At 45.8% G+C, this 71,635-nt stretch overlaps 4 protein-coding genes and 2 pseudogenes across 4 annotated transcripts; 5 read left to right on the forward strand and 1 right to left on the reverse strand.

The window, feature by feature from the left end:
• The first annotated feature begins 10,582 nt into the window (after positions 1-10,582).
• On the forward strand, positions 10,583-17,199 carry LOC123447620 (phosphatidylinositol transfer protein PDR17-like). The gene is made up of 6 exons (XM_045124228.1): positions 10,583-10,920; positions 11,478-11,569; positions 15,878-16,054; positions 16,137-16,235; positions 16,319-16,564; positions 16,712-17,199. Exons 2-6 carry the CDS (start codon positions 11,507-11,509, stop codon positions 17,003-17,005), a joined length of 879 nt encoding a protein of 292 aa, XP_044980163.1. The 5' UTR covers positions 10,583-10,920; positions 11,478-11,506; the 3' UTR covers positions 17,006-17,199.
• Positions 17,200-22,074: 4,875 nt separating this feature from the next.
• Positions 22,075-23,608, reverse strand: LOC123451076 (phenolic glucoside malonyltransferase 2-like). Its single transcript, XM_045128089.1, has one exon. It carries the CDS (start codon positions 23,582-23,584, stop codon positions 22,202-22,204), a length of 1,383 nt encoding a protein of 460 aa, XP_044984024.1. The 5' UTR covers positions 23,585-23,608; the 3' UTR covers positions 22,075-22,201.
• Positions 23,609-26,530: 2,922 nt separating this feature from the next.
• LOC123450214 lies at positions 26,531-27,867 on the forward strand (annotated as a pseudogene).
• Positions 27,868-29,947: 2,080 nt separating this feature from the next.
• LOC123451078 lies at positions 29,948-31,888 on the forward strand. The gene is made up of 2 exons (XM_045128090.1): positions 29,948-30,331; positions 31,523-31,888. The coding sequence occupies exons 1-2, from the start codon at positions 30,062-30,064 to the stop codon at positions 31,613-31,615; spliced, it is 363 nt and encodes a 120-aa protein (XP_044984025.1). The 5' UTR covers positions 29,948-30,061; the 3' UTR covers positions 31,616-31,888.
• A 1,576-nt stretch (positions 31,889-33,464) lies between these two features.
• Positions 33,465-35,477, forward strand: LOC123447621. Its single transcript, XM_045124229.1, has 3 exons — positions 33,465-33,607; positions 34,872-35,070; positions 35,170-35,477. The coding sequence occupies exons 1-3, from the start codon at positions 33,480-33,482 to the stop codon at positions 35,266-35,268; spliced, it is 426 nt and encodes a 141-aa protein (XP_044980164.1). The 5' UTR covers positions 33,465-33,479; the 3' UTR covers positions 35,269-35,477.
• Positions 35,478-59,029: 23,552 nt separating this feature from the next.
• LOC123450215 lies at positions 59,030-59,951 on the forward strand (annotated as a pseudogene).
• Positions 59,952-71,635: the final 11,684 nt, after the last annotated feature.

Genomic DNA, 71,635 nt, shown 5'->3' on the forward strand with positions numbered 1-71,635 from the left:
CTGGAGGATGCCAATTCCTTGGTCGCTCTTTGGTAAGTTGGTCTTCAAAGAAGCAGAACTGCGTCTCCTTATCATCCACCGAGGCTGAGTATGTGGCGGCTGCAAGTTGTTGTGCACAATTGCTATGGATGAGGCAAACTTTAAAGGATTATGGTGTCACTTGTGACAAAGTGCCTCTTCTATGTGACAATCAAAGCGCCATCAAAATTTCCCTCAACCCAGTGCAACATAGCAAAACCAAACACATTGATATTCGTCATCACTTCATTTGTGAACATATCAAGCTAGGTGATATTGAGGTTCACTTCATCCACACTGAAGAGCAACTTGCAGATATTTTCACCAAGCCACTAGATGAAGCAAGGTTCCGGGAGTTAAGGCATGAGCTAAATATCATTGATTCAAGTAATGTGGATTGAAACTAGGTATGTTGCACCTCACTTTACATTTCATCTTGGTCTAGATGTAGGCATGGACATAGGGGGAGTGTTGTTCTCTCAATGAACTCTCCCTCCCCCCCATTATGCGTAAATCAATCTAGTCTTTCACTTTAGCCATTGTCAAATGGCACTTGTGCTTCCAAGACGAGCATTGGTCATGAACCCAAGGATAATTCTTCGTGGTGTCATACCATTGTCTCAAACATAGGTGGCCTCGGCCACCGCCCCTCCATCCTCTCTTGCGTATAAAGGAGAGGATATACAATGACAAGTCAGTACATTTTCTTGGATGTCATCCCTTTTTACTCACTTGTCATGTGCCCAAGTTTCCCTTTTTCCTTAGCCGTGTTGAAACATGTACAGCGGTACTACCGCCAGGTATGGCGGCACTACCGCCAGGATTCAAAATCTAACACGACCGGCTAGAAAATTTCTAGGGTTTCAAGGGGGAGTGGTACTACCGCCAGGGGGAGCGGTACTACCGCCAGGACCCCAGCGGTACTACCGCTAGGGCCACAGCGGTACTACCGCTGACCCGTACCCCTTGGGCTATATAAAGGGAGGGGGAGCCCGATTTTCTCATCTGTTTCTTCTTCCTCGCGGCTCCTCCCTCCCCTAGCCCGAAAACCCCCTGCTTGGATCTCACTTCGTGGAGCTCCTTCTCCCCGTTGGTGTGGAAGGGTTGCTTCATCTCTTCTTCCTCCTCCAAAACCATGAATCCCGGTAAAAAGGCTCCTCCCTTCTTCTATTTTGTTGTTGTTCGTGTTCTAGGGTTAGGAGCATTGGGGATTGGATTCATATTTTTGATCCTATGGCTAGTTCTTGGATGGCATGAAGGAAATATTTGAGGGGAGTATAAGTCCGATGATTTGTTGTTGAATTTGCTGCCATGTCCTAGGATTTACTCGTCTTAGATCGAACACTTGAACTTTTGGATTAGATCTAAAACGTGCTATCTCTTGCCTAGGCATGTATGTATCTCTTGTTGCTAAGTGTTCCTCATGACAGTAGGGTTGGGGTGCACGTCTTAGTGTTCATATTCAGCCCATGCCCTCGAAAACGAGTTTTATATGTCAGATCTGAAAGTCAAACCCCCAGCGGTACTACCGCCAGGGGGTAGCGGTACTACCGCTAGGACTCCAGCGGTACTACCGCCAGGGGTAGCGGTACTACCACTATGACCCCCAGCGGTACTACCGCCAGGGCTAGCGGTACTACCGCCAGGGGTGGCGGTACTACCGCCGTGAGCATTCACTATGTACTTTTTCTGCTTGTTTTTGCTTAGCAATGCGTGTTTACTTGTTTTGCGTTCTCAAGTTTCATTGCCTTGACTTCTCTTGTTGCCTCTTTTTCGCTATGTGGTCTGTGTGACAGGTGGCTCTGCTCGCCGTTCGAACCCCCCACGGGACACGGCGTCCAAACAGTTTCGCAACACAGAAGCGCCCGAGGGGTCTGCCACGTCTGGTCTGCCTCCCAAGAAGAAGTCCTTCAAGAAGGTCGCTCACAAGGACAAGAGGGTCAATATCCGTACAATGTCTCCCAAGGACTTTCTGCAATTTCGCACCAAGAACCTCTATCTCAAGGAGAGGGAAGTGATCGATGGTGTTGAAAATGTCTGGGCAAGGGACCAGTGCAGGATCTATCGGGATGTTGTTGCTCACTTCAAGAAGAACTATGTCTCTATCCAGTGGATTGATCTGGCACATCTTCAGCGGAACATGGACTACTTTGGTGATGCCCTGTCTCTGGTTGACAAACTGGGCATCAAAGACATCATCACCTTCAAGACGGACTTTGATCCCACTGCAGTTGCTCAGTTTTATGTCACAGTCCATTTCTCTCCTGATGCACAGCGTTCCATGATATGGATGACTGGGTCACAGAAGATGACCAGTTCCTGGACTGAGTTCATGCAGTTCCTTCACATTGACTTTCAGGGTGCTGACACTCCTCTTGGGCTGCGTCCCCATGCTGCAGCCCGCACCGATAGGGCCCCCGCAAAGGACAGACTGCAGTCACTGTATCTGAGGAAGGGGGTGCTTCCCAAGCACCTGGACATCATGCATCGGATCTTTCGCAACACCCTCTTCCCTCAGAGTGGTAACTTCGATGAGGTCCATGGCTACTTGGCTGAGATGCTGTTACTTTGTGAGGACGCTATGTCTGAGGAGTCTGCTCAACTGGATATTTCAGATGTGATGTTCACAGAGCTTTGGAACTGCATCATCAATCGTAAGGTTCCTATCTACGGGCCTTACCTGTTCGCATACATCAGCCATAAGTGGCAACAGGCTTTTCCGGATGAGCTGCTCTACGCACAGTCTGATTACATTGTGCATGACCCAATCAGGCTTCGCGTCAAGGACAAGTGGGCCAACCCATCTACATCCTCTCAGCACATGGATACTGATACAGAGACCGCTGCTGACAGAGGAACTGCCTCTCAGTCCCACTCGTCTGCCATGCCATCTTGGGCTATCAAACTGCAGGACAAGATGAAGACACTTTTCTGTATGCAGGCCAAGGGTCAGTACCAGACACACGTGGCTCAGAAGCAGAGCCGCCAGAGGCATAAGCGTGTTCTCAGGACCTTGGATGTGGACATCTCCAGCGGCTCAGAGGACGACATCACTCCTGAGGCCACTTGGATGCAGGCTCAGGGGTACTAGTGGTCTGGCGATGAGGCAGAAGAGGAGGAGCAGACCGACCAGGAGGGGACAGACGAGTCTGGTGATCCTGAAGACGAGGAGTAGTTACCTGTGGCATTAGGTGTGCCCCCTTTTTGGTGTCTTGTGCCAAAGGGGGGGAGAGTCTAGGATTTGCTTTCATTTCGAACTTTGCATTGCTTTGCTTTATCTCGTATGGTTTGCTTCGAACTTGGTTTGATTCTCGTTTGCTATCTTTTGTGAGACATGATCTTATGTGAGATTTATTTCCATCATATGTTGTGAGTCATATGTCCCGTATTGTCATATATCTCTATCTTTTTGTTCTCACATTATTCTCTGTGCAAATCCGGTATTGTCATCAATCCACCAAAAAGGGGGAGATTGTTGGGGCATAGTTTATGCCTAAGTAATTTTGGTGATTGATGACAGTACCGTACAGGACTAATCGTGTGTGTCAAGGTTTCAGGTAAGACTCGTCAACGACACAAGACGACACGTCTCCTCTCTTCTGGAACGGAAGCACGACGCTCTCTACGATTCTCTTTATTTGAGTCATAGGAAAGCCGTACTATTAAGAGGGGATCCGTAGTGGAAAGGTTTGGGTGGAATCTATCTTTACACACGCACACTTCACATTCTCCCTTTCCTTATCTTTTGGAGCGGCCCTCGCCTATTCGTCTCGATTATCTCTGCAAAATGGTCCCCAGCGGTAGTACCGCTAGCCAGCGGTAGTACCGCCCCTGGTCAGTGGTAGTACCGCTCCAGGTGTTTTGTTCCACCTACCTAGCGGTAGTTCGTGGACGGACCATTTTGCGAAGACTTTCCCGGTGGTAGTAGTGCTTGTGCACTACCAAGGGGCCAGCGGTAGTACCGCTGGTGTCAGCGGTAGTACCGCTGCAGCCAGCGGTAGTACCGCCAGGCAGCGGTAGTACCGCTCCTACACAGCGGTAGTACCGCTGGTACTCGGGCAGAGAGTGGGAAAACGGTCTGAATTTTTCCCCCACTATATAAAGGGTTCTTCTAGCTGAGGAACCCTATCTCTTACCTCTCTAAGCTCCATTGTTGCTCCACAAGCTCAAAAGTGCCCGATCTCTCTCCCTAGCCAATCAAACTTGTTGATTCTTTAGGGATTGGTTGAGAAGGCCTAGATCCACACTTCCACCAAGAGAAAAGTTGATTCCCCCACCAATCCCTTGCGGATCTTGTTACTCTTGGGTGTTTGAGCATCCTAGACGGTTGAGGTCACCTCGAAGCCATATTCCATTGTGGTGAAGCTTCGTGGTTTAGTTGGGAGCCTCCAAGCTTTGTGTGGAGTTGCCCCAACCTTGTTTGTAAAGGTTCGGTTGTCGCCTTCAAGGGCACCTATAGTGGAATCACGGTACCTTGCATCGTGCGAGGGCGTGAGGAGAATACGATGGCCTTAGTGGCTTTTTGGGGAGCATTGTGCCTCCACACCGCTCCAACGGAGACGTACTTCCTGTCAAAGGGAAGGAACTTCGGTAACACATCCTCGTCTCCATCGGTTCCACTTGTGGTTATCTCTACCCTTTACTTTGTATTTGCTTATGCTTGTGACTATATCTTACTTGTCTTAATAGCTCTCGTTGTTAGCTTCTATAGGGTTCACCTCATTGTCATATTATTTGTGAACCCGTATAGTGTTTACCTTAACTTGTTAAGATTAATTAAAAGGTGGTCGTTGTCTATTCACCCCCCCCCTCTAGCCAACCATATCGATCCTTTCAATTGGTATCAGAGCCACGTCTCTTTATTAAGGGTTTAACCACCCGAAGAGTATGGAAGGCGGAGAGGACATGGACTTGACTTCGGTCACAAGGGACGACTTGAATACGGATATGGCAGCCCTCAAGACGTCCTTGACGAGCGAAGTCAAAACCATGCTTAAAGAATTAATTGATGGTCTTAAGAGTTCACCCGAACCGGCTTTAGTGGTTAAACCCACCATTTCCGATTCGGAGGCCAACTCCTCTAAGGAAGCGGCTAAAGGTATGCGACCTGCTTCACCTCACGAAAAGGATGGGACTGGAACATATGCTTCTGTTCCACCTCCCATGACTTATGGAGGACCCGTTCTCGCACCTCGTCTTAATCCTGTTGGTCCTCCTCCTAAACTTGTGAAAGGTGACTTTGCTAACTGGGTATTTTCTATTAAGTCTCATTTGAATCACAGCTCAACAAACTTGTGGAGAATTATCGAGCAAGGATTTTATCCCCATGACCCAAGCAACCTCACTCCAAGAGAAGATGCAGACAATCAATATAATCACTCTGCGTTGTTTATTCTCCAGTCTGCTGTGCCACCTGAAGATCTTCCCCACTTACGTCCCTTCACATTGGCCAAGGATTGTTGGGAGCATATTATGGTGTTGTATAAGGGAAGCTCAAGTATTCAACGATCCAACTATGAAGTGATACTTGATAAGTGGAGTTGCCCCAACCTTGTTTGTAAAGGTTCGGTCGCCGCCTTCAAGGGCACCTATAGTGGAATCACGGTACCTTGCATCGTGCGAGGACTTGAGGAGAATACGGTGGCCTTAGTGGTTTTTGGGGAGCATTGTGCCTCCACACCGCTCCAACGGAGACGTACTTCCTGTCAAAGGGAAGGAACTTCGGTAACACATCCTCGTCTCCATCGGTTCCACTTGTGGTTATCTCTACCCTTTACTTTGTATTTGCTTATGCTTGTGATTATATCTTACTTGTCTTAATAGCTCTCGTTGTTAGCTTCTATAGGGTTCACCTCATTGTCATATTATTTGTGAACCCGTATAGTGTTTACCTTAACTTGTTAAGATTAATTAAAAAGTGGTCGTTGTCTATTCACCCCCCCTCTAGCCAACCATATCGATCCTTTCAGCTGGCATGCCTGAGCGTGCTCTAGAGCGCGCGTTTTGCAGCCAGCAGATCGAGCCGCCGCGTCGCAGCCCCTGCCGCCCCCTCGTTGCCCGAAGAGGCCTTAGCGCGTGCGCTATCTCGCACGAGCTCCTCGTGCGCCCCTGTAGCCTCTGCTGCCCCTGCCGTGCCTGCATCGCTGTAGCCGCGCTGGACGTCGTCAAGTTGCAGTAGCAGCGCAGCGTCGCAGCGCCACCCAAACGCCCCTAGTGCGCCACCTGCACCTTGGACCACCCCTACGTCGAGCTAGAGCCCCGCTTGACCCGTCGCTGCGTCGGCCCCGTCCCTGTGCCCTCACCAGAGACTGTCCCCGGCGAGCTTATCCTCTCGCCGCGGCACCGACACCCCGAGGCTATAAATAGGAGCCCCGAGGTCGTGCGTCGACTCAAGCCTCTCCCCTGAAGCCTCAGTCAGCGTCCCAAGCCCCAATTTAAGCCAGGGCCCCTTCGTTCCCAACTCCGGTGACCTTCGGCCATCGTAGCCCCTCGGGTCGATTCGGTCCTATCAGTGAGCTTTTCCCCTGCCTGAGCCTACCTCTCGAACCTCCTAGACCTAGAGGAGCTGCCCCAACCCTCGCCGTGCGCCTAGGATCCCTCCTGGCCAGTGCCCCGTCGGAGCCAAAGTTCCTCCGCCGTGGAGGAAGGGCTACTCGATTCCGGCAGCCGTCGCAGCCCCAATGTAGTGTAATGGATGTGCCTTGGTCCCCTGAGCACGCCGGTACCCTCCTTTCTCGAACGGTGGCTCTTGTCGCCGGTGAGCCTCGCCGGAGTTCTCCCTTCCTTCGGCCAGAGGAGGAAGAAGGAGACCCGAGTCAAACCTGCTCGTGGGGCCCGTGCGTCAGCGTCTCTATCCAGCCTGAGCCCGCGCAAGTGGAGGCGCATTTCGCCAAGTACGTTTTCCCTCCTGCGGTAGCGTCTTTTGACCTGAAGCGTTTTTCTTTTCTTTTTGATTTTTTAAATCAGATTTTGACCAGAACTTTGACTCGCTATAATTTGTTACAGAAAACTCCAAATGAGATGATTCTTTTTCTCACCTCTTTCAAATTCTGCCTAGTTTATTTTAGTATTTATTTGAAAAATTTCCAAGACAATTTTATATGCTGTTTTTAAATTGTGTGTTAATTAGAATATATTTTTAAATAGGCTTTGAAGAGTGGAGTTAAGACTTGCTAAAGTTTTGTGGTGAACCCCACCTCTCTACACTTGGAAGGCAAGCATCCTGAACCTACTTTTAGATTGGTTATGTGTGTTTGCTTGGTAAAAGTAACATAAGGTTATGTTATAGTGGTGGTGTTATTTCATGTGGCAAATCATGCATATGGCTCCATGAGATTGGGTGTGAGGATTTCTATGATTGTGTTGCATGGACAGTGGTCACTCTTTCCTAACCTACATGCCTACCGGATGGGATTCAGTGAGAGTCGGTGTCTTGTGGAGACACGATAGTGGGATTGACACCTCGTGGACGAGAGTGGTCAATGAGGCATGGTAGGTGGAAGTGACTCTGTTTACACATGGTATGTTCTAATCATGCATGTAATACTTAAACCTCCTAAGTCGACCCTAGATCGAGTCTTGTGAGTATGTCTCCTTAATTGTGTGCTTCCATAGTTTCCTGAATAATGGATTCGGTATAGTCAGTTGCAGACCTATTATGATTCACACACCAGTAGAGGGGCCGGGATGAAGGTATCCACGACCGTGGTATAATTCCAGTCATCCGGTCAGGGGGCATGGGTGTTTCCGGTCTGGGATCGGAAGGGAGGGCACTCCCCGTAAGCGCACGATATAAATATTGTTGATCACATGCTAGTCGAGGTCGAAGCCTCCCCGTCTTATGGTTTTACCTTGGCAGCGTAGTCCGGGTGAATCCGGGCTTCGCGGAGGTAAAGTGGGTGTGTGATGATTTTGAGTGTCCACTTCTAAAATGTCGTACATGGAATTAGTCATAGTGACTATTGAAAACCGCGGGCTATGGGTAAAGAGTACACCCTGTGTAGAGTCAAAACTATTCGAGTAGTCGTGTCCACGGTCAAGAACGTTGGTTGACTAGTCAAGTGTCGGACTAAGTGTCGGTCTTCAGAGGTAGTTAACAGAGTATGAGACTAATGAGGAAATATGGTGGATGATCTTAAACATTATTTTCTGTGAACTAACCATTATGATTTTTATTGTGAATATCCCTGGGACGGTTCTATCTCCTGGATATTCTTTATTATTTCATATAAGCCCTTTATGTGGTGTCGTTGAGACGCCCGACTATGGTATGTTTGTTATTATTTCATATAAGCCCTTTATGTGGTGTCGCTGAGACGCCCGACTGTGGCATGTTTGTTATTATTTCTTATAAGCCCTTTAGGTGGTGTCGCTGAGACACCCGACTGCGGCATGCTTTATTTTTCACCCCATGTTAATATTCCAAATTATTGTTTAAATATATTTCAGTATGATTATTACTTCACTACTAATGCTTGAGTAGTAATTTGAGTTGATGCAGTATTACGACATCGTTATGCGTGCATGAATATGTCTGCCAATTCTATGTTTGCTTCTTGATGTTTGCGAGTACATTCAAAGTACTCACTGGCTTGTCCCTGGCTATTGTCTTGGCCAGATTGCAAGCTTGGAGATGAGGTGCTTGACGAGAAGCTTGAAGCGTAGGCTTCAAAGTGAGCGAGATAGGAGTTAACCCGGTCAGCTGTTCCTGTGGGAAATGGAGTCCTAGGGGAGTTGGAGATCCCAGTGATGCTTCCGCCATCAACCACTAGAAACCCTTTTGATGTACTCATTGGACCACTTTGGTCATGTACTTCAATGTGTATTTTTGCTTGAACATTTGTATCAAGGAAAGGTGTACCAGCTAACAGTATTCCTGGGGCTGGTATACTCAAGGGCCATTTGAAGGGAAATTAAAATCCCCAAAATCCGGTCCCCACACGATCATAATTATTATTTTACCATGGACTAACCTTATGATATATGAATGTTGAATATCCGTGGGAAGATTCTACCTCCTAGATATTCATTGTTATTATTTCATATAAGCCCTCTCTGTCCCGTATGTAGTTTCCTTTTTTACGGTATGTTACATGCCCGAGATTCAGTCGTCGATATCTCCATACCTAGTTCAATCTCGTTACTAGCAATTCTCTTTACTCGTTCTGTAATACAAGATCACGTGACTAACCCCTTAGTCACATTGCTTGCAAGCTTCTTGTGATGTTGTATTACCGAGAGGGCCCAGAGATACCTCTCTATCATACAGAGTGACAAATCTCAGTCTTGATCCACGCCCATCCAATGGACACCCTCAGATATGCCTGTAGAGCACCTTTATGTTTATCCGGTTATGAAGTGACATTTTATAACACACAAGGTATTCCTCTGGTGTTAGGGAGTTGCATGATCTCATGGTCTTAGGAACAGATACTTGACATGAAGAAAGCAGTAGCAACAAACTAAGTGATACGATCAAATCCTATGCTTACGGTTGGGTCTTGTCCATCACATCATTCTCCTATTGATGTGATCACGTTATCATCAAATGATAACTCATGTCTATGGTTAGAAAACCTTATCCATCTTTGATCAACGAGCTAGTCTAATAGAGGCTCACTAGGGACACAATGTTGTTTATATATCCACACATGTATTTAAGTTTCGGGTCAATACAATTTCTAGCATGGATAATAAACTTTATCATGAACAGGGAAAATGATAATAAACAATTTATTATTGCCTATAGGGCATATTTCCGACAGAGGCAAATGCTGGTATGGCCGACGCAATGCGTTTCGTCGCTTCGCATTCGCCAAGTCCGATGCGATCGGAATGATTCACAATGACCCGGACATAGCCAACGTGTGGGCCATCGATCGCTCTGTCACCTCCGCGGAAACAGCAGCTCGCCGTCGTCGCCGCCTTGACAGCAAGCCCGCCAAGATCAGTGAGGAGTGGTCGCTTAGCGACTCCTCTGCCAAACCTGACAAGGCCGCCATCCGAGCTTCGCGAGCGTCGTCTGCCCTGGCCACGGCAGCCCTCCGCACCACGCAGGAGGAGGTGAAACTCCTCCTCCTCGAGCACCAGGCAGCCGCCTGACAAGGGTGTCGCGGCCCTCCGACGCTCTTCCGCCGTTGGAGGGGCAACAACGACGATGATGATGGTGACAATGGCATCAATAATGACAACGGTGCGGCAGGTCACGACAGCCACGCGTACGAGTGGTCGTCCGATATAGAGTTTAGTTTTTTCAGTTGAAATATCGTCTGTTTTACGTAAATTATATCGAACCTTAATGAAATCCGTCGTGTTTGTATGAAATTTCGCCTGATCTATTGAAATGTGGTTCAGTTATAAACGGGTAGCGTTGGATGACCCGCTTTTATATTTTTGTGTACGGATTGGTCCCTATCTGCATACGAATATATGAGGAAATTTATAGGCCAGCACATGAGTTGCGCTGGTGCTTTTTAGGGTGTATTTATTGAATAAAAATGAAAGAATCCAAAGTTCTTTGGCGCATGTCCGCGATGCCGGCATTAACTCTCCCCAAGCGCTTCAGTGTGCGCAAGCTGACAGTCAAACATGATTGAAAAAAGCTGGCACTCAACTGAAATATCAACAGCAACATCGTGATTCCACAGATCCATTCCATGGCGTCGCTTCGGTGCTGCTTCCCCAGCTCCTCCTTCTGTCCCCTCCTCCCTCTCCTCGATTATTCTCGCGCTCCCGCTCCCGCTCCAGTCCAACTCTCTGGGCACCTCTCTTTTTAATAACGCCAGCCAGCGATGCCTGCGCAGATCTTGCCGCCATTGCGTCGGTGAATCTCACAATCCCAGGTTCTCGGTGGTAGTCGCAGGCCTGGTTCGTCTGCCGCGGCTCCCGTCGAGGTCGACCCTGGTATGGAGATTTATTCTTGATTCAGTTCTAATTTCCTGTTTCTTGTTGTCTTGCTGGATTGGCAACAGCTATGGTGGATTCTTGCCATTCATGTTCTGATTATGTACTGAACTCCTCGTGCTCGCGTTATATTTCCCTGCCCTTGCTGATTGATAAATCTTGCGCTTGTCTCTGTGGAACCATCCATCAAGAATCCGCCATTCTCTGTTTCATGTAATGCGAGTACGAACATCACAACATGTTCAAATTATTATTATTATTGGGGGGGGGGGGGGGGGGGGGAGGATCTGGGATTTCTGTTTGCGCTGAAAACGGATTTATTAGGTAATAGAGTTACAATCTGCTGGTAAAAATACTGCTACACTCTCTCAAATTCTTTTGTTCTTCAATAGATATTTGATAGTTCTTGGATACATATGCATTCGTATCAATTGGTATTTTCTTGCAAGTAATATTTAAAATGTAATTGTACTCTTCTCCAAAATTTGAACTTGGTTTGCACAAGGGGTTGGTATCTGTTACCTAATTTTGCTCCAAATGCCTTCTCTGTTTTAAAGGTTGAGCATCATCGAGAGTTGAAGAAAACATGTTTTGGAGAAAGCAAGCTTCTCATTGCGATTCAGATGATGCTAAGCAAAGGCAAGCAAAGGTATTTTTGAAAAACAAGATCATACTCTGGTAGTTACCTTGTGGAACTATTATCTTGAAAATTTCATGGTTTCTAGTTAAATAAATTACAATGTTGACCCCCCCCCCCCCAAAAAAAAGAAGAAAAAATGATAAAAATGTTTCATGGTGGTTGTATCTGTTTGTCTTGCGCTTCATCCTTATATGCATTTGTAATCAAATGAAAACAGTCAAACAGGTAAACTTAATTTAACCAAATAGCAGCCCGAAAGGTGTGAAGAAAAAAGTGTCACTATTTCGCATTATCTCATACATACATTAGTTGGGACTCAAACTGCTTTTCTTAGTTCTTGTGTTATGAGTTAATTTTGCTATAATTCATCTTCACGTGTCATGGAGTATTTTTTTTCTCCAACAACTCTCGGTTTTATGCACAAACAACTCCGCAGTTAGGGCATCTCCAACGCCGTCCCTCAAATCGGACTCACTATCCATCCGCGGATGCATCCGGAGTCATCCACGGACACAGATTCATGAGTCGACCATCCAACCATGTCCATCAAACATCGGCCACTGCATGCCCCTGTTTTTTAAAGCCCGCAACACCCAAAATAACTATAGATGAGCATAATTCTTCGTGTACTGGGAATATTCAAATGCAACACTAGTTTGAATTTGAATATTACAATCAAAATGTTAAGTTTTCAAAAAAAAAGTCAAACTTGAATTCAACTTATGTTCTAGTTGTCCCCTTTAAGTGCCCATAGATGCTCAATCAAATCATTCTTAAAATGCTCATGAGTTCCTCGATGCCGAATATATTGATGCATTTGGACAAAATCTTCAAACGTGGTAGTTCGATGAGATCGCCCATGTTCTCAAATTCCATTCCCCGGACAGCTCCTTCACCCTCATCCTCCACAATCATGTTGTGCATGAACACGCAAATTGTCATCACCTCTCACAAGTTCTCTGGATCCCATTCTTTTTCACTTCCTCTAGAACAACTGCAAAATGGGCTTAGATCACTCCAAATGCCCTCTCCACATACTTTCTAGCTCCTTCTTGTCTTTGGGCAAAGTGAACTCGTTTCTAACCAACGGGCTCAGAAATGGTCTTGACAAAGGTCACTCACAGAGGATAGATATCATCAATCAGATAGTAGTCCATGTTGTAGTCATGACCATTGATGGTATAGTTGCACGGAGGAGATTCTCGTTTAGTCAACCTAGGAAACAATGGAGACCGCTGTAGAATGTTGATGTCATTGTGGGACTCAGGCATGACAAGGAAAGAGTGCCAAATCCAAAGGTCTTGGGATGCAACAACTTCAAGAATGATGGTGGGCTTCTTGACATAGCTTTGATATTGCCCTTCTAGAGCATATGGACAATTCTTCCATCTCCAGTGCATGCAATCAAGAAATCTGAGTATACTTGGCCACCTTCTTGCTTCCAGGAGTGCCATGACCTTTTAATGTCTGGGGCCGTTGATTCTCTCAAGTACTGCAGTCCAACACCTTGACCATCGCTGTAGAAAACCTAACCATTGCAACTACACATGTGCTTTAAGATATCTGGAGGTACGCATCTATTACGCAATCTCGAGTCTGCTAACACCAACGTTTCCGACCCACATGCGTCAACGAGGACCAACCGGAGAGCAACACCGACTTATGAGAGGCCATGGGCCCTCTCCACCCAAAAGACTAGCCTGTTAGGAGGGGACACCCCCATCCTTATAAGTTTTGTTATGTCTCCTCCCACAGATGATGTGGGACTAATGCCATTAATCTCCCCCTCACACATCGATCACCATGTGCCTGCAAACACCAGCATTTACAGCCCACCAACCATGACTGACCACCCGTGAGTCTATCGAGATTTATTCCCACCCGTGAGTCTATCGAGATTTATTTTGAAGACCTCGGCTCTGATACCAATTACTACGCAATCCCGAGTCCACTAACACCAGTGTTTCCAACCCACATGTGTCAACCAGGCCCAACCGGAGAGCAACACCTGCTTCTGAGAGGCCTTGGGCCCTCTCCCCCAAAAAGACCAGCATGTTAGGAGGGGACACCCCCACCCTTATAAGTCGCGTTATGTCTCCTCCCACAATCGATGTGGGACAAAACCCAACATCATCCCACGAATCTGCGGCTGTGCCATATGCGAGCATCCTCAATGCTACCGTGCACTTCAGGTAACTAGAGAATCCAATTTTTCCAATGCCATCCTTCTTCAAGATGAAGTACCAGTCGTCATAGACCCAACCACCATCATAGAGGTGATCAAAAACATTTTTTTGCATCTGAAAGCACAAACAAAAATTGTCTGCAAATAAAGCATCGGGGCAAAGTAGTCGTCTATCGATGTTAAATGCCAACGTCTAATTGTGTGCGAATAGAGCATCTAGGGCAAAGTAGTCTTCCGATTCAACATTGTCCCTTCATTGATCGCATCAAATTCAGGACTTGATCCTCCACTCTCAACATCCACTTGGACTGCATGCATCATCGCATTTTCATTATCATATTCGTCCTCCTCATCAGACGAGGATGACTCCGTGAAGTTGTTGTAGAAGTACTCGTCGTCCGAATCCATTGTGGTTGCATCAAAGTATGAAAGTAAAGAAAAAGTTGTCAACAGTTTGGCTATATCATAGACAAACACTTGTTGGGAGTGGAGTCCGGCATGGACGACAGTTGCAGGAGCTGAGGGTACCTCGGCAGCGGATGGGCGAGGGGGAGGGGGTCGGCGGCGCCTGGTGCCCGAGTGGAGCGGCGGAGGTACGATAAAGCCTGGGTGGGTGGCTGGGGTGGTACATCAGTGTCGTCGGCCTGGAAGGCAGCAGATAGACAGTAGGCTCCGATGGTGTTTTGCGTGGGCCGTGGATATCCGAGCCCTACGTGATTGATGTCCAGACTCCCGCAAACCTCCCCCAACTTTGCATCCATTTTGCGGGAATTCAGATGCACAAACTTTTTTGCGGACGTATGCAGCACCGCGTTGGATGACAAAAATGTCCCTGGCATTTGTGGGTGTTTTGCGGCAATGACGTTGGAGATACCCTTACATAATCTTTTGCAGTTTGTATATGTTGTTTTTCTCAAAGGAATATGAAATGCATCAATCCAGCTATATAATCTACTCCCTCCGTTCACTATTATAGTTGTTCTTACTTTTTTTAAATGGACGTATATAGACACATTTTAGTGTGTTTGTCACTAATTCAGTCTGTATGTAGCACATATTGAAATATCTGAAACATCTTATATTTGTGAACGGAGGGAGTACTTCAGATAGTTCCTTGCAAGGATGGTCAAACCCTCTGATGATAATGAATGCGTAGTCTTTTGTCGGCAATTCAGAGTTCGGGTAGTCTACTAGTTGACATTTTGTTTTGCACAAAATCCCAGAATGTAGAATTTTAGGAGTGTGAAATGTCTGACCAAGCATTCTTTCATCTAGGTATACATATACCTGTATGTCGTAACCGAATCACCGTAGTCCCATTTTGAACAAGAGCCTAAAGGAGCTCTCTTAGGAGTCCTTTTGATCTTTCCACTTGACTGGAAGCTCGTTGGGGACTACGGCGATAAAAAATACTAGTTCTTGTCACAGAGAACTACTGTGCCTGCTATTTCCTTTTAATGAAGGGCGCATTAAGCGTTTACAAAGCATGATGAGCTACATCTAGTCTCTACATAGCTAAGATGCACAGAGCCAAACACAAACAGTCTGAAAAAAGAAAAGATAAAAACCGGCATATCGGCAACAGTAAAGTCATAAAAAACCGACACCATGCCTATGTCAAAGGAGGTGGTGAATCGATCCGGAGATTATCCTATCCCCCATGTTGGATAAAACCTGCCTGGCCCCGCGCTCCAACAGCATACACACATATAAGATTCAACTATTGTTATCTGTATAAAGCATACAAGGTTTACACATACTCCCTCTGGTTTTATATACAAGGACAATTTCAAAAGTACAATTTTCATCTATACAAGGTCTCTATCTCTTCCCGAGAAAATAATAATTAGATTTTCTGTCTGGGATAATGATGCTTATTAATGCAAATGTTATGCAGCCATAGAGAAAGAGACACCACATGCAGAATGTTAAATTAGCCCAAAACATGCAAAAGTTTTTCACGCAATAAATCGTGTTATTTATTAGTTAGTTTAACTTTCTTGGTATATTAAAAATGGGATAGTAGTCTTGTATACAAAAACTGAGGGAGTATTTATTATTCTAGTCTGTTAATTCAAACATGTCTACTATTTTATCATCAATTCTCTAATGTAACAATCTCCTGGGGACAGATCGAGGAACTCAGAGCTGCACTTGGGCCTTTGTCCGCCCGTGGAGAGAAATATTGTAATGAAGCATGCTTGGTAAGATATCTCGAGGCCCGCAACTGGAATGTTGACAAGTCTAGAAAAATGCTGGAAGAAAGTCTCCAGTGGAGGGCTGTCAGGAGGCCTGAGGATATTCGATGGGTACTTTCTTTCATTTTCATTTTCCTTACTGCATTCATCAAGTAGCTAAACTCCTCATTAATTGTTTTATTCTTCAATTCAGCCGGATGTTTCCGTTGAAGCAGAAACAGGTAAAATATATAGGGCACCTTTCACGGATAGAGAGGGGAGAACCGTGATTGTAATGAGACCTGCAAAGCAGGTGAGAGCTCAACATGTTCCTAGCTCATGAATTACCAGTCTACTAGAACTCACATGTATTTTATTTTTTTGAAACATTTTTAGAATACATCATCTCATGAAGGGCAGTTGCAGTATCTTACATATACCTTGGAGAATGCAGTCCTCAACCTGCCTCAAGGTCAAGACAAAATGGTGTGGCTGATAGACTTCACAGGATGGACACTGGCCCATCGAAGTCCCTTCAAGACTTCCAGAGAGAGTATGAACACCGTGCAAAACCATTACCCGGAGAGGCTTGCGGTTGCATTTATGTTCAATCCGCCCAAAGTATTTGAGGCTTCTTTTAAGGTGGTGCCTTTTTTGTTCACAAATGTAGTGTTCCATGTCTCATTTTTATCAAAGAAGCTCTTCTATTATTTTCTTAAGAATAGCTATAGATCAATACAAAAAGGTACCATACTTATTTAGCAACATAACTGTTCCAAATGCTCTCAGGTTCTCAAAGTACTGATTGACCCGAAATCAGCCCAGAAACTGAACTTTGTGTACAAGGAGAACGAAGAGAGCATGAAGACAATGTACAGCCACATTGATCCAGAAGTTCTTCCTGTTGAGTTTGGAGGGAAGAACAATGTACTGTACAACCATGAGGATTACTCTAAGTTGATGACCAAAGATGACATCAAAACATCAAGCTTTTGGGGGGCAGATGGTAACAATGCCATGAACAGGCACTCGGTTCCTGAGGTTAAATCGCAGTCATCACAAATTGTTGCGAAAGAAAGTTGAGAAACATTGGTCAGCCATCTCACCTGTTGTTGCTAAAGCAAGTTGTGATGCGTAACCGTTATGAGTTTGCAATTGCCTTGGGTACAGCTGTATAAAAAGAAATAAACAAATGTAACTACAAAATACCTTGCTTGTGAATTTCTGATTACAAACAACAGTTATATTTGGCCATCGCTAAATAAGTGATTTCATTACTACCCATGGCCAAGATATCCACACACTAATTAAGATATACTGGTATTTATTTTTAATAGAATTCCTTGTTTGACCCTTTCTTAAAATCTGGTTCCCTTTTTACCCTAATTTTTTTATTTTATTTCTTTTGTGACACCACAACTTCATTTCCTTCCTCCCTTGACACTTCCGTCAGTTTTGTTGGTAACACCGTTAACTGCGACTTGAAAAGTCCTTTTTACCACTGGTCTAGGACCTTAAAAAAATATCATGTTGACCGAACGGCACGAGTCACACTTGATCCCCCTTCCCTTGTCTCCCGACCCCCCCTTCTCCTCGTCCTTAACCCTAGGTTCTGGCCCTCGAATCCCACAGTGGCGTGCCAGGCTGGAAGAGAGGATGGAGGAGGGCGTGGTCGACACTGCTACAGGTGGCGGGATGGACGGCGTGGTGGAGGTGGGTGTGGACAGCACTGCATCGGTCTCAGCCTCGGGAGGTCATGGCGGGACGACGACGGATGGTGAAGGCACGGCGTCGGAGAGCGGCCATGGAGGGGAGGCAGAGGACGGTCAAGGTGTGGCGTTGGAGGGTTGCCAAGGACCACCGAAGCAGGGCAGGGACGATGGTGCGGCGGCCTTGGATGCAAGTACACCAACATGGCTAGAAGGGTAAGTGTCTCTCTTATCTAGATTTAGTATTTGCTGCCATGATACCTCCTTGAAGAAATATATTATTGAGAGATGGATCCAAATTGCAACATATTTGCTTCGCCTTTCTTCTCTTGATTTCTCAAAATGCAACACTATGTTCATATAAAATTGATCTTTTACTTTTATAGAATGGATCCAAATTCAACTTATTTGCTAAAAATCAGATTGCTTGGCAACCCAAAAAGAGTTAGGAAGGATATCAAATGCTTTTGTTATGATAAGGTTATCGATTCCGACTTAACAAATTATAAGGACTTGGTTGAATCAATCATAGAGCAGTACCCGCCTCGTTATTTGAAAGTTGCACATGTTCAGTACTATGACCCTTTTCTTAAAATATACCGAGAAGTAACATATGACCAAGAATTGATGTCTATATTTGAGAAACACTATAAGACAAAGGTTGTGCACTTGTTTGTTGCATATTGTGATTCATCTGAACCATATGAGCCTATCACGGAGTGGCATAGTGATGTGTATAGCCAACCTAACAACATAGAACAAGACAATGATGATTATCTTCGCAACCCAATACCTGAGAATGAGCATGTTGGTGTTGATGAGGAAAATATTCATTTAGACAATGATGCTTATCTTTGCAACCCAATATCCGTACCTCTTATCGTGGTTCCCTGTTTTGATAAAGAAATGGACAAAGACTATGTTCTTGGTCATGAGAGCGAGGATGAGAGCGATTCAGAGGTTGTAGTAGAGAAAGATGAGGAAGTGCATGAGGCAGATAATGCACCACATTTAGAATATGATAAATTAGATCCTCCAGTGATTGAAGGAAGAAAATATCCCAATGTTATAAAGATTGCGGTGAAAAGAAAAGAAAAGGCGACCAACACTTATGCCCTATTTGTGTTGAGGAACGTTGCATGAGAAACAAAAAATTTCCTACGCACACGAAGACCTATCATGGTGATGTCCATCTACGAGAGGAGATTTGGATCTACGTACCCTTGTAGATCGCACAACATGAAGCGTTAAGAAATGCGGTTGATGTAGTAGAACGTATTCACGTCCCTCGATCAGCCCCACGAACCGTCCCGCGATCCGCCCCACGATCCGTTCCGATCTAGTGTCGAACGGACGGCACCTCCGCGTTCAGCACACGTGCAGCTCGATGATGATCTCGGCCTTCTTGATTCAGCAAGCAAGACGGAGAAGTAGATGAGTTCTCCGGCAGCGTGACGGCGCTCCGGTGGTGGTGACGATCTACTCCTGCAGGGCCCTGCCCGAGCTCCGCAGAAATACGATCTAGAGGTAAAACTATGGTGTCTAGATCTGAGTTGCACGTGGCAAAAGTTGTCTCAAATCAGCCCTAAAACACCACTATATATAGGAGGGAGGGGGAGGGGGCTCTCCTTGAGGGCCAAGCACTCAAGGGGTGCGCCGGCCAGGGAGGAGAGGAGGAATCCTACTCCAATTAGAATTGGAAAGTGGAGTCCTTCTCTTCCTTCCCACCTCTCCCTTTTTTTTCCTTTCTCTTTGGTTTTCTTCTCTTTGGCGCCAAGGCCCTCTTGGGCTGTCCCACCAGCCCACTAAGGGCTGGTGCGCCACCCCTAAGGCCATTGGGCTTCCTCCGGGTGGGTTGCCCCCCTCCCGGTGAACTTCCGGAACCCATTCATCACTCCCGGTACAATGTCGGTAATGCCCGAAAACCTTCCGGTAACCAAATGAAACCATCCTATATATCAATCTTCGTTTCCGGAAACCCCCATGACGTCCGTGATCTCATCCGGGACTCCGAAAAACGTTTGGTAACCACACATGTAACTCAACTATACTAAAACATCATCGAACCTTAAGTGTACAGACCCTGCGGGTTCGAGAACTATGTAGACATGCTTCGAGGCACTCCTCGGTCAATATCCAATAGCGGGACCTGGATGCCCATATTGGATCCTACATATTCTCCGAAGATCTTATCGGTTGAACCTTAGTGTCAAGGATTCATATAATCCCGTATGTCATTTCCTTTGTTCTTCGGTATTTACTTGCCCGAGATTTGATCGTCGGTATCCGCATACCTATTTCAATCTCGTTACCGACAAGTCTCTTTACTCGTTCCGTCATACAAGATCCTGTGACTTACACTTAGTCACATTGCTTGCAAGGCTTGTGTGTGATGTTGTATTACCGAGTGGGCCCCGAGATACCTCTCCGTCACACGGAGTGACAAATCCCAGTCTTGATCCATACTAACTCAACGGACACCTTCGAAGATACCTGTAGAGTACATTTATGGTCACTCAGTTACGTTGTGACGTTTGATACACACAAGATATTTCTTCGGTGCCAGTGAGTTATATGATCTCATGGTCATAGGAATAAATACTTGACACGCAGAAAACAATAACAATAAAATGACACGATCAATATGCTACGTATATAATTTGGGTCATGTTCATCACATGATTCTCCTAATGATGTGATCCCATTATCAAATGAGAACACCTATCTATGGTCAGGAAACCTTGACCATCTTTGATCAACAAACTAGTCAACTAGAGGCTCACTAGGGACAGTGTGTTATCTATATATTCACACATGTATTTGAGTTTTCAATCAATACAATTCTAACATGAATAATAAACGATTATTATAAACAAAGAAATATAATAATAACTAATTTATTATTACCTCTAGGGCATTTTTCAACAATTTGTACGTGGCGAGGAGTCGGTGCTTCCACATCTTGACGCGATCCATCTCGACGGCGGTTGGCTTGGCTTTCACGAAGACGATGTATAGCCCCGTTGGGTCCTTTACAAGAGTTTTGTGCCCGGCGGGGTAATGGCCCGACGGTGCCCGTGTTGGCCACCGCCAAGTGTGGAAGCGCATGGAGGTCGCCCCGTCGCACGCGGTGTGGTGCACGGCCATGCCGATGGCAAGGCCACGGAGCATCATGGCGGCCTACAGCGCGAGCACGACACCGCCCTTGAGGAGTGGTGGTGCGAGGAGCGTGATCCTGGTGATCTCTCTCGGCTGGTCTATGGCCAGCTCATCGACGTCAACATCGTCACGGTACTCGGCAACGGTGAAGGTGACTTTGTCCAGAACTTGTCACCTTGATGCTACATCCTTTATCGAAAAAGAACTTACTACCCCCGGCCACCAAGTATTCAACTTCTGATTTTTTTGGTGTACTTCCTTACTTTTCTTTTTTTTAGTCTATATATAAAATTTGTATGAAGTAAAAGTATCTTTAATTTGACCAAACTCATATGAAAAAGCATCAACATCCACAAAAGCAAATCAATATCATTAGATTCTTGATAAAATGTAATTTCATATTATTATTTTTTGTATTATAGTAGATGTTATTATTTTTTAATATAAATTTGATCAAACTTTGTAAAGTTTGAGTTCAGAGAGAAATCTTATACGTGAAGTAAAAAGAGACGGAGGGGGTATTTCAAAACTTTATCCACGGTGTTGTGGAGAACATTCACCAATTGTGTGTGGTCATGACTTTGACAATTTTGTCTTGTACCGAAGAAAATTTGGATTATATATAGGGGGATGATCTGCGCCGGCGCGCCGGTTCAGATTTTCGGCCGGCCGCGCGCGGGCCGTAGGATCCACCAACCCCGTGTCGTCCGCATCGTTGGATCCGCATGCAACATTTTTCTCCCTATGCAGCAAAATTTCGATGCCATGCATCAATTTTTTCAACGATTGCAACAAAAAACAAAATTTGTAGCAAAAAAAAAATCTACGTAATCGTAGCAAAAAAACGAAGCTGATGATACGTGGTAGCAAAAGTCAAACGCCGGTTGTAACAAAAATTTACGTGCCATTATGCAACTTTTTAGTGAATGGTTGCAGCAAAACATGATGCCGGTTGTAGCAAAAATTACCACGGTTGTAGCAAAAAGTAAAAAACATTGATTGTAACAAAAGATCCGACAAACTAGAGTTGCAACCAAACTTATATGCAACTTTTTTACTGAAACAAAATATAGTAAAAAAACGCTTGCAACAAAAATGACGTAAGTTGCAACATATTTAAACGAAAAATGTTGCATCCATTGACCAGAGAAGCGCGCAGATGGAAAAAATGTTGCAAGCCCCGCGCGCGACCGGCGCGTCCGTTCGGCCGACGCGCGGTGGAAACGATTCCCTTATATATATATACCATCAAAATAACGTTGTACCAAGGGAGTTAATGTGCCGACATGTATGTGCATGATGGCGACCATTGTGATATCTCAGTATCTCAGTATCTTGTAGGAGTACATATCAATTTCTCATGATAAGCTACCACAATATATTGCACAGGGAAAAAATACGCATCACTTGTTCAACTGTGATGAAGCCAGTGAATGGCATCTTGGAAACACTTTTGAAACTTCTGCATGCCAGCCGCCGGCAGAGAGATGCCCACCTCGATGCCGCCGTTGCGGCTGCTCCGGCCCTCTGCCACCGCCATGGCGCCGGTTCTCGCCACGGACACGATCTCCACCTTGGCCGGCCGCCCGAACCCAAAGTCCAGCTCGTACACGCGGAACCTCGGCGATCCGGCGACAGTCCACATCCCGGCCATGGCAGCCTCCCTAAACCGGTCCAGCCACAACTCAATCGTCTCAGGTGACCTGATGCCGCGCACCGCTTCGTCGATCGCCGCAGCTACCGCCGTGCACGCGACGAAGAGGCCGCCGGCGCCGGGTTCCGCGAGCTGGTCCATGGGCGCGGCGTGCATGGCGCCGCCGACGCAGTTGCCGAGGTACTCGTCCGGGACGGGAGGGTTCATCCGCGAGCGGTGGTCGACGGGGAATACCAGGTACGTCGGGTCGCCGCCGTTGCTCGTTCTTGCGCCATTTCTGCCTCGCTGGTAACATGACCACATGAAGCCGAAGGTGGCCACGAGCGAGGAGCATCGCGGCGGCGCCACGCCTCGCCGCGCCGCCTCGCTGGCTACCGCGTCCTTGACGTGCTGTATGTCTTGTTTGGACAGCGTGAAGGTGGCGAGGAGCTTGTCGTCCAAGATCTTGACGTGCTCCATCTTGTCGGCGGACGGCATGGCTCTGACGAAGACGTCGTAGAGACCCGTGGCGTCCTTAATGAGCCTTCTGTCGATGACAGGAGGCGACGGCGCGACGGCGCCGGTGCCGGCCGCCGCCCAAGTGTGCAGGAAGCGCGTGGAGGTGGCGCCGTCGCAGGCAGCATGGTGCACGGCCATGCCGATGGCGAGACCACGGCGCATCACGGTGGCCTGCAGCGCGAGCACCGCGCCCCCCTTGGGAAGACGCGGTGCGAGCGGCGCGATCTTGCGGACCTCCCTCGGCTTGTCCGCGACGAGCTCGTCGAAGTCAGCATCGTCGCGGCACTCGGCGACGGTGAAGGTGACGGCGTCGCCCGGCTGGTAGTAGAGCTCGTAGCGGTCAGCCGTCCCAGGCGTGAGGCGGAGGCGGCCGGCGAGCGGGTAGTAGGCGTGGAGAGCCAGGGACAGCGAGGTCTTGAGGTTGGAGACGATTGTGGCGACGTCGGTGTCGGCGGAGAGGCGGTAGAAGAAGACACGCTCGACGGGCGGGGAGTTGAGCCAGATAACGTCGAAGAAGGTGAGCGGGAGGGAGGACTCCGGCGGGGCGGCGCCGGCGCCCGACGAGGGCGCTACGAGAGCGGTCTCGAGGACGCTGAGGATCGGGGGTGGCGAGGCATGCTGTGGCTGTGCTGCTGGCGCCATTGCTGAGCATGCACTTGGGCTTGGTGATGCAGCATCGATCGGCAGAGCGGCTTAATATATAGAAGGACCTGCTTACATCATGTCTGACGACAACGTATCAAATTCTGGTGGCGTCGAGATTTCACGTGGCCACGCACAAGGCGTGCGTACGAGGTCACCCACCCATTATATTGTTTCCGAAAACTAGCTAGCCAACACGTTCTTGACTTTTTTTTCTAGTCAGATCTTGCCGCGAAGCTGCTTCTTCAGTGAAAGATATGTCAGCATCCAGAAGCATGCAGGATCCTTTCACATACTGTAGTAGTAGCTGTCGGCGTTCATAGCCACGACCAAATTATTATTACACAAAGATCTTGTATATATTACTCCCCCATTCCTAAATATAAGTCGTTCTAACGATTTCGTTAGTGGATTACATATGGATGTGTATAGACATATTTTAAAGTATAGATTCACTTATTTTTTCCGTATACGTATGTAGACTCCTAGTAATTTAAAAAAAAATTAAGAACAGAAATAGTATTTTACATACATGAATCGACGATTAATTAAATGAAATGGTCCATAGGATCGATCTAGAAATTGCTATATCACACTCAAAACCGTATGGAATACACAAGACAAGAGTTAAGCAATGCAATTCACATATAACCATTCTCTACACCACTAAAATGTTCGATTGCTTTTAAGTTCAAAAAAATGGCTCGCGATGTAGACGAATGCACGGACGAGGCTGGTGTTGCCGATGCTGAGTCGAAGAAAGGCGGGTGAGGGTCATCGGGTGCCGGACAACGTAAACTGGTTTTAGATCAGAAAAGGAAAAATAAAACACCGATTAAATGGCTTGCGAGAGAGAAAAACTCAGATCAAAGGATAAAAAAAATACTCTCTAGGGCAACCAATCAACACGATCAGCAGATAAATCCTAGGTACCAGTTGAGCAGCACGTGGTGGAGATCATGGAGATCGACCTCCATGGGATCGGTGCGGTGCGAAAGCGGCTGCACAACTATGGTTTACGATTGGGGGTAATACTGATACCATGTAAGAGGATTAGAGAGGGATTGTTTAAATTTTAGCAATGTGGTGCGTGTTGTATTAAGCCTCTCAGACGGTTTTAATAGAGTATAAGGCTTGAAGGACAAGAAGCCATTCATAGAGATAAGGTAGAATATGTTTAAAAATCATATGATACCAAATACTTCTCTGTTCTTTATGTAAGGTGTACTTACTCCGATTTTATATACAAGGCCACAATCTAACATTACAGGTATCAAGGCAAAAGTTAATGTCTTTTAAGTCAATGTTGCAAAACAACTTGTTTCCTTGTTTACCGTGTAAATTAATATGTATTTTTCTCTCTCATTCATATCAAGCCAATGATCTCACACATGAAACATGCATTCATGCAAAAGATAATTAATGTCCTCCTTTGCTAGTACCGCGAGGTAAACACCATTAGTATTGCATCGATTACTGTTAATGGCCTTGTATATATGTAAATTATAATTTTAATAGTGACCTTGTATATAAAAATAGAGGGAGTATTATTTTTCAGAATTATAGAGGTGTTAGGATAAAATTACCCTTCGCAAACTGGTTGCTTAGTGGCAAGTAAATCTTTGGGCCTAGAAAAGTAAAAGATACATGGAATCAAGAGAGAGATAGTTTCCTTCTTTTGATACAAGGATAGATGCAGACAATCACGAGAGGTACTTCCCTTTTTCTAGAGGGATAAATAGGAAATTAAGAGGATTTAGAAGAAACAGATGAAGTACAAAGCTATGACTTTATACTCTAACATGCAGGTGGTTGTATCAGAATCTGCAAATAAAGTACAATTTACAGGCGGGGATATCTTTTGTGAAGGAAGATCTGATTAATTCGATGGTCAAGTAGTATAAGGTTATTAATGTTTACATTGCAGTACATTATTTAGGACTGAAATGCGTCTGCACAAAAAGTGATTAAGCCGTGCGTTTATGCTGATTGCAATCGTTGGCAATAGTAGAACGGACTAAACGAAGATTTTTAAAATTGAAATAAAATGGACATTTTTGAAGGTAATTGTTTACATAATAGTTATTTGTAAGCTGATGACAAAATTGTCCCGCTCTTATGTTTAATGTCTTTTTGCGAAAAGGGTCGACGTGAGGAGCAGTGAAGAATAGTCATTAATACATGCACAAGTAAGAATAATCATACTTACCGTCTTCTTAATTTGATGCGTAGCATTTATTTTCATTTTTATTGTGTACATATGTTGTCACTTATGTGTTTTTGTTTATGAATATTTTCTAGACATTCTTTCCAACTTGCAAGAATGACCATGTTGATTGGGAAGTCATCGAAAGAAAAATTGTTGTTTTAAAGTAAATTGCGTTAGGATTTTCTGGAAAGTGTGATACATAAAAAAAAAAACAACTACTTTAGTTTAAATTTCTAAAATACCATTATTTAAAATATTGTAACGGGTTTATATTCAATTGCAGAATGTTTCGTGTGGTATGAAAGAAGTTTTAAACGACATTTCATGAGATAAAGTTGTCCTACGTAGCCTTAAACATTTTCCCTACAAGTTTCCAGGAAATTGTAAGAGTTAACATGCATCACCTGTCTGCGCAAAAAAAAAAAACATGCATCACCTGAATACCTTGACTTATTTTCCAATGACCAAGCCTGAGGTGGATCGAATCAAATACAAAAAAGACGGTCATATTTTGAAACTGTGATTAAGAAGTTTGCAGTAAATTATTGAGAATCCTTTTTTTTAATGCTTGGTATGTTTGTATACATGATGAGAAACTGCGCGGCAAGGCGCGCGTTTCCTTCTAGTTCTAATCGAATGCAAATAGTGAGGACGAGTGATCCTGTATAAGAATCAGCACCAAGGGCATCATCACCTCAAAAACACACGAAGCCAGGTACACGCGCACGCTGGGTGCAATGGCACTCACCTTCGCCGTGCGCCGGCGAGAACCAGTCCTCGTCGTCCCGGCCTCACCGACGCCTCAGGAAACAAAGCGCCTCTCCGATATCGACAGCAAGGAGTCTCTGCGGGTGCTCATGCCGGGCGTCTTTGTCTACCGCGGCGACGACGATCCGGTGGACGTCATCGGCCCAGCGCTGACAGAGGCGCTGGTGCACTACTACCCCCTCGCCGGGCGCTTCAGAGAGGTGGAAGATGGCAAGCTGGTCGTGGACTGCACGGGCAAGGACATGCTGTTCGCGGAGGCCGACGCCGACGTGCGGCTGGCGGAGCTCGAGAGGAGGCAGCCGGTGGTAGCCAGGGGCTGACGCCGCCGTTCCCGTGCATGGACGAGCTCCTCCTCTACGTGGATTGCTCTAGCGGTGGCGTGCTCACCTCGACGTGGATTGCTCTAGCGGTGGCGTGCTCACCTCGCCGTTGGTGGTGATCCAGGTCACGCGCCTCCTCTGCGGCGGCTTCGTCTTCGGTATGCACATCAACCACGCCATGTGCGACGCCGCGGGAGTCCACCTGTTCATATGTCCGCCGTCGCCGACCTCGCCCGCGGGCTCCCAGCGCCGGCCGTCGCGCCTTCCTGGTCCCGCAACCTCCTCCTCGACGCGACGCACACCAAGCACGACATCGCGCCGCCTCTGCCGCTCCCAGCCCACGACACCGTCATGCGTTCGTTCGTCTTCCGGCTCGCCGACATCGCGTCGCTTAAGCAACGCCTCCCAGGTGCGCCGGCCGCGACGACGTTCGAGGTCCTCGCGGCGCTCCTCTGGCGCGCCCGCACGGTGGCACTCGCGCTCCCGCCGGACGAGATCACGCAGCTCGGCATCATCGCGAGCTTCAGGAGGAACGCCGCCCTGCGGCTCCCCATGGGATACTACGGCAACGCGTGCGTGCCACTCAGAGCGGCGGCGCCCGCCCGCCAACGACATGGGCGGGAGCTCGGTGGGCGACGTGGTGGAGATGATACAGAAGGCTAAGGCGACCGCCGCGCACGTGCGGTCCGCGGCCGACATGCTGGAGCTGCACGGCCCGCCGCCGTTCGACTCGCCCAACATGTTCCTCCTCTCCGACCTCCGGCATGTCGGGTTCCACCGCGTGGACTTCGGGTAGGGCGAGCCGGTGTATGGCGGGCCGTCTCGGGTGTATCTCCAGGGGACGTTCTTCGTGGCCGTCAAGGACGGTGACGGGGAGGACGCCGTGGCCGGCCGTGCCGATCACGCTGCCGAGGACGGCCATGGGGCGGTTCGCTGCGGAGATAGAAACCTCCCTGAAGGATAAACAGATGCACATCTCCTTGTAATATCTGGATTGTGTGTACAACATCCACATGCAATGCAAACGGTGAAAAGAGCTCTGATGGTGACAAGAACTGGAAGTTCAGGCAGCATCTACATGCAAACGGTGCAACAACTTATTATAGGTCCTGCAACATCTCTGAAGGAAATATCCTATAACTTGCACACTGAAGTTCACAAGTAGTGCGATGTATACCGATATGAGAACTACAGAATGACCACGAAATCGTTTCATCGGCTATACCCCGCTCTGCATGGTATACGGGATGGAAGCCATCCTCCATCACGACAGCAACATCGAGCATATGAAGACAATCCGTGTAGAACATTTTCTCATATGATGTCTCTTGAGGGCTTAATAGGCCGAATAGTATTGTGAATATGAAACCTTAGTACTTTTAGCATACTTTCGGCATTCGAGATGAGATTGGACGGCGTTGGCCCAAACTTTATAGATCTTCATGTCAACACTACGGAACTTCCTCATACCGAGTCCGTTTCCATCTGAGGTTATCTTAATTAAGTTTTTGACCATGCCAAAATCTGACGTCAACACACATATTGCTTGATCATTGTGCTGCATTGGCTGTATACAATGAAGACACTCAGAAGGCAATTATAGAGTTGTCAGAAATAAGACGACCAGAAATGAATAAACCCGCTCTGGTTTTTCTAAAATAAGGTCCATGGGCAACACACAAAGGCGGTTCACCAATTAGGCAAGCACTTTTACACAATTTTACAAACAGCCCTGCATAAGCAAATGTGCATTTAGGGCATGTACACCGGGTAGCCCCAGGGATGCTGCCCCATAGGTTCGGGTGGTCCAAGTAGGTTCGGGTGGTGCTTCAAACATGTCAGGGGATCTTCTGCAGGAGGTAGCCTCTTGGGCAGAAAAAGTGAAAAAGATGAAAAAATGTGAGAGCAAAAGATTATGACATTGGGACCCATAATATAGAAGACATTAACTTTTGATGGTGTGACTGAAAAAATTATTTTTCCGTATCTAGCTGGATGCATCGGGGGCGGCACGTACCACTACCCCCAGTGCTCATGCCCTTACCAATGTGGCATCACGTTTCTCGTAAGGAGGATAGACAGAGATAGCCATCACGTTTGCCGATTCAAAATTCAAAAACGCGATCACGATGTTGAGTTCGTCGAATCCGGGAGCCCAAACCAGGGTATCTTTCCATCCAAAAAAGATGGAAAATTCTAAACATACGAAGTAATACGGGGGATTTACGGACTCCTTCGTTAACTGATCTCCACCGCCCCCTGATTCTAAGGGGGTGTGGGCCCCTCGCCCTTATTTCTTTCAATCATCTTAACCCATCTAATCCTTTCCGTAAATTTACGTAAAAACTGTATGTACTTGTAGTGTCGCCCAAAAAAGATCGCGCCCCTCCTCCAAACACCGAGTAGCTAGAAACTTCCGTTCGATCCGGGCGCTCGGCGCAAGATCGGACGCTCCAAACCGCGCCGCGCATAGCAGGGCAGAGCCAGCTCCACGACCCAGCCGCGCTGCACTGTCATCCTGCTGCAGCGGCAGGCAGCCTTTAGCTGGCCCACACATCTTGACCCCTACGACCGGGTCACGCAGTCAGTCACACCTCCCTCCCTTCTCCCACCCGCTACTACCCCACGAACCCACACGCCGGGGCCCGCCCTGTCATCGACTCGGCAGCAGCCTTCCTTCTCGTGAACCCCGTCGCGAACTCTGCCCGTCGATCACGAGCGCAGTGCAACCGCCTCTGCGAAAGCCAGCGCATGCGTCAGCCCCCGGGCCCACAAGCCAGCGAGACAAAGAATGGGAGGAGACGAGACGAGACGCTCGCCTTCTCGCGCAAGAAGCAACGGGAAAGCCCTGACAAAACCCCGAGGGCCCACCGGTCAGCGTAACGCGCGACGGCACGAGGGTGCGCGTCCGTCGGAAACGGAAACCGTGGGCCGCGCGTGTCAGTGAGAGAAGGAGCGCCCTCGGGCCTGCACGTCAGAGAAGCTGCGCCGTGCCGTCGCCCCGCGGCTTTCGTGGATGCCAAGCCAGCGTCTGGCTATAAAGCGAGCCCGGCGCCACCATTGCCCAGAGCACGAAAAGCTTTCTACTGTGGTTGGTTGTAGCGTAGCCTCTGCCCTCTCTCCTCTCGGGGTTTCGATCCAGTGGGTAGGCGAGGCGAGGGGGTTCGGTCGTCGCTGGCGATGATGGAGAAGAAGGAGGGCGGGGAGAGGACGGAGAAGGTGGAGGTGAGCGACGACGGCGGGAAGAAGCCGGCGGAGGAGGAGACCAAGCCGGCGCCGGCGACGGGTCCGGTGTGCTTCAAGAAGCCGGCGGGCGAGGACGCCAGCATCCTGGAGACCACCAAGGGCTACCTCAAGCAGCTCGGGGACACCAACGCCGACACGCACTGGGACTGCATCAAGAACAGGGTCCGCGCCGCCCGCGAGTACATCTCCAGCAAGACCAGCTCGGTAACGCCCCGCTCCCCTTCCCCCTCGCCCTCCCCGTCCCCTGACGCACGCGCTCCTGCTTTCCCTTTGCTCTGCTTCCATCTATGTGTGTTCGTGTTCGCTTGCTGCTGTTCGATCTTGGCCCGTGCGTGTCCTCTGCCTCTGCTCGCTAGATCGTGCGCCTTGTGCTGGTAGAAGCACGATGAGGATCTTGGCCCTCTTGCGGATTTCGTCACATGTGGTAGCTCCCAGCCGTTTAATTTTGGAATAGTTTGTGGCGTGCTGTTACGAAATGTTCCTGCTCTTCCTTTTCCCCTTTGTTCCCTGGATCGGAATGCATGTCCTTGTAGGAATCGCTCTGTTTTCTTTTCCTGGTAACCACGTTAAAGTCGGAAGCGAGTTAGTATAGATGTAGCAGCGATTTAGTTTTTTGCACCTTTTTGTCCTGCACGGAGAAGCATCTGGATAACTTTTTTAGATAGGTGTGTGCTTCCGCTTGCCTGATTTTGAGGACCTTGTGATGCTAGCGTAGTGTGGATGAAGTAGCGATTCGTAGATCCTTCCGCCCTTATTTTTTGCCTCAAACATCCGGATTTCCTTGGTAGTCAGTCCCTGTCCATGTAGAAATTTTTTCTGCTAGAGATTATCTGTTGCAATATTTTGTCCTGCGTTCAGAAATTTACTCTTGGAATCTAGCCTTTTTCTTTTGTGCCGTCATATGCTTGTTACAGTAATCCACATTTCGTGCTTTCATGCTATGTGCTGTAGTAGTAATCTTGTTCTAAATGATAAGGATCCGTTCAGACTTCAGACATTCGTTGTTGGATTCTCTTCTTATAGCGGCTGCTGCTGCATATGGTTTCTGAATCCTATGGGTTACTACTGATACCATCTATTGTAGTTTCCTGCTACGTTTCTTCATTTTCTCTGTTCATTAAGAATTGAGTTAACATTCTGTGATAAATTCTGTCCTGAACTTCTGAATTCTGATAGCCAATCTGCTACTGTTTTCTGATGCATCTGATCTGAAACGAGTCGAGTTCCTTGCTATACTTCCTTTATTTGCTCTGCTAATTCAGATAGGCTTCAGTTACGGATTCAGTTCTAATTTCCGAATTCCCATAGCCAATCTGCTGCTGTTTATCTGATGCATCTGAATATTATGATGGAACCTGATGGTTAACCCCGTGGTTGCTTTGTGATGCGTGGCAGGCGTTTGGCAGGCAGAAGGTGGAGCCTGAGGCCAAGGAGGAGACCCCGGTGGCGAAGCCAGAAGCAGCACCGGCGGCAACTGAGTCTCAGTGAAGTCGTCCTGAGCACGTGATCGTCTTCGATGAACCTGAAGCTTCATTCACTGAGAGTTATGGGGTCTTATCAGCCTAGAGTCTAATTTTTCGCTTTGTCCTTGTGTTCGCTTAGTTTAGTTGGGACATGGTTTGCCTGGGCGATTTCACGTTGTAAGACCCGTTCTGGTTGCGGATCTCTTAATCCGGTTGGCGCCGCCGTCATTTGCGGTGCGTTTTGGTGATATGCTTCATACTCTTTGTCGAATGGAATGGAAGATCATTTGAGCAGGTAGTTCTCCGTGCAATGCGATATGGTCTTCTCTGGTTCTTCTTTATGCTAAGTTTAGTTGCTTCAGTGTGTTCTTGCAGCTATGTATCCTGTGGTTGGTGTTTAGATTGCAGAACAGAACTGATGGTGAAAAATCAACACCAGTGCTAGTTTAGCGTTTCACTTGCGTTTTGCAATGTTGTTTATCGGCTTACTAGGATTGTGTAGCATCCGTGGCTTCAGTGTTGATCTTCCGTGTTGTTCTGCTTCAGCACTTTAGTGGCTGCGTGTTCTGAAGCCTTGGACGCAGACGATTTTGTAGCAATTCATGTCATTCTCCTTCTATGTTTCGAATTAATCTGAGCGCTAGTCCTGAATACTCGTACAACTAAGAAACCAGGGGCATAAAAATAAAAATCCTCTCATTTTGGCAAATACTTTGCCGGGCAGCAGTGTAGTTTTAGGCAACTGTAGTGCTATGACGAAATTGCCTTATACAAAAGTTCCATTAATGGAAGCACATTCCAGTTTGTATATTACTCCCTCCGTTTTTAAATATAAAATGTTTTGATAGTTTAATTAAACTGTTAAAACATCGTTTATTTTTAAAACGGAGGCAAAATCTTTCCCTCATCTCATTATTAAGAAGTCTAGACAAATTTTCAAGCTTACAGGATCACACGGATCCAGTTGGAATCACCCTTTCGAAATTAAATTGCTCAGGAGTTTAGCCCCGGCTATGACCCACGTCTTGGCTCCATCTTTGATTATTGCCACCACTCTCGTCGTCGTCGGAGATTCTTTGTTACGAAAGACCCTAGCATTTCTCTCGTTTCAGATTTCCCAGCACACAAACATGTGAGGGAGATTCCTGCCCTTTAAGAATAGTCAGATCATCCATCGTTGGCGGATCATCATTGCTTGACTGTTTTCAGATCACTCCATGAGGGCGTTACAGTATGTATACCCATCCAATCATAAATCATGTTCCACACTCTTATGGTGTACCCGTTACAGTGATTTTTTGGAACCAAAGGACTAGCATTTTTTAAACAATTATATTTTTATATCCCAATCATTTTTTTTAAAACTGCGAACACTTTTGCAAGTTATTAATAGTTTTGAAAAATGGCAATTATTTCAAATTTAGAACATCGTTTAAATTCTAGAACATTTTTTCAAAATTGAAGAACATTTTTCTAACATGAACTTAGTTTAAAAAATATAAAACAACCTTGAAAAAGAGAAAGGAAAAAAGAAGAGGAAACAGAATTAAAAAATGAAATAATGAAATAAAACAACGAAAAAACAGAAACAAAGGGAAAAAACGGAAAAACGGGCTGTCCCATCTCGTCGCCAGGTCGCTTCGCTCGTGCGACGCCCTAGTAATTTAACGCAAAGAGCGTCAAATAGGGAATTACATCCTTTACACCGCTCTACGTTTGTCGTTGAGAATTTCGACTGCTTGTAGTATCACTCTGTGCTGGGCTGGCCCAGTCGGGAAGGCCTAAATCCTTCGGGAACCCTCGGCCTTGGTCCCGTCTTTTTTCCCGTGTGCGCCCCCGGTAATTTCCCTTTCCTTTCCGGTCCTCCAAGAAAGAAAAGAAACCCAGGAATGGAATACAGCTGCCTGCCTCCCCCCTTGCTCCAAGAAAGAAACGGGAAGCCAAATCTCCTGCAACTTCCCCCCTCTCCGCCGGCCTCCTCCGCCCTTCCTCCGACGACCCCCGGAGCTCAACCAAGGTAACAACGACACTCGACCCGCCCTTTCCTCCTAGTCTATCCGCCACGAGGTCCGCTGTCAAGACGGGGCGTGAGTCGGTAGTCTCTGTCTGTCCATACGGCACCACTCTGCGTCAGGCCGCATGCGCAATCGCAATCGCAATCGCGGTAGCACGACCCTCTTCTGGGTGCCCTGCGGCCCGCGGAATCGCTTGGCTCTCTTGGTGTTAGCGCAGGAGCCGAGTCCTCTCGCTGCGGAGGAAAGGGAGCCCGCGAGTTGTTCGTCGAAATGCCCCTGAGATGCTCTGTCCTTTGTCACGGCATTAATGGCGTCTCGATTGTATTTGACCCGGATCGTGCTAACGAAACTTCCGGATCCGTAGAGTTCTGCATGTGCATTATGATTCGGCCAGGTGCTTAACAGGCATGATGATGGCTAATTGGTGATTTGTGGTAGTTTTCTGTTCTCCCACCTTGAGTTTTGTTTCCAGCATTGACGATGCTGGTTTGCCCCCTCTATTTTTCTTCAAGGCAATTTAAGTGGCAGCTGATGTCATATTATTAGTTATTTTTGTTCATGGATCTACAATCAATACACAGTGCGTTACTTTGTTCTTGTTCTGGGATATTCTTGGGCTCCCTGGTTGTTTGACGCTTACTAAAGCATTGTACCTAGTACTTAAACCACGTGTTTACCTGGAACTGGAAAACCTAAAGTACAGTGATAGGCCCAATACTTGCTATTTTATGCATCTTTAGATGCTTACAATCTTTCTGTATTGAGCGAGATACTGCGGTGGTATTAGTTATATTTTACTCGTTGGTTTAGTTCTTTAACCTTAACTATGCTCTAATTTTTTTTTACCTTCAATCTTCTTATGTAGTAGGAGTAGTTACCTAAAAATTAATGGTTACTATATTCTGCCCCTCGTTTCGTATATCAGTCTTGCGTTACAGATTTGTCTCTGTTCCTTATGAATCCCGCCTCAAGTTGATTACTATTATTGCGTGGTTTCTTTGGTGTACTCTCTCAGATCTCAAGTTTAAGAGTTTAAGCCTTTCCAGAGTAGTCTTCTTTCTTCAAGTAGATCAATGCTCGTTTTACTCTATGCTTGTAGCAGATGACATACGTTCTTTACTCTATGAATGAACGTTCCTGTCCCTTCCCTGATTGAATGTGTAGAGTAGCTGCATTGATGCATAAGCTAGCTTTGAGATTAATATTACCCTGATCCCTTCTTTGGGGTATATGCATAGCAACCTTTTCACCGTTGGTTTGTTTCAGCATTGACATGGATTCCGGTAACACGCAGACAGAAGGTTCCCAGCCACCCGTTCCTAAAAACCCTGCCATGACGTCGTGCCGGAAGAAGAAGACCGATGATGATGTCACCTTCCTTGAAGATGTGAAAGAACACATCGACGAGTTCATCAATGCATCCATGGATGAGCACAAGACCTGCTTCAAGAAGACCATTCAGAAGGTATGTGTGCTGACACTGAACCTCGAAACTCCTGTGGTCTTCCCTTCTGTTTATCCTTTGGTATGTTTGTGAACGAGTCGCCTGCTTTGTGTTGCTCAGATGTTTGGGATGTCGAAGGCTGTCGCCGAGCGGTCTGCTGCTGCCAAGGAAGCTGAAGTCGAAAGCGCTTTGCCCCTTCAGACCAGTGTGTCCCAGTAGTAGAAGAATGCGCTGGTGGCGTTGTTCTTGTATCAGAAGTCTAGCTGGTGTCTTTTTTTCCTTTCCCCCAACTGTTGCTGCATGGTCACTATAAATTTCGTGTAAGAAACCTCGAGTAAAAGTACAGGAGTGTGACCTGAGACTGGAGCGCCGGCAGGTTTTGCCGTACAAGGCCCACGATAATAGTAGGCAGGCATACAATTCAAGTATAGGCCAGTAACAGCAATTGACAAGAAACAAGTCTTGCGCTCGTGGATTGTGATGGGCCGATCCACGTGTGTATCTTAAAACTCGGCTGATCGCCCAGTTCACCCAACGAACTGATTTCTGCTCCGAATGAAATAAAATCCAACGAATGCCACAAAATCCAACGAACGGATTTTTTTTTTCCAGGGGGATGCTTTTGAGGCATTGCTTCAGTCTGCCCTCGAATTCTTTTGAATTCCCAAAAAAAAAAAAGGGAGGGGGGGGGGGGGGGGGGGGGGGGAGAGAGAGATTAGGAGGTTAACTGACGGAAAGCCATCCACAGCGACGCATCTCTGTCACCCAAACCTTTTGTTCTTTTCTAATACTAGATCGAGAAGGCGTCACCATCATCAGAGTCTCTTTGCGTGTCGGCCACCGGAGGCGAATCGACTGGGCGGAGCCCGTTGCCTCGCCGCCCCGGCAACGACGGACGACGCATCGCCACCAGCACCAGCAGAGCAGCCCACTCGCCCGGGCAGCCGTCAACCAACTGCTCGCCCCAGGAAACGGCACCGGACGACCCCGCCGCCCTTTGACCCTCTTCCCTACGGTTTTCCCACTTGGCCATCACCATACCGGCTTTTGTCCAGATCCGACGATGGCTCTCCTCTGGCTTTCGCCGTCAAAAGATAGTTTTGGTTTGGCGTTTGAACGGGAGGCTTATTCGTACTCTATCTAGTATCTACCCCTCGCTAGCTGCGGCGACTGGGTTGAGTTGTCCAGGTGCGCCGAACGCGACCGGCGCACGGTTTCTTAATGCGTTGATTAATTAGCGGATCTTGATGTATCATGTGTATGTATGTAACCGATTTGTTTAGCGGATCTTGATGGGCATGCACGCCCTCTCCACGTTACCTCTACTTTACAAATTACTCCTACAGTACACTGCATGCAGCAATCAGGATTCTGAGTAAAACGACGTCGCGGCGCTTGTGTTGAGATGCGTGTCATGCGTAGACCTGGAGTGCTCCACAATCAATCCCCTGAACCCAAAAAAGAAGAAGTAGGTATATTACTCCTTCGTAGGGTTTAAACTTCTTTAAACTGAAAACCCGGTCTTCAGTCAACTCATGCAACTTTACGGAGTGCATTGAACAAGAGCAAAAACACGAAGAAAAGAATAATCAGGGTTTGCTCTACTGTTCGCAGGTGGCATGTAGCAATCTGGATCACGTCTCCATACCATACGCACGTTTGGAATTGAAAAGACAGCCCATGTTGACAAATGAATTTCGCACTAGTAAAAGTATATATATGTTGCGCATTTGCAGTCGTCTCATCATTTGGGCTTCTTTGACTAAAAATTCCTAGCGCGACTAATCCGCATACGACAGGATCCTCAATTCAGCTCCTGCCAAATCTTGTCTGAAACAACTCTGACCGGCCGGTCACCGTCTAATTAGTCCCGGCATCTATGTAATATCAATTCAAAACAAAATTAACATAATTTATTTCCAACTATGTTGTTTTAAAAATTGATTAGATCTATTACTATTATTTTTGAAAAGGGCAAAAGCTTTCCCACATTCATTAGTTAAGAGAGAGTTTTTGATTCTTACAAGCACTAAGGCCACCCCACCCAAGACAAAAGCCTGCTTTCCCGGCATCAAGTTACTCAAACGTCTAGCACCCGCCTTAACCCAAATACGAGCCTCCTGGAGAATCTGATTGAAGGTGTATTCCGTAGTCGTCAATTTACTTTTAAAGACCCTTACATTTCGCTCATTCCAAATCTCCCAAACGACTAGCATTGCTAGCGAGGTCATGCTCTTATAGTTATCGCGATTTTCGTTCATGAAGTGATCCTCCAAGCGGAGACATTGTTGATGCCCGCCCAAGAGGTAGCATCAAGGCAATGGTGCCCAAGGCAATTCCATATGGAGCCCCAGACTTTTAGGGAGAAGTGGCATTGGAATAACACACGCGTGGCTGACTTCATGGTGGCGCTAAATGGGGGCATAGCCCACAGCTAGCCCCCCCTTCCACACCCTGTTTTGAATGATTAGACATGCAAAGAATCTGTGTTTAGGAGGAACCCATACCTTTCAAATTGCGGTGTTGAAGCTTGTTGTGGTTTGCCCCAAGAATTGGTCCTTGTAAGCCCATGCCACGGAGTAGAATCCAGACGACGCCACCTTCCACGTAATAGTGTCCAACCTGCCTTCAACGAGTTGCACATGGAAGGTGTAGGACCAAAGCTGGAAAGATCTATCATAAAAATTCATCGAACAAAATACAAAATATCTTAATAATAAAAATTATATCAGAATTATGACACAATCGAACGACCATTGCTGTCGTGAGAACGAGTCGTCGACCTACTGTTGTCCCCACTCCTCTGCCGGAGCTGGATTGGCCTTATCAATGCAAGCTAACGCGTAAAGAAACTTAGAGCATCACTAGCAGACCCCGTATAATGCCCCGACCCGCAAAATAACCGCCAAAATAAGGGTCGAGACGGAAAATGCTGCCAGACCAGACCCCGCAAACTCGTTCGACCCCTAAAATTATTTAAGGGGCGCGGAAAAATCCCCTCCCCGACCCGCGAGAACACATATTTCTGCCTCACCTATATGGTGTCGTGTATCGCAGGGAAACGGTTGACGGGACGGACATTTCTGCCCACGCCCTTTCCCCACCCCCTTCCGCCGTCGCGCCGCTATTGGTTCCCCCAGTCCGCTGTCGGCTCTGGGCGCCGCTATCAGCCGAATCTTCAGGGCGAATTGCGTCGCTGGCTCGCTGCTTCCCTCTTCGACCGAGCCGCTGCACCGGCTTCCCCGGAGCCGCCTATCCATAGCGACGGGAGAGCCACCGTCGGAGATGGACTTGAGCATGTGCGAGAAGTTTCTGCTTGAGAATTCATCCTTTCGGATGACTCAGATATTGAGAGGATGCTTCTCACATTTCACCAGTAGAGCTTGGTGATGGCCCTTGCCGTCAAGGAGCACGAAGACGAGAACCGAAAGAGGCCGCGTGGATCGACTGTCGGTCATCTTTGCATTCCTCGAAATCGCTATCTCGGCAACGAGATGCTCATGCGAGACTACTTCGCCGCCAATCCAACATACCCACCGCACCTCTTCCGGAGAAGGTACCATATGCGCAGATCCCTCTTTGTTAAAATTGTTCAAGCTTGCGAGGCGAATTGTCAATATTTTACTCAAAGAAGGAATGTCACGGGCTTGAAGGGATTTAGTGCATATCAGAAAATCTCGGTAGTTATGCGGGTAATTTCATACGGCGTTCTGGCTGACTATACCGATGAGTACATTCGCATTGGGGAAGATAGTACAATTGAGTCAGTGCGTAGGTTTGTCAAAGTGATTGTTCGTGTCTTTCGTCATGAATATCTTCGGGCACCGAACGAGGAAGACACAAAAAAATGATGGCATTTAACGAAAGAAGAGGTTGGCCTGGCAGGCTAGGGAGCATAGATTGTATGCATTGGATTTGGGAAAATTGCCCAAAAGCATGGCAGGTAATGTATTGTGGCAAGTCTCGTGATGCAACAATTGCGATAAAGGTCGTAGCTTCATATGATTTATGGATTTGGCATTGCTTTTTTGGTATGCCGGATACTCTAAATGATATCAATGTGTTGCAATAATCTCATTTGCTTGCTAGACTTGCTAGTGGTGATGCTCCAGCTTGCAACTACACTATCAATGCGCATGAATACACAAAAGGATACTATCTTGCAGATGGTATTTTGATGCACATTTGTGAAGAGCATCAAAGAACCCCAAAGTAGGAAAGAGTTTGAATTCGCAAGGGCGCAAGAGGCAGCCCGAAAAGGCATTGAAAGAGCATTTGAGGTTTTGCAATCTAGGTTTGCCATTGTTCGTGGTCCTGCTCGGTTTTGGGACAATCGATGCTTATAAAACATCATGACATGTTGTGTTATTCTTCACAATATGATTTTCGAAGATCAGAGAGGCATGAACTTAGATTTCTTCTATGACAATGTGGGTAGTCGTGTCAAACCAACTGGAGACCCTAATCAAATCGGAGCTTTTCTTCACACCTACATGAAGATTGAAAATGCAAACACCCGCTGTCAACTTCAGAAGGATCTCATTTAGCACCAGTGGCAAAGGGATGGGGAATAGTAACATTCCATTTTTTCATCTTATTTCATTCATGTGTGATTTGTTTACGGGACAAGTTTTGTATTCATGTATGACATTCATTTAGTTTGCTACGATGATTTGGACAATTATTTTATTTTGGATGATTATTGTTTTTGTAATATTGACATTCTACTTATTTTGCACATGATGAGCAATTCTGATTTACGGGTATTCAATTTACGGGTCGACATGGTGACGTGTGAGCACACCCCCGCATTAACGACCCGTATAGCAGCATCTGCGAAAATGCTTTTATATGGATCCGTTTTGGAGGTCTGTCTTTGTCCGCACACCCGCATCGGTCCGCAAAATCTGTTTTTTGCGAACTGAAAACAGCTTTTACGGATCGATATTATACGAGTATGCTAAAGATGCTCTTATAGGAGATAATTCGGTGGTCTTGCAAGCAACACGCTGCGGGTTGACTGACATGGGCACAGTATGTGTGTACTCCCTACTGCAGCCACCATTATACTTTCCCAACAAAAAAGGTTCTACCACCACCGCTGCCTTGAGTACAATTTTGTTCACTCATACCAGCATCGTACGTACGTGATGTACGCTGTGCCCGCCGATTGCACTGCCCATGCACGTGGATACAGTGGGCTTATACGTCCTCGTACAGTAGGTGTGCCACCACTGACCACTGATCCATATCATCCACGATGCATCATGCAACCGATCCGGGTCCAGTCCAATGTTCGCAGCTGCCAAAGTGGTTGAGCGATGCACCCTGTATCTGTATGTCTCTCACACTCACAGTATGGTGTACGTACGTACTGTGCATGTCTTCTACTCTTCTTTGCTTAGGTTCGCAGCTGGATCCGTGCTCCTACGTGGCACCGACTGCTCGTGCGTCGCATGTGCGATGCGATAACTGCATGCCGCACCGTCAGGTTGATGTGTGACAGGATTCGTAGATAAGATGCCGTTAACCCGAGGAAGGGTGTGAGCGGGCAAGTTGAGCCTGGCTCGGTTCCTGAAGAAGCGAAGTGCTAGGGCTTCCTCCCCGCTCGCGAACGTGCCAAGCCACAAGTGTGTACCTGTTGTTTTCCATGTTGCAGATCTATACCACCTACTTGCCCCACGGCCTTTGTCTCACGTGAGGTACCCCGGGACGGCGGCGCCTGCGGCTGTGACATGTCTGGCGGCGAGGAGGAGCTTGCGGGCGGCACGACGGCGAAACCGAGGCTTAGAGCGAAATCGACTCGACGTCGGGATCGGGGACAACAACTCAAAGAAAGTGGGACGAGTGCGGGGAGCTCGAGGTGACCTGAATCGGCCGCAATGGAGGCGGATCTGGTGATCGCGAGCTCGGGGTGGTTGCGGCTTCGGGAGACAAAGTCGAGTAACTGGAATCGGATGTCGGGTGGTATTAGGGCTCAAATGCTCGAGGATGACCGCATGAGTGGTGGCGACAGGTCCGACGTTCGGAATCGGTCGAAACGAAGACGGGCGAGGCGGATGCGGTGGAAGCTAGAGATGGCCACTTCAAAAGGACCCGCGTTATAACTCCGGAATTATTATTTTTGCTTACTCTTACCGAGTTTCATATATAAAAATTTAAGACATTCTTTTGTCGGTCATAGGCACAAAATCTTGATTTATACAAGAGTTGGATTTGGCATTTATTTTTAAAATTCCTGAAAACGAAACAGATCTTATTTAAAAGCGCTCATCACGAGATAAAACGAATATGGAAACAAAACTTAACTTGGTTTTTTCATCCAAAAGATATAAAAGTTTGAAAGCTGAAAAAAAAAGCAATCGCGAGACGTGCATGACATAAATCCTCTCTCACTTATAACTTACTCCCTCCATTCCTAAATATAAGTCTTTTAAGCAATTTCACTAGATGTCTACATACGGAACAAAATGATTGAATGTAAACTCTAAAGTATGTGTATATACATCCGTATGTAGTCCACTAGTGAAATCTCTACAAAGACTTATATTTAAGAATGGATGCAGTACATTTCTACTAGAAGTCTTTTTTCCCGCATTCGTTCATTCTCGACGGCCTATTGTACTCTCCTTACTTTATTACTAAATTCACGTTGTTGCTTCAAATTGTTACACTTCACATGAATATCCTTGCAACCTTATTCTTTTACTATTACTATTTCCATGCCGTGGCCCCGTTGGCTCTAGTACAGTCTCGAGGACCTATGTCTGTCGAAAGAAAAATCAGGCGCGCTGTCCATGAAAAAGCATAGTTGGTAGTAGACATTATTAGCTTGATCATGATTGTGCATTTGTACTCTAGGTACTTATGCTTAGCTGTTGTACTTGACTGCGTGTAAATTCGTCTGTTTACATCTTAATGGAACGCAGCTCGATGATTCGACGTGTTCTGCGCGAAGACAATGAGTTTGTTGTGGAGACGAGGAGAGGGGGGAACTGGCTTAAAGAGCTGCTTCAAGTGCTGGGGCTGCGTTTGCGGGCCTGCATAAGAGCACAAAGGTCCCAGAAATAGATACCACACAAGACAGATCGTGATCAGTAGCATTGTATGCTCACTGGTCTGTAAAAATACTTGGAACAATGACATGGGATTAAACATAAACAGGTTTGGTCTGCTTGTATTGCTTTTTTTGTATGCGGCTGTTGGTCTACTTATATTTGAATGATTAGTTTCATACATATGACTGTGTATCACTTGATGCAGAGGCCAGAAAATAATAGTTTCATCCACAGGAAATTTATCCTTTTTCGTATAAATTGAGACGATGGATTAGAGCAAGTACAATAGAGCCGAGTCAGCTGGCTATAAGGAATAAAATAGTATATTTTTGTTTAGTTTAAGGAGGGAGAAGAGGAGAGAGAAGGTAAGCGGGCTATTAGTTTAAAGTCAGCTCTAGCACGTGCTCCTAGGCACTTTGTGAGAATGAAAGGTGGGTCATATAATAAATAAGTAGTACACTCTTCTAATCAACTATTGTACATGTTAGGGCATCTCCAATGGTTGTAAGATAGTTGTTGGTAATTTTGACACATAGGATTTTTGATGATGTGTCATTGCAATAAATGAGGAAAGAGAACAAGGTTGTATGTAAATTAACCAACACCCTTGCACAAGCTCCAATGTAGAATGAGAGAGCACCTTATTTATTACCTCACATCTTATTGGGCAAACTAGATACAACCCATTGGAGTAGTTGTATGTTAAGGTGTTGGCTGATGACATGGCATATTTTACCAACAAGCTAACCAACAAACTGTTGGAGATGCCCTTAGCTATAAGATGAGCTATAGCTGACATGGCATGAGCTTACAGCCGGCAGCTGGCTCTACTATTGTATTTGCTCTTAGAGAGTTTTCAATATCAAGCAGATATGGCGCCCTATTCCCCCGAAAGATGACTTGGTCAAACGGCCCACGACATAATAGCTATACCAAATGATGCATAAAATGGTCCTTGGTGCAATGCAAATAAATTTCCGGTTTATGTCACCTGGCAAGCCTCGGCCGAGCTGAACTGGTCCTCAACAGGATTCAAGTGTTTTTTTCTGGCGCGAAACCTCACTCAGCTGTTTCTGGTCCAAGCCCTGGCGGTCGATCCAGTCCAGATAGAGGCTCATCTCCATGGTTCACCAACCACCTACCGTCTACCGTGTCCATCCATCACCTCCCAAGGAGAAACGCCCTTGTGCGTTGCGCCGTTGCTCTGATGCTTGGAGATTTTCGCTTGAGCCGTTCCCAAGAGTGCAGTGTCGCCGCCATCAATTGGTCGCGTGCGGCTGGTCGAGTACTCCGGCGGAATGATTGGGTTTGGAATATGGAGCCGGGGCGTATTAAACTGTCCGTTCCACGGGACGAGACAACGCCATCAAACGCCTTCTTCAAGTGCTCCCATCAACGCCTTTCTTCAAGGGCCCCTGCGTACCCAGGTCAAACCGTGCACGTGGCAGCTGGTTCCACCGTCCTGCGTCTCGGTCGGAAGGACGCAACGCTCTCCGGTCGATCGAAATTCTTCGTCCATTGGGAATTTGTTTACATCTTGTTCGTGGACAGTCTCCGTGTTGATAATCGCATAGCTCCATCGACCACAGTGGTTTTAAACATCTATAACCGGATCCCTCAACCAAGTCATCATACAATTTGCAAACGCGTCTGGTCAATAAGGGGAAAAGAGAGAAGCAAAAAAGTGATTCAATCGGACCCCTCGTATCATTCATATATGTTCGGACTGTCCGCAAACTCTCATAACCATTCCATATACGAGGAGGATATAAGGGCTCGCTGACGCGTTCGGTCAGTACGTCACATAGAACGCGACCACACCTCGAACCATTTTTTCTTTTTTCTTTTCATTCTTTTTTCCCTCTCCATTGATCACGTGCAAGTGACTGGACATATGAGGAAGAGAATAAAGAGTATGACTGCATAAACGAACAAATAAGAGACACACACGGTCACTGAGCGGACGCATCCGCGGTCATTTGAGGTGTCGAAATTGTAAGGTCCGATTGTAGATGCTTTTATTTCATGTGGCTCGCGTGCTCCACTCATAGCAGTGTCGGGGCAGCACCCGCAAAATTCGTTGTTTTGACCTTTTGCTAAAAGTTAAACCGGATCTAACCTCGGTTGCGGAAAAAAAAATCTTATTTGACCCTTTTGTTACCGCGAGAGCCCTTGGCGGTACGGCAGAATAACCTACCGCCGAGGCCCCTCACGGTAGGAAAATGGTGTTGGAATTATGCCCTAGAGGCAATAATAAATATAGTTATTATTATAATTCCTGTATCAAGATAATCGTTTATTATCCATGCAATAATTGTATTGAATGAAGACTTATATACATGTGTGGATACATAGAAAAAACACTATCCCTAGCAAGCCTCTAGTTGGCTAGCCAGTTGATCAAAGATAGTCAGGTTCTTCTGATTATATACAAGGTGTTGTTGCTTGATAACCCGATCACGTCATTAGAAGAATCACGTAATGGACTAGACCCAAACTAATAGACGTAGCATGTTGATCGTGTCATTTTGTTGCTACTGTTTTCTGCGTGTCAAGTATTTGTTCCTATGACCATGAGATCATATAACTCACTGACACCGGAGGAATGCTTTGTGTGTATCAAACGTCGCAACGTAACTGGGTGACTATAAAGATGCTCTACAGGTATCTCCGAAGGTGTTCGTTGAGTTAGTATGGATCGAGACTGGGATTTGTCACTCCGTGTGACGGAGAGGTATCTCGGGGCCCACTCGGTAATACAACATCACACACAAGCCTTGTAAGCAATGTGACTTAGTGTAAGTTACGGGATCTTGTATTACGGAACGAGTAAAGAGACTTGCCGGTAAACGAGATTGAAATAGGTATGCGGATACTGACGATCGAATCTCAGGCAAGTAACATACCGAAGGACAAAGGGAATGACATACGGGATTATATGAATCCTTCGCACTGAGGTTCAAACGATAAGATCTTCGTAGAATATGTGGGATCCAATATGGGCATCCAGGTCCCGCTATTGGATATTGACCGAGGAGTCACTCGGGTCATGTCTGCATAGTTCTCGAACCCGCAGGGTCTGCACACTTAAGGTTCGACGTTGTTTTATGCGTATTTGAGTTATATGGTTGGTTACCGAATGTTGTTCGGAGTCCCGGATGAGATCACGGACGTCACGAGGGTTTCCGGAATGGTCCGAAAACGAAGATTGATATATAGGATGACCTCATTTGATTACCGGAAGGTTTTCGGAGTTACCGGGAATGTACCGGGAATGACGAATGGGTTCCGGATGTTCACCGGGGGGGGGGGGGCAACCCACCCCGGGGAAGCCCATAGGCCTTGGGGGTGGCGCACCATCCCTTGGTGGGCTGGTGGGACAGCCCAAGAGGGCCCTATGCGCCAAGGATAGAAAATCAAAGAGAAAGAAAAAAAAAGGAGGTGGGAAAGGAGAGAAGGACTCCACTTTCCAATCCTAGTTGGACTAGGATTGGAGGAGGACTCCTCCTCTCCTTGGTGCACAGCCCTTGGGGCTCCTTGAGCCTCAAGGCAAGCCTCCCCTCCCTCATCCTATATATATGGAGCAATTAGGGCTGATTTGACACAACTTTTCAAAGGCACCCGGCCACTTACCTCCATGGTTTTACCTCTAGATCGCGTTTCTGCGGAGCTCGGGCGGAGCCCTGCCGAGATCAGATCACCACCAACCTCCGGAGAGCCGTCACGCTGCCGGAGAACTCATCTACCTCTCCGTCTCTCTTGCTGGATCAAGAAGGCCGAGATCATCGTCGAGTTGTACGTGTGCTGAACGCGGAGGTGCCGTCCCTTCGGCACTAGATCGTGGGACGGATCGCGGGACGGTTCGTGGGACGGTTCGCGGGGCGGATCGAGGGACGTGAGGACGTTCCACTACATCAACCGCGTTCACTAACGTTTCTGCTGTGCGATCTACAAGGGTACGTAGATCGGAAATCCCCTCTCGTAGATGAACATCACCATGATAGGTCTTCGTGCGCGTAGGAAATTTTTTGTTTCCGATGCGACGTTCCCCAACAGTGGCATCATGAGCTAGGTTCATGCGTAGATGTCTTCTCGAGTAGAACACAAAAGTTTTTATGGGCGGTGATGTGCGTTTTGCTGCCCTCCTTAGTCTTTTCTGGATTCCGCGGTATTGTTGGATTGAAGCGGCTTGGACCGACATTACTCGTACGCTTACGAGAGACTGGTTTCATCGCTACGAGTAACCCCCTTTGCTCAAAGATGACTGGCAAGTGTCGGTTTCTCCAACTTTAGTTGAATCGGATTTGACCGAGGAGGTCCTTGTATAAGGTTAAATACCAATTCATATATCTCCGTTGTGGTGTTTGCGTAAGTAAGATGTGATCCTACTAGATACCCATGATCACCACGTAAAACATGCAACAACAAAATTAGAGGACGTCTAACTTGTTTTTGCAGGGTATGCTTGTGATGTGATATGGTCAACTATGTGATGTGATATATTGGATGTATGAGATGATCATGTTGTAATAGATAATATCGACTTGCACGTCGATGGTACGGCAACCGGCAGGAGCCATAGGGTTGTCTTTAAACTAACGTTTGTGCTTGCAGATGCGTTTACTATTTTGCTAGGATGTAGCTTTAGTAGTAATAGCATGAGTAGCACGACAACCCCGATGGCGACACGTTGATGGAGATCATGGTGTGGCGCCGGTGACAAGAAGATCGTGCCGGTGCTTTGGTGATGGAGATCAAGAAGCACGTGATGATGGCCATATCATCTCACTTATGAATTGCATGTGATGTTAATCCTTTTATGCACCTTATTTTGCTTAGAACGACGGTAGCATCATGAGGTGATCTCTCACTAAAATTTCAAGACGAAATTGTGTTCTCCCCGACTGTGCACCGTTGCTACAGTTCGTCGTTTCGAGACACCACGTGATGATCGCGTGTGATAGACTCAACGTTCACATACAACGGGTGCAAAACAGTTGCACACGCGGAACACTCGGGTTAAGCTTGACGAGCCTGGCATGTGCATACATGGCCTCGGAACACATGAGATCGAAAGCTCGATCATGAATCATATAGTTGATATGATTAGCATAGGGATGCTTACCATTGAAACTATACTCAACTCACGTGATGATCGGACTTGAGCTAGTGTAAGTGGGTCATGAACCACTCAAATGACTAGAGAGATGTACTTTTTGAGTGGGAGTTTAGCAAGTAATTTGATTAAGTTAAACTCTAATTATCTTGAACATAGTCTAAGTCCACTTTGAATATATTTGTGTTGTAGATCATGGCTCACGCGACAGTCACCCTGAATTTTAATACGTTCCTAGAGAAAGCTAAGTTGAAAGATGATGGAAGCAACTTTGTAGACTGGGCTCGTAATCTTAAGTTGATCCTACAAGATGGGAAGAAGGATTATGTCCTTAATGCTGCGCTAGGAGATGAACCACCCACTACGGCTGACCAGGATGCTAAGAACGCTTGGTTAACGCGTAAGGAGGACTACTCAATAGTTCAATGTGCAGTATTGTATGGCTTAAAACCGGGACTTCAACGTCGCTTTGAGCGTCATGGAGCATATGAGATGTTCCAGGAGTTGAAGTTTATCTTTCAGAAGAACGCCCGGATCGAGAGGTATGAGACCTCCGATAAATTCTATGCTTGCAAGATGGAGGAGAATTCGTCTGTCGGTGAACATGTGCTCAAAATGTCTGGGTACTCAAACCGTCTAGCTGAGCTGGGGATTGAACTCCCACAAGAGGCTATCACTGACAGAATTCTTCAATCACTGCCGCCAAGCTATAAGGGCTTTGTGTTGAACTACAACATGCAAGGGATGAACAAGTCACCCGGCGAGTTGTTTGCGATGCTGAAAGTCGCAGTGTCTGAACTCCGTAAAGAGCATCAAGTGTTGATGGTGAATAAGACCACTAGTTTCAAGAGAAACGGCAAAGGCAAGAAGGGCAATTCAAAGAAGAGCGGCAAGCCTGTTGCCAATCCGACGAAGAAACCCAAAGCTGGACCTAAGCCTGAAACAGAGTGCTACTATTGCAAGGGTATGGGTCACGCGAAGCGCAACTGCCCCAAGTATCTGGCTGATAATAAGGCGACCAAAGAAAAATCAGGTATATTTGATATACATGTTATTGATGTGTACTTAACCGGCTCTCGTAGTAGTGCCTGGGTATTCGATACCGGTGTTGTTGCTCATATTTGCAACTCGAAACAGGAACTGCGGAATAGGCGAAGGCTGACGAAAGATGAAGTGACGATGCGCGTAGGAAATGGTTCCAAGGTTGATGCAATCGCCGTCGGCACAGTTTCACTTCAGTTACCATCGGGATTAGTTATGAACTTGAATAATTGTTATTTAGTGCCTGCGTTGAGCATGAACATTATATCTGGATCTTGTTTATTGCGAAACGGTTACTCCTTTAAGTCAGAGAATAATGGTTGTTCTATTTCTATGAGTAACATCTTTTATGGTCATGCACCCAATGTGAGAGGATTGTTCATATTGAATCTTGATAGTGATACACATATACATAACATTGAGACCAAAAGAGTTAGAGTTAACAATGATAGCGCCATGTTTTTGTGGCACTGCCGCTTAGGTCATATTGGTGTAAAGCGCATGAAGAAACTCCATACCGATGGACTTTTGAAGTCACTTGACTTTGATTCACTTGACACGTGCAAACCATGCCTCATGGGCAAGATGACTAAAACTCCGTTCTCCGGAACAATGGAGCGTGCCAGTGACTTATTGGAAATCATACATATCAATGTGTGCGGTCCGATGAGCGTGGAGGCACGCGGCGGATATCGTTATTTTCTCACCTTCACTGACGATTTGAGTAGATATGGTTATGTCTACTTAATGAAGCACAAGTCTGAAACATTTGAAAAGTTCAAGCAATTTCAGAGTGAAGTTGAAAATCATCGTAACAAGAAGATCAAGTTCCTATGGTCTGATCGTGGGGGTAAATATCTGAGTTTCGAGTTTGGTGCTCACTTAAGGCAATGTGGAATTGTTTCACAGTTGACACCGCCTGGAACACCACAGCGTAATGGTGTGTCCGAACATCGTAATCGTACTTTATTAGAGATGGTGCGATCTATGATGTCTCTTACCGATTTGGCGTTATCATTTTGGGGTTATGCATTAGACACAGCTGCATTCACTTTAAATAGGGCACCATCAAAATCCGTTGAGACAACACCATACGAACTGTGGTATGGCAAAAGGCCAAAGTTGTCATTTCTTAAAGTTTGGGGATGTGATGCTTATGTCAAAAAGCTTCAGCCTGAAAAGCTGGAACCCAAAGCGGAAAAGTGCATCTTCATAGGTTACCCAAAAGAGACAGTTGGGTACACCTTCTATCTCAAATCCGAGGGCAAAGTGTTTGTTGCTAAAAACGGAGCTTTTCTCGAGAAGGAGTTTCTCTCGAGAGAATTGAGTGGGAGGAAGATAGAACTTGATGAGGTTGTCGAACCTCTCATCCCTCTGGATGGTGGCGCAGGGCAAGGGGAAACCCCTATCGTTGCGACGCCGGTTGAGGAGGAAGTTAATGATGATGATCATGAAACTCCGGTTCAAGTTCCTATCGAACCACGCAGATCGACGAGACCACGTGCTGCTCCAGAGTGGTACGGTAATCCCGTTTTGTCAATCATGTTGTTAGACAACAATGAACCTGCAAATTATGAAGAAGCAATGGTGGGCCCAGATTCCAACAAATGGCTGGAGGCCATGAAGTCCGAGATAGGATCCATGTATGAAAACAAAGTGTGGACTTTGGAAGTATTAACTGAGGGCCGCAAGGCTATTCAGAACAAATGGATCTTTAAGAAGAAGACGGACGCTGACGGCAATGTGACCATTTATAAAGCTCGACTTGTGGCAAAAGGTTTTTCACAAGTTCAAGGAGTTGACTACGATGAGACATTCTCACCCGTAGCGATGCTTAAGTCCGTCAGAATCATGTTAGCAATAGCGGAATTTTTCGATTATGAAATCTGGCAGATGGATGTCAAAACGGCGTTCCTTAACGGTTTCCCTAAGGAAGAGTTGTATATGATGTAACCCAAAGGTTTTGTCGATCCTAAGAATGGTAACAAGGTGTGCAAGCTTCAGCGATCCATTTATGGACTGGTGCAAGCATCTCGGAGTCGGAACAAACGCTTTGATGAGGTGATCAAAGCATTTGGGTTTATACAAGTGGTTGGAGAATCTTGTATTTACAAGAAAGTGAGTGGGAGCTCTGTGGCGTTTCTAATATTATATGTAGATGACATATTGCTGATTGGAAACAATGTAGAGTTTTTCGAGAGCATAAAGGATTACTTGAATAAAAGTTTCTCTATGAAGGACCTAGAAGAAGCTGCTTACATTCTAGGCATTAAGATCTACACGGATAGATCAAAACACCTCATAGGACTTTCACAAAGCACATACCTTGATAAAGTTTTGAAAAGGTTCAAAATGGAACAGTCCAAGAAAGGGTTCTTGCCAGTTTTACAAGGTACGAGATTGAGTAAGACTTTGCACTAGAGAGCATATGAGCACCGTCCCCTATGCTTCAGCCATAGGATCTATCATGTATGCAATGCTTTGCACTAGACCGGACGTTAGCCTGGCCATAAGTATGGCAGGCAGGTTCCAGAGTAATCCAGGAGTGGATCACTGGACGGCGGTCAAGAATATCCTGAAGTACCTGAAAAGGACTAAGGAGATGTTTCTCATGTATGGAGGTGACGAAGAGCTCGCCGTAAAGGGTTACGTCGATGCAAGCTTTGACACAGATCCGGACGACTCTAAGTCGCAGACCGGATACGTATTTATTCTTAATGGGGGTGCAGTAAGCTGGTGCGGTTCCAAGCAAAGCGTCGTAGCTGATTCTACATGTGAAGCGGAGTACATGGATGCCTCGGAGGCGGCTAAGGAGGGTGTCTGGATGAAGCAGTTCATGACGGATCTTGGAGTGGTGCCAAGCGCACTGAATCCAATAACCTTGTTCTGTGACAACACGGGTGTCATTGCCTTAGCAAAGGAACCACGGTTTCACAAGAAGACCAGACACATCAAACGATGCTTCAACCTCATCCGCGACTACGTCGAAGGGGATGACGTAAATATATGCAAAGTGCACACGGATCTGAATGTAGCAGACCCGCTGACTAAACCTCTTCCACGGGCAAAGCATGATCAACACCAGAACTGTATGGGTGTTAGATTTATTACAATGCAATTCGCATGATGATGTGAGGGCTAGATTATTGACTCTAGTGCAAGTGGGAGAATGTTGGAATTATGCCCTAGAGGCAATAATAAATATAGTTATTATTATAATTCCTGTATCAAGATAATCGTTTATTATCCATGCTATAATTGTATTGAATGAAGACTTATATACATGTGTGGATACATAGACAAAACACTGTCCCTAGCAAGCCTCTAGTTGGCTAGCCAGTTGATGAAAGATAGTCACAGTCTTCTGATTATATACAAGGTGTTGTTGCTTGATAACCCGATCACGTCATTAGAAGAATCACGTGATGGACTAGACCCAAACTAATAGACGTAGCATGTTGATCGTGTCATTTTGTTGCTACTGTTTTCTGCGTGTCAAGTATTTGTTCCTATGACCATGAGATCATATAACTCACTGACACCGGAGGAATGCTTTGTGTGTATCAAACGTCGCAACGTAACTGGGTGACTATAAAGATGCTCTACAGGTATCTTCGAAGGTGTTTGTTGAGTTAGTATGGATCGAGACTGGGATTTGTCACTCCGTATGACGGAGAGGTATCTCGGGGCCCACTCGGTAATACAACATCACACACAAGCCTTGGAAGCAATGTGACTTAGTGTAAGTTGCGGGATCTTGTATTACGGAACGAGTAAAGAGACTTGCCGGTAAACGAGATTGAAATAGGTATGCGGATACTGACGATCAAATCTCGGGCAAGTAACATACCAAAGGACAAAGGGAATGACATACGAGATTATATGAATCCTTGGCACTGAGGTTCAAACGATAAGATCTTCGTAGAATATGTGGGATCCAATATGGGCATCCAGGTCCCGCTATTGGATATTGACCGAGAAGTCACTCGGGTCATGTCTACATAGTTCTCGAACCCGCAGGGTCTGCACACTTAAGGTTCGACGTTGTTTTATGCGTATTTGAGTTATATGGTTGGTTACCGAATGTTGTTCGGAGTCCCAGATGAGATCACGGACGTCACGAGGGTTTTCAGAATGCTCCGGAAACGAAGATTGATATATAGGATGACCTCATTTGATTACCGGAAGGTTTTCGGAGTTATCGGGAATGTACCGGGAATGACGAATGGGTTCCGGGTGTTCACCGGGGGGGGGCAACCCACCCCGGGGAAGCCCATAGGCCTTGGGGGTGGCGCACCATCCCTTGGTGGGCTGGTGGGACAGCCCAAGAGGGCCCTATGCGCCAAGGATAGAAAATCAAAGAGAAAGAAAAAAAAAGGAGGTGGGAAAGGAGAGAAGGACTCCACTTTCCAATCCTAGTTGGACTAGGATTGGAGGAGGACTCCTCCTCCCCTTGGTGCGCAGCCCTTGGGGTTCCTTGAGCCTCAAGGCAAGCCTCCCCTCCCTCCTACTATATATATGGAGCAATTAGGGCTGATTTGAGACAACTTTTCAAATGCAGCCCGACCACATACCTCCACGGTTTTACCTCTAGATCGCGTTTCTGCGGAGCTCGGGCGAAGCCCTGCCGAGATCAGATCACCACCAACCTCCGAAGCGCCGTCACGCTGCCGGAGAACTCATCTACCTCTCCGTCTCTCTTGCTGGATCAAGAAGACCGAGATCATCATCGAGCTGTACGTGTGCTGAACGCGGAGGTGCCGTCCGTTCGGCACTAGATCGTGGGACGGATCGCGGGACGGTTCGCGGGGCAGATCGAGGGACGTGAGGACGTTCCACTACATCAACCGCGTTCACTAACGCTTCTGCTGTGTAATCTACAAGGGTACGTAGATTGCAAATCCCCTCTCGTAGATGAACATCACCATGATAGGTCTTCGGGCGCGTAGGAAATTTTTTGTTTCCCATGCGACGTTCCCCAACAAATGGCCTACCGTCGGAGGAGCTGACGGTAGCGCATGTGATCCTACCGCCAAGTGGTCCGGCGGTAGGCACACGCGTGTACTGTGTCCGCAATTTAGAGATATTTTTACGGTAGGCGTGCAACCCTACCATCACGTGCCTTGTCGGTAGGTTGTTATATTGTACCATCAAGGGCTCCGGCAGTAGCAAAAGGGTCATATCCAAAAAAAGTTCAATCGAGGTCAGATCCAGCTTAACTTTCAGCAAAAAATCAAAACAGTGAATTTGACCGGCAACAGCATGAACCACATCACTCACCGTTTATTTTATTTTAATCTGCTTTTTTGGGAATCAACGTTTTGCTCGCCAAAGTTCCATTTCTGTCGTTATGAAATGTTTTCGTCGAGTGGTCGAGTGGGTGATCAGTGGAGAGCTCCACAAGATTTAAAGCATCTACACCCGGATCCTTTAAACATGTCTCAAATGTTCGAACAAGCCGTCCGATCAACACTCCTCAATTTCAACCCAAATATAATGCGGGTATGAGGCGTCCGAACGCGCGTGTCATGTTGGTTTGACGGTGTGGACCCATGCCGAATCGTCCGGAAACCCGACGGTCCGACGGACGCCTCCTCCGGTGGGAGGGTGTGAACGCCGAGTGGTGCCAGTCCGACTCGTTGCTCGAGGTCAAATCCGGTTATTTAAGCCGGTTGGCTTCTCCCAGCCCTATCCATTCCACATCCTCCTTCTCTGCACTGCCAGCTCGAGCCCATCCATTTCCTCTCTCTCTCACTTTGGCGCTCTTCCCACACTCTTTGATGGCGTCATGGTCCGGACGAAGTTCATCACCTACGACATGCTCATGTCGAAGCGTCGTTACCAGATCGAGCAGGAGATCCGGGCAAGGCGCATCTCCCGCATCACTGCCGGGCTGCGTTCGAACTCATCGAAGTCGGAGAAGGAGGAGGCACAGGTGAAGGTGGAGGAAGAGGAACGACATCGTGTTCTGATGGAGAGGGGGAGAGGAGTTGCAGCCCGCTTCGATGGAGGCGGAGCAGCTCGAGCAGGAGTGGTGCCGGCTTTAGGCTTCAACATGAAGCACACGGAGGTGCGACATGACATCTCCATCCAAGATGAGGCCTATGTGAAGGCCGACCGTCGCTTCATCCCACGGGAGCAGGCAGTGACCGACGTTCTTTTCACCAACCTCGAGGCGAAGGCCGATGCGGAGGAGCCGGAAGAGGTGCCGAAGCATGAGTTGCAGGTGATTTTAATGTATCCAAAGCCATGTATAAAAATAGTCGACATCTCTAACAAGATATGATAGATGATCTACGTGGTATATGAATCTTTATTTTTACATGTTTTATATAGACTAGTAAAAATGCCCGTGCGTTGCACCGGGTAAAAAATATGCTTAGACAATTGAAAAAAATACCACTCAAACAACTTTGCAAGTAATTAAACAACCATAACAGAACAACATTGTTCGAACAATTAATACTTTTAGTTTGTAAATCTCATTAACTTTTTCAATGAATATAATAAGTAAACATGGATATTCTCCCAAGTTGCATGGTCACGGTTGGTGAAATCACACATGCAAGTTGAAACAAATTATGTTGTCGAAATAGAAGTACAGTAGTGATCCAAAGTGTTGAGATAAACTTTTTGAATAAAATGGACGAATGATTTCAGTTTAAGTGGCTCACAAAACAGAGCAATTACTCCCTCTGTTCGTAAATATGAGACATTTTAGAGATTCTACTATAGACTACATACGAAGCAAAATGAATGAATCTATACTCTAAATTATGTCTATATACATCCGTATGTAGTCTATAATGAAATCTCTAAAAAGTCTTATATTTAGGAATGGAGGGAGTATATCTCATTGTTGCATGCTTAAGGCTCAAACCCAAGAATAGACATGCACTCAGAATCGGAAAGATTGAATGCTTGTACTTCATTCAGAATTCACAAACACCAAGAGTCAAATCAAGCACATTGGTAAGGTTCAAAGCTTTAGACATATTTCACTTAGCTAGAACTAACAAAAGAAAAGGCAAACTAAATCTATGGATGGATGATAATGCCTGGTTGTCAATTAGTCCTTAGTGTTGGATAACAAGATACAACTAACCAACAAAAAAGAAATTTTCTACTTAAATTGCTTCATGGTTAAAAGAATAGAATAATTAGTACTCGGAAATAAAGATGGACATCAACATACAGGTCATGAGCCAGTCCAAACGACCATCGATAGCATTAATTAACGGACTGGAATGTTTGTATATACAAAAGCGGCCTTTATATATAAAAACCCTCCATCCAAGCTCACGCGACCAGTAGCCACTGCCGCTAATTATGTTTTCTCTCTCTAGAGAACAAACCAACTCTGCTTAAGGAAAATGATGTAGTGATGGCCAAAATTTGTCAAAAAATAAATGTGGTCGAGGCTAAACTGGACCAACTCCTCCTACAAACTAGGCTGCATCAGCTTCTTCAATTTGATATTATGAAGTGGTGAAAACAAAAGACGACTGGTCTGAACGACAAGTACACATATTTATTTAATCAATTATGCACCTTAATAAAATAATAATTGAACATCATCAATCCACAAAAGTGAAGGAACGAAATGTATGGCAATAAGCATAATTTAAGAATAAGCCACTGAAACTGAGTTGATCGCCAATATACACTTTTTACATTAGTTACACACCAAGTTAAAAGCAGGTACCTCACAATAATAACAAACTGTAAATCTTCCTATTTGAGGAGCTCTTCATATGTTTAGCAATACTTGTATGTATGTACATTTGATTCCAGCAAAGTCACTATCTCCATGTGCTTCAAGATGGGCCTGACTATGGAGATGGTGCTTCTAGTAATGGTGGTGAGCGCGGGTCATTTGGCTGTCAGCTCGCTGTCCTCAATCACAAGCATGTTTCTCGTGTTGATAGGGACGACCTCCTCTAATCTGCATCACCTTTACAATAAATTAAGTTTTGAGTAACTCAGATTAAACTGCACTTTAATACTTATGGTAGTTAAGCTGCAACCTCGTCGTGTTAGGCTGCGTGTGCGGCAAGTTACCTGAAAATGAAACATAGAAGTATTTGAAGTAAATCTGTAAAATTTGCCTTGCGGCTCGTGATTAATTCTAATTTGAGAGGTCCAGAGGTTCACTCTATGGAAAAATTAAGATTGCAACACAATATTTGCTGCATATACCCTCATCTAAAAATGAAATGATTAATGCAAAGCATGTCTTACTGTCGACCAAAACAAACAAACACAAAATTCTGCTAACAAATATGCAGGTTTGGCGTGAATACAACTTATTTTATTACAGACCAAATAAAACTATAGACGATCATGTATGTTTCACAGAAATAAATCAGGCCAAATTAAACAACAACACGATCATTTAATAAGCAAATTACTAAAACTCACTTCTAGGATTTATAGTTAGATTTGTAGGAAAACATCATATGAATCTTGTCTTATCTATTTAAACATCACCGGTCAATTGTGAGTTCTTCTGTCATACATCACGGACCATGTAACTAAAGAAACTTGTGCATATAATGTACTCCAAGCAGCTAACTATATGGCCATGGCCAAACGGTTTAGTGTCTCACTTTATGATCTACCAACATAACAGTACTTAATACACAATTAAATGTCAAATGTATGAAAGAATATTCAAAGTTTAGTCATCTTAATAATAAAGAAAAGGAAGAATGCTTAGATACACTACATGTAGACAATCAGAGGTATTCAAAAGAACGTACGGGTAATTAAAATCTGTAGCTCATGTTAATAATAAATAAAATGAAGAATGTTTTTATATCTGTCTCATATGCAGACAATCACAGGTATTCAAAAAATCTATAGCTCACAGACATTGATTCAAAAAATAAGGTCAAAATGCACACCGCAAGTTCAAAGTTGGTAGCTAATATTCAGTAAGCATCAAGCCTTTTCATCTCTAAGAGATGCTGCCAACATTGGTCACTGTATTACGTTTGCGCTGCTGTTTAAGTAACTACTAAGATCACAATGACAACTGAGGAGCAATACCTATTTTTACATCAGATGTGATCCTTACTCGAGAAATTCTTCCAGAACCTATTAAAATTAAACAAAATATATTTTACACCGAACATATTCAGATTTTAGAGTGGGAAAATACAGCGTAACACATAGCAAACTTGTGATATAAATTGTTCTGCATTTGTGTGCCAAAGGAAGTGGAGCGAATTTTTGGTCAATGATATGGAATGGTCACCAAGAGATACTTCACCAATGTCCTCCAGCACCTGAACCTGGATATATGGATCCTTGGGAGGTACCAATGTCCTATAAAAAATGAACAAAAAGTGTGGTAATTGTGTTTCATCCCCCAAAAGCAAATGAAACTGCAAATATACATACCAGTGTTAAATCTATGTCCAGCTCTAAGATATATTACTTAATGGCTGAAGAATGGCTCCTCAAGTACTCTTTCTCTGAAAAATCGAGCTTTTCTTGTATTTCATGAGGAAGAACATGGCCAATTTTCCATCTAAAACTCCAAATAGTTTCTACTGGTTTCGGCAAAAGAAAAAAAGTCCTAAACAACAGCAGGAGCATAGGACCTTCAACTTTATTCCATAGGGAGTCGTCCTCACCCAGTTGAAGCTAGCAAGCACCTCAAAAAGCATACATACCTTGCGACATCTATGGTGGCAGCGAGGTGGGGGGGGGGAGAAACAAACATTCTTCAAAATCTAAGTGTGGGATGTTTATTTGTTTAATTCACAGGGGAAATCACTTGATAATCTTCTCTAGACATTACAGCAAACATCGGTACACAACTGACATCAACATATGTACCTCCGCACGACACATCTCGGCAAACTGCACGACGCTGTAGCACGATCACTAGCGGCGAGGAGCAGAGCACCAGCTCATGGCGGGAACTCAACTCGTCATGCGGACGCTCGATGACACCGCCAATCCCCACCCAACTACCTAGATCGACCGGGGAGACACTGGTAAGTAGAAGATCGGAGAACTACAGCCACACGACATATAGCAGAGCAAAGATAACTGAAATCGAACACAGGAAAATTCTCCTGTAATGAATTGCACAGGAAACCGACAGTTGAATATGTAAATTCTGAATTGCACTCGACGCTAGCAAATTTTTACAACCTGGATGCAAACATCAATCAGAGAACCTAAACTCAAAGAGAAGAGAGAACTGCACTGAACTATATTTTTGCACATAAAAAATCTGAAACAAAAATGCAAAAACCTTGAACTCCATGGCACAGGAATCCATAGAGCAGAGCACCACACTATGGTCTTCTTGGGGAGTCACCACCGACGCTGCTACTCCTCTCACGCTCTCGGGTCCACGAGACCCCTTCCAGCCTCGTGGCCACCATGAGCGCCATGGTCAGTGACACGGAGAAATTAGGGGAGGGTATGGTCATGGGGATGGGGGGATTAACACCGAGAAGGCACACGATGAGATGGACACGGCGAACTGCACGACTTCGCCACCCTGTAATGCTTGTCGCAGGGCGGCTGGGAACCTCACATGGAGATGAGTAAGGGGAAGTCAGCAGAGAGCAGGCGTTGATGATCTCACCGTCGATCTTGACGCGGAGAAGAGGGAAGAAGGAGCGTGGCGGCCGGGGCTCGCGAGATCCTAGGCTGGCGGCTGGGGGCGCCGGATCTCGGGTGCGCGTGGGTCGTCGAGGTCGGCGCGAGTGGGTGGGTGGGTGGCCGCTGATGGTGCCCAATGATGGTAGAGAGGGCGGTGGTTGGTGGGGGTCGAAGGTGGGGGCACGTGTGCGTTGTTTAGACGTCCGGCGACACGCAGTGCGGCGGGGGGAATTCCGTCAAATGGTAGCCGTTTGTTCTGTCAAGGACTGCTAGCGACATGTAAAGGAATTGTGAGCCTGAAACTTACTCTCACAGTGGATCCTCAAGTGTTTCGATGGACATACCGCATTCATAATTGACTATGGAGTTGCGGCCGAATGCAGAGACCAGTTGTCCCAATTCTTGTAGGTCTCCACGAGCCCATGCATCTCTTCCTGAACACAGATTAACCAGAAAGAAACTATTACCTGAAACTTCAGTGAAGATACAACACGAGTTAAGTGTAAGTCTTTAACCTGTCTAGCAGGTACAGACATAGAAGACCAACCATCAGTCTTACCTGCATTGGGCTGGGTATGGGCGCATCGTAAAGCGTGTGCACCATCCGGCCGCTGGTGGCGGCCATCTGCTTCCACCAGATGTTCGAGGGCATGGGCCTCGGTGGCTGCATCCTCCAGGCGGAGTACGGCGCAAGGATGAAGGCCGGGCTGGTCTTCTTCTTCGCCACCACCATGCCGTTCGGGGTCGCGCTGGGACTGGTGCTCACGAGGGTGTACCGGGACAACAGCCCCACGGCGCTCGTCGTCGTCGGCCTGCTCAACGCCGCCTCCGCGGGGCTCCTCCACTACATGGCACTCGTCGAGCTCCTCGCCGCTGACTTCCTGGGGGCCAAGCTGCAAGGCAGCGTCCGGCTCGAGCTCGTCTGCCTCGCCGCCGTCCTCCTCGGCGCCGGCGCCATGCCGCGTCCGTCAGCAATCGTGCTCCAAGCTCCGGCCGCCTACCTTCCAGATCCACCCCGTGAGCACCACTTCCAACCGGAACCAGGGAGATCCGGCAGGTAATTGCCGACCGGGTCACTGCAAGGTCGCGGGGCGGGGCAAGAGCCAGGAGGCGGCTGACGACGCGCGGGGCATGGCAGGAGGTGGGCGGGGCAGGAGGCGGCCGGCGGCGCGCGGGGCGTGGTAGGAGGTGGACGTGGCGGGGCGGAGCGCCGCGAGGGCGAGGCGAGGCAGATCGTGGCTGCGTTTTCTCCTCTGTAGACCGTACCGGTTTGATTTAGGGTGCGGGTTGATTTCGATAAATTTCAGGGGCTTTTTTGCAAAACAGCCACGACGGACGACCAGAAACCGTATTCGCTTTATTATTAGGAAGAGATTTAAGATTTATAATATGACGTACCCGGATGAAAACAATAAATTTAGAGACGGATGCATCAGTACCGCGGACATACTCGCCTCGCAGGGATCCATGAGCGTTTGACTTTGAGATCGAGGAATTACCCATCGCGTGTGTAGTTGCTCTTATCCTTGTAAGAGAATCTCCTCTCCCCTTCTTTCTCGTACAGCAGTCGATGGATACGTGTAGGCTATGTTTACTATTTTTAAGGCTGGCCATAGAGGATATCGTAGCTAGTAACATAGTCTTGTGACTAGCAAACATGATGATGTGGCAAGTAACTAAAGAAGAGAGAGGATTAGAGTAACATAGGTAAATACCGTAACATGTTAAATGATATGTTACTATGTGTCATGCATGTCAATAAATAATGTCACCTATGATACTAGTTTATGTTACTATACACTATGAAGATAGTATTATACAATAGTAACATATGTATGATAGTACTATATGTTACTCTTCACTATGAAGAGCCTAAGTGTTAATTACAGTTTACTAGTACTCTGCTGCTGCTCTTCTGCATCGGGATTGATAACTAGATATGGTCTTATCCAATTAACGGCGAATAAACCTGCCAGCTTCACGTGATCGAGGCTTGTCTACACGGGCACGGCTCCTCTTTCCCTATCTCTCTCTGATCGAGGCTTCTTTAGACGGCTACTCTCTCTCCCTCATAAACCGTGATCTTTTATTTATTCAGGACACGTTACAGCTTGAAGTTAGATTTTAAAGTGGTAGTCCCAGACTATCACCATAGGAATAATATAGATACTAACATATATGTTACATAAGACTGGTCGTAATTAAGGGTATTATACTAATATCATGCATATAATATTAATATATGATACCACATGGGTAATGTATAATATGATATGTTAGGCTAGCCATAATGAGGATATCTTAACTAGTATCATGCACTTGGAACTAGCAAATACGTAGATGTGACACACAATTAAAAAAAGAATTAAAGTAACATAGGTAGATATTATATCATGTTAAATACTATGCTTTTACTCTATGTATCATGCATGTCAATAAATAAGATAATTTATGATACCATCCATTATGAAGGTAGTATTATACGATAATATCATATGCATATGATACTTCACATTATGAGTAGCCTTATACTCCCTCCGTCCCGGTGTATAAGTCATCTTAGATTATGCATCTTGACCAAGACGGAAAAGAAAATGAGAAAATAAATGTTAATTTGCTAATACCATTGCATGCAATGAACTGACCACTGCATGTCGTGTTGGGGGAACGTTGCATGGTAAACAAAAATTTTCCTACGCACACGAAGACCTATCATGGTGATGTTCATCTACGAGAGGAGATTTGGATCTACGTACCCTTGTAGATCACACAGCAGGAAGTGTTAAGAAACACGGTTGATGTAGTGGAACGTCTTCACGTCCCTCAATCAGCCCCACGAACCGTCCCACGAACCGTCCCGCGATGCGTCTCACGATCCGTTCCGATCTAGTGCTGAACGTACGACACCTCCGCGTTCAGCACACGTACAGCTCGACGATGATCTCGGCCTTCTTGATCCAGCAAGCAAGACGGAGAAGTAGTTGAGTTCTCCGGCAGCATGACGACGCTCTGGTGGTGATGTCGATCTACTCTTGAAGGGCTCCACCCGAGCTCCGCAGAAATACGATCTAGAGGAAGAACTATGGTGTCTAGATCTGAGTTGCACGTGGAAAAAATTGTCTCAAATCAGCCCTAAATCATCTCTCTATATAGGAGGGAGGGGGAGAAGGCTTCCCTTGAAGGTCAAGCCCTCAAGGGTCCGCCGGCCAAGGGAGAGGACGAGTCCTACTCCAATCATACTCCAATTAGGATTGGAAAGTGGAGTCCTTCTCTTCCTTCCCACCTCTTTTTTTTCTTTTCCTTTGGATATCTTTCCTTGGCGCCAAGGCCCTCTTGGGATGTCTCACCAGCCCACTAAGGGCTTGTGCGCCACCCCTAGGGCCACTGGGCTTCCCCCGGGTGGGTTGCCCCCCTCCCGATGAACTTCCGAAACTCATTCGTCACTCCCGGTACATTTCCGGTAATGCTCGAAAACCTTCCGGTAACCAAATGAAGCCATCCTATATATCAGTCTTCGTTTTTGGACCATTCCGGAAACACTCGTGACGTCCGTGATCTCATCCGGGACTCCGAACAACATTCGGTAACCACACATATAACTCAACTATATTAAAACATCGTCGAACCTTAAGTGTGCAGACCCTGCGGGTTCAAGAACTATGTAGACATGCCCCGAGGCAATCCTCGGTCAATATCCAACAGCGGGACCTGGATGCCCATATTGGATCCTACATATTCTTCGAAGATCTTATCGGTTGAACCTCAGTGTCAAGGATTCATATAATCCCGTATGTCATTCCCTTTATCCTTCGGTGTGTTACTTGCCCGAGATTCGATCGTCGGTATCCGCATACCTATTTCAATCTCGTTACCGGCAAGTCTCTTAACTCGTTCTGTAATACAAGATCCCGTGACTTAATATTACCTTCAATTTAATATTGTTGATGTGACAAAGCATGTGAGTTTGCTAGCCTTTTATGACCGCACATATCGACGATCATCACATTTCATTTTGAATTTGGTAATAGTGTTGAGAAGTTTTATATAATGTGGAAATCTTGAGAGGGTAGACACTAAACCTTCTTACCAGTAAGAAGAATATCTGCTAGCAGAGAAACATCGCATGCATAAAAATGAAATTAAAGAGGTACTCCATTGGATGGATAAATAAGAGATTGAATTAAAGATTTAAAAAGGGTAATAAATATCACAACCAACTCACGGATTTGAACTGCCATATAAAAGGCGGCATTCTGCAAGGTACTAGCAATACTCTCCCTAAAAGGGACAGTCAAACTAACAATATGTAAAATGTTTGTTGAATTCGGTTAGACAAAATGTGACATCATTAGATATTATTTTTTCTGAATCTTTTCTCATGACACTCCCATTTTGTACAAAATAATTGACAATCATACAAAAATGATTATCAAAGTGGAATATTGGAGATTGTCTGCATATCTAAAATATCAGGTCTTTTGGATGTTGTAAGTAGTTCTCTTGTTTCTCCCCTAAACCAATACTTATTCCGCTAATGATTGGCTGGCAACTTAAACATTTATCTGCCTTGTTATTTAAAAACACAATTTGAGCCATGTTTAATTTGGTAAATTACAAAAGCAATGAAAATGTCAACCATTTCAACTCGTGTTGCCATTCAAAGGGTTGAATTTTTAATAGTGACTGTTTTGCTGAAAAAAATAGTGACTGATGACCGATAGTTTGATACTAATAAAAGAACACCGGCATTGAAGGAACTTGTGACACCCAGCTTAAATTTCTACCTTACAAAATCAACTGGCTTGAAAAATGCCTAATACTCATTTCATATTTCACTCCGAAACAGCGAATTACCAACAACAACAAAAAATACACCTACCTCATCTTAGAGCTGCATCACAGTACATTCAATAGAGTGGTATATCGGTGCTGGACGGTTGGTAGTGCATGTATAAATTTCAGCCAAATAGTTCATGCTATTAGGGTGTATGGTTCAGACTATACACAATGGAAAGTAGTATAAACTAGTAACATGCATATGTTACTAGTCTAAGTTACTATCTTCCTAATGAATAGTAGTAACATATGAAGAGTAACATTGAGCGTTTAATTTATTAGTTTATAGATTCATCTTGTCTTGATATGTGTTATGTTATGTAATATGTTACTTATAATATGAGTAATTAACTATGTTATTCAATTTCTCTTCCTTCTTATTTAATCAATTGTCACGTCATTTTTTACTAAGATGACATCTATATTACTATCTATGTTATTTTTATTGTGGATATTCTGAGGGCCAGCCAACTAACATCTTGAATTTCTTATGATTTGACCTCGTAAATAAGTACTATCTTTAAGCATAAGTGTGGCAGAGAAAAGATAGAGACAACTCACTGGTCTTCGGCTGCAAATCGTCAATGTAGTGTTCCAACACGACTGTAATCGGCTCATGTGTGTGAGTTAAAATACATGTAGACTTTACAGACATTTTGACTTTCTGGAACCTTTCAGAGTACTTTTTTTCAGGAGAGGAAGAGCAACTATCTTTTTCTGCCGTTTTACTCTTCTACGCCCCTTTGTTGGAACGGATCAATGTGTGTCTTTCGCAGTACCACGACGACAGCTGATATTAACACAGTTCATTTTCTCAGACTGCATATATCTGCACCTTTTCGTGCGTGATGGTATATTGACTTTATTTTCTCAGATTTTGTAAAACTCTTACAAAATTTTACGTAACTGCTCACGTGGTCTAATTTGGTTGAAAGAAAATAAGGCCCAGGCCCACCCCGACAGAATTAGGGGGTGATTAGGTTAGGAAAGGAAAGAAACGTAACTTTACGTAGTCTATTTACGTAGGTGTAGCATTTTTGATCACTATACTGCCTTTGCTAATCGGTTACGTCATCACGAGGAATCCTCAACGCATACCTACTGTTGATAAAAAAAAAGTGGGGAGCGAATCCTTAACCAGCACTAGCGCTGTCATGTAGGCTCCCAGCGCACAACGTCTTGCTACTCTAGCCTAGTAGTACTACTACTAATATGACTAATTAATCAAGTGGCCATGACAACCCCTATCGGTTATGCTATTACTATCGTTGATAGCTGCAGTACACTACCACTGAAATCACTGATGCTGCTGCTCCTACTTAATTAGGCTAACTACATTTAGCAGTTGTGGCTAATATTGTTGTTGCGGCAGCTGAAGCAGCAGCAGCAAGCAGCAACAACTCATGCTAAATTAGGTTAACTACATGATAATCATGCAGTGATCATGATCATGCATGACTAGTGCATGCATGCATCCCAGAGATGGTTTGCGATAAGGATTCTCATGCACTGTACCTGTTGATTCGTACTAGCCAGTTGGTAGAGCGCAGGTAGAGAGCATCAGATACGTGGAGCTAGCTCGTCACCTGCAATTCGGGCCTATTAAATCTGAATCTAAATGGATCGGGTCGCTTTACAACTGGGATGTGCAGCGCCGGCTCGATCGATCGATCCCAATCATTCGAGTAGAGGCCGTTTGGGTGTAGAATATCGTGGCAGGCATCCAACTCGAGCACATGTGCACATGCACGTACAGGGGAAGCCTTCAACCCAACACGTCGAGCTAGTGGCCAGGTGTAGTGCTTGGGTCCCTACGCGTGATGCGTATACTTGTACTCCCTCCGTTCCTAAATATAAGTCTTTTAAACGATTTCATTAGATGTCTATATACGGAACAAAATGATTGAATATACACTTTAAAGTATGTCTATATATATCCGTATGTAGTTCACTAGTGAAAACTCTAAAAAGACTTATATTTAGGAACGGGGTCTAATATACATCCGTATGTAGTTCACTAGTGAAAACTCTAGAAAAACTTATATTTAGGAATGGAGGGAGTATATGCGTGCATGCCTCCGATCCATTTTTGTGGATGCGCACTGTAGTGGAGCTTGTTACGTATGGGAATTTCAAAAGGGGGAATAAAAATAGATGCATCTCATCTGGTTTGTGTCACTGACGCAGTTGGTGGCGTGCACGTTTCAGTGCCATCCATGAGAAATCTTCATGGTTGTCGTTTCGACTTTCGACCAGGTTGGACGGGTTCCATGTGCGAGACCCGCGCGGCGGGGGTAGTGAGACATTCGGCGGCGCTCGTGAGACAGGCGCGCGCAGGCGGCATGCCAAGGGCACGGTTCGTTTGCTTGCCCCGCCCGTTTTCTGTCAGCGTCTGTCCGCGAGGCAGGGAGGCCGGTGGGTTTTCTCTGGGAGCTGGCCGGAGACGTGACGCAGGCCGGCCGCGCGACGGGGGGCGGGGACGGGGCGTGCGCACGTCCTTCGCCCCGGCAACCAGGGCACGGGGTGGTGGATCCCGTGCCCGCGTCGCGGCTCCACACGCATGCTCTCATCCAGCAGCTCTCCCAGCTCTGTCTAGGATTCCTTGCGCGAAAGCGACCCGAACGTTGAAGGGGTAGTAACTACTTCCTCCGTTCCTAAATATTATAAGTTTTGTTAGAGATTTCATTAACAAATTACATGAGAAACGAAATAAGAAAATCTATATTCTAAAATGTGTCTATACATATCCGTGTGTAGTCCTCGAATGAAACTTTTAAAGATAATTGTATTTAAAAACGGAGTAAGTACTATTTTCCGTGTAAATGTAGAAAAAGCCAAAGCCACGACTAATGGCTTTGCTTCAGGAAATAATCATGGCGGTTTGGCATGAAGTTTTTGCAGGTTATTTGTCCTTTTAGAAAAGAAGGATGATCTTCGGTCGCTACATCTAGACGATGCATGTTGATATTTTATTAATTATTTATAAATATCTTATAAATACTACATCGATAAGTCAGTAGCTATCATCTTGACAATATTTGTCGCTACTTCATTAGATGAAGGAGTGCCAAAAATTCGAACCGAATACCAAACATACTTCACACCATAGCCTAACATTTAAATCCGGAGAACCCAACCAAGCCACAATGTCAGGTTTGGGGTACACACCGGTCCGACGTACTCTTAGAGGTGCCCACCGTCGTCTTTCACCCATCGATCTTGAGAACATGAGCTGACACATCAACCTTGCCAGATCTGCCATCGACGCCACCACGATGCCAGACAACGACTTCCTCCTGCGCGAGTTCGTCAACCCGCATCAGACGCCGAGACTCCACTGCACCACGTTGTCAAAATCCGCCGTCATCGATACAGAAGATGAACCCCTGCTCCACCTCTGGCCCCTTCTAGTTAGCACCTGCTCCAAAACGATGCCCTAAGAGTCAAGAGGGAGAACGACACTATAGTTTCCGTTACCATCCGATCTGGGGGACATAGATCCAGGGTTTCCCCCGAAGCAAATGTCCCTGGAGGAAGAGGGGCACGCCAACTGCAACTGCCCACGAACCCAACTTGTGCCCACCACCACTTAGCTCTCACGACGACGCCTTCAAGAAGGACACGACGTCATGAGCGTCGTCGCCGTCCTAGAGGTGGGGCAGACCCGAATGACGACTCCAGGAAGAGAGACAACACTGTCGGGTGTCGTCGCCATCGCAGCCGGCCAGAGAATTATCACAATCCGAATCCCTACCTTTTGCTCCGCCCCATCCGGTGTCCGGCAAGTAGCGTGGCATGTACGTTAAGACGGAGTGCACAAAGCAAGGATTGCAGGAGAAAGCAGCTCAATGTCGTTGGTCGTCGAGGCAACAAGCCGCGACGGCAACCCGTCGTTGGATCACCGGCCACCCGACCTAATCCCTGGCAGCCCACCTGCCTCGCCGTGCCACCGGAAAGGGAGGCCATCTTAGGAGCCGCCTACCCATATCCAAGGTCCTTCACCCCGGATCGGGAGCAGTAGCGCCAACACTGCCACCACATCCAGCGTTGGGACATCGGGCGGCTGCCACGCCGTCATAGCCCACATCTGGGCCGTCATGAACCAAATCGGCGTTGTCGCGGTCCAGATCGGGGTCACACCTTCAACCCAGGGCATCCTGCGTTACCCTAGGACCCGCGAGAGGGAGTGCCTCCGCCGCCGTTGTCGCACGCACGAGCAATGCCCGGCGGGGACGGTGAAGGGAGGGAGGAGAAAGAGGGATGACCCGGTGTCTTGGGTTGGAGCCCCTCGGTCGCCCGCACGGGAGGCAACGAAGGGGATGGGAGGGTAGTTTCTGCACGTTATGTCATGTTGTTCTACGACCTATGAATTTTAACATCCTTTTAGAGGGAAATGATTTTCTAACATTCAAAATGATTCATCAACCATATGATAAGATCCTAACGCGATGTGTTTCAAAATCTGAATTACTGCATGGATGTTTTTTTTGTGAAATACTTCGTGTTCCTCAGATTTGCACACATGATTTTGCATTTAGGAATATTTGTGGATCTACCTACAGGGACGATTTTAAGGGGGGCCAGGGGGCTAGACCTCCCCTAACGATCTCGTTATCCCTTGATAGCGATTAGTTACGAGCGAAAGTTTTATTCGTACGCACACAATTTCTAGTTGTCTTGCCCCATGCTCTCATAGGCGGAGGCTCAGAGTCATGTACGTACACACAACACCAAAGGCCCAAATATATCAGCAAAAGGGAAAAAGAAACACAGCCCACCGTGGTCCGTGGATGGAAGACAAGGAGTTGGAAGCAATATGGACGACACCACGACCTATGCACAGGCAGCGCCCCAGCGGCGTGTACCATGTCTTTTGCTTCGTTTTCAATCTGCTCGTTCTTGCAATCCGAAAAACTTGCTCGCTGCCGCCGGCCGCCTCTATCCTCTATCTAATCTCTCCATCCGTTTCATCGAGAAGGGAAGGCCTCCGCCGACCGTCCCTGAGACCCCGACGGCCACACTCCCCTGCGGCTGGACGTATTCCGGCCGGCCACACTGATGAGCGACCAAACAAGGAAGAAAGGTCAGTTTTTTTTGCAGCACCAGCATTAGATTAATTTCTGTCTTGGAATGTATTTGTAAGAATATAGACATTAAAACTAATTAGAATTATTTTTTTGATTGTCCAATTGTGTTCTGTAGACATGAAGAGGAAGAGAGCTCAATCAATCCATACTTTTTTCAAGCCAATTGGTTCAAACTCTCAGCCACGCGAACATGATGATGGTGCTAATACAAATGATGTGCAACCTAGCGAAGAGAACAACCCTAGTCATGTTGAAGGTGATGCTCAAGATGTTCCAGTGCCAGAAGTTACAGAAGAAGCTACAATTATAACCACAAAGTATGATCGAGACCCAGGGAGGCGTCAAATTTGGCAACTCCCTCCAGAAAAGCAAGATGATGCTAGGCGTTTTTATATATGTCGGGGGGTCTATCAGCCCGAATTGGAAAATTATGAATATAATGAAAGAAGTGTTGTTCGTCGGCGATTCCAAAAATATTGGTACACAAAATTTTGGTGGTTGGAATATTCAACTGATACAAAATGTGTCTATTGCTTGCCTTGTTTTCTCTTCTCGAAGAAGCCAGTTGGGAAGTGTGGTTCGGACACATTCACTGTGAAAGGATTTGATAAGTGGAAGAAGGTTAACAATGGAAAAGAATGTGCTTTTCTCAAACATATGGGCACTACTCCGAGCTCGGCTCATAACCCTGCAGTTCGGTGTTACGAAAATCTGAAAAATAATCCAACTCATATTGACAAGGTGATGAAAAAGCAAACTAAGCAAATGGTTCTTGATGCAAGACTGAGGCTTAAGACTTCTATTGATGCCATGAGGTAAGCAACAAATATTTAATTTAAGACAATTTTCTTAATGCATTATATATAATAATTATTCTCTATTGATTGCATCGGGTGGTTAATGCTCCAAGCATGTCCATTTAGAGGAAACGATGAATCCGAGGATTCCAAGAATCAAGGTAATTTCAAGGAAATGATTAAGCTTTTGGCTTCTTATAATAAGGATGTACAAGAAGTGTACAGAATGCTCCTAAAAATGCAAAGTACACCTCCTCAACTATTCAGAAGGAAATAGCTAGCATAATTTCACGAAAAGTGCAAACATCAATTAAAGAAGAAATGGGTAATAGCAAGTTTGCAATACTGGTTTATGAATGTCGGGATGAGTCTAAAAAAGAGCAGATGGTAGTAGTTCTTCGGTTTGTGAACATAGAAGGATCGATAAGGGAGCGTTTCCTTGATCTTGTTCATGTTAGTGACACTTGTGCTTTAACTCTCAAGAATAAAATCATTGCCGCCCTAGTTGATAATGGGTTAAATGTGCAAGATCTTAGAGGCCAAGGGTACGATGGAGCAAGCAATATGAGAGGGGAGTGGAATGGGCTAAAGGCTCTAATTCTCCAAGAGTGTCCTTATGCTTATTATATCCATTGTCTAGCTCATCAACTCCAATTGGCTTTGGTTGTCAATTCAAGGGAGGTAAATGAGGTTCACAATTTTTTCCAACATGCAAATTTTGTTGTGAATACAGTTAGTGCATCTCCCAAACGTAATGATGAGTTACTAGAAAACCAGGCAGCTGAAATTGCTAGAGAGATTGAATTGGGAGAGCTTGACACTGGAAGAGGGGCTAATCAAATAGGATCTTTACAAAGGGTCGGGGACAGGAGATGGAGTTCACACTATAAGCCAATCAAAAGTTTGCTCAAGATGTTTGCTATAGCTGTTTCAGTTCTAAGAAGTGTAGCAACTGATCGCTCAGCTACAAGGAATTCAAGAGGAGACCCTGCGGGTGCCCTGAAGATATTAAACACGTTTGATTTTGTCTTCATTCTGCACCTAATGGAAAGAATTATGAAAATCACAGATATCTTTTGTGTTAAACTTCAAAATAAAAGTTTGGATATTGCTAATGCACTGGATTGTGTTTCTAACACAAAGTCGTTGCTTGCTGAACTGAGAGAAGATGGATGGGAAAGCCTTTTTGAAGATGTCAAATCATTTTGTGTGAAACATGAGATTGATATCCCAGACATGGACCAAAGGCATGTCTCTTTTCCTATCTCTATGTTCATTAAATTCCAATATAGATATTTGATCACTTACAAACTTACTCATTATTGTCTAAATGATGCAACTAATTCATGTTTTTCATATATATTGCAATTATAGGTATGTTGATGTAACAAAATCAAGAAATAAGCATGACAACACCACTGTTATCCATCATTACAAAGTAGACGTGTTTAATGTTGCAATTGATCAACAAGTGATAGAGTTGAATGATCGATTAAGTTCTCAAGTTACGGAGCTTCTAGATCTTTGTTCATCATTGGACCCTAGACATGATGCCTTCGACAAGTCAAAGATATGCACTCTAGTGGAAAAATTATATCCTGCTGATTTTTCTAGTCAAGAAAGAGATCGGTTGGAGTGTGAATTACCACATTTCCAGCTTGATACATTTAACAATCCAGAGATCAAAAATTGCAAATCAATTGCTGATATGACAAAAGAAATAATTAAATCTGGCAAGTCTTCTGATTATCCTATGGTTGAGAGGTTGTTATGATTAGTAATAACTCTTCCGGTGTCAACTGCAACAACAGAGTGAGCTTTTTCCGCAATGAAACCTGTCAAGACACGTCTTCGAAGTAAATTGAGAGATGATTTTCTTAGTCATTGCACTATAATCTACATTGAGAAGGAAATAGCATCCAAGTTTAGCTCCGACGATATTATTGAGATATTTGATACTCGTGCTCGTAAATCCAGCTTCAAATTAATAGATATGTAATTTTTATTCTTATTGTGGAGCAACAG

The sequence above is a fragment of the Hordeum vulgare genome, chromosome 4H, assembly GCF_904849725.1.
Source record: "Hordeum vulgare subsp. vulgare chromosome 4H, MorexV3_pseudomolecules_assembly, whole genome shotgun sequence".
Classification (NCBI taxonomy): Eukaryota; Viridiplantae; Streptophyta; class Magnoliopsida; order Poales; family Poaceae; genus Hordeum; species Hordeum vulgare.

What these genes read in the sequence shown, in the direction of transcription:
- LOC123447621 (XM_045124229.1), top strand. Translation starts at nt 33,480, where the DNA reads ATGGAATACAGCTGCCTGCCTCCCCCCTTGCTCCAAGAAAGAAACGGG. An exon ending in ACCCCCGGAGCTCAACCAAG is followed by an intron (nt 33,608 to 34,871) that starts GTAACAACGACA and finishes GGTTTGTTTCAG; the next exon opens with CATTGACATGGATTCCGGTA. An exon ending in TCAAGAAGACCATTCAGAAG is followed by an intron (nt 35,071 to 35,169) that starts GTATGTGTGCTG and finishes TGTGTTGCTCAG; the next exon opens with ATGTTTGGGATGTCGAAGGC.
- LOC123451076 (XM_045128089.1), bottom strand. Translation starts at nt 23,584, where the DNA reads ATGGCGCCAGCAGCACAGCCACAGCATGCCTCGCCACCCCCGATCCTC.
- LOC123451078 (XM_045128090.1), top strand. Translation starts at nt 30,062, where the DNA reads ATGATGGAGAAGAAGGAGGGCGGGGAGAGGACGGAGAAGGTGGAGGTG. An exon ending in TCTCCAGCAAGACCAGCTCG is followed by an intron (nt 30,332 to 31,522) that starts GTAACGCCCCGC and finishes GATGCGTGGCAG; the next exon opens with GCGTTTGGCAGGCAGAAGGT.
- LOC123447620 (XM_045124228.1), top strand. Translation starts at nt 11,507, where the DNA reads ATGTTTTGGAGAAAGCAAGCTTCTCATTGCGATTCAGATGATGCTAAG. An exon ending in GGCCTGAGGATATTCGATGG is followed by an intron (nt 16,055 to 16,136) that starts GTACTTTCTTTC and finishes TCTTCAATTCAG; the next exon opens with CCGGATGTTTCCGTTGAAGC. An exon ending in TAATGAGACCTGCAAAGCAG is followed by an intron (nt 16,236 to 16,318) that starts GTGAGAGCTCAA and finishes AAACATTTTTAG; the next exon opens with AATACATCATCTCATGAAGG.